Below are 71,089 nucleotides of genomic sequence, written 5' to 3'. Positions count from 1 at the left end.
CATCAAACTTTCCTGCATTAAAACTACAATGGGCCTGGAAGCTTTATGGAGCATTTCTAAAGTTCCTGTAGGTCCCTGTCAGCTTTTGGGCAGCTGGGCCAGACTCTGCAACTCTGCTGGAACAGGTCATGTCTCTGCTTTGGAGTTTGAAAAGGAACAACATCCTTGTCACCAACCCCATGCAAAATCCATATGATATCGCTGTTCCGCCAGCTCTTCCAAATTACAGACGTGATCCTAATCTGTGAGTCTATGGCAGCCCCTTCTTAAGTTTCTGCATGGCGGTGCGATAAACTTATCAGGATGAACACATTCTCTCTTCTTCAGCCCTGCCTGAGGTTGTTTGATTTATGACCCTTAGCGATTGTCAGCCAAGACCACTATTTGGAATCAGTGGGCGCATCTACATGTGTGCATTTAATGCGCATTAGACCAATTTAAGGCACATTAAGCGTGCATGTCTATATGTGTGCACCCTTAATATCCCTTAAAAATGGTGGTTTAAAGCTATTCGAGCCTAAATTTGATACCTGCATAAAGCAGCTATCAAATTTATGCACAAATAGCTAAATTGCATTAGTGAGCATGTAGACACGCTGATGCACATTAACGTGGTGTGTGCCCAAGTTGGTCCACACACCTGTAGTAAGCTTGTTAGCACGTCTACATGTTCACTAATGTGATGTAGCTATTCATGCATAAATTTGATATCTGCTTTATGTCTGCATATGTAGATGCACACCTAAATTGCCTTAATGCACACTAAGCAAATGCATATTAAGTTTAGGCACATGGAAAAGCACATGTAGACCTGACCCATGGTCATTTAAACTTATATTTAGTAGGGCTGTGTGAGTCAGCAGTAATCTGATCTGGCTTTGGATCCAGCCACTTCAGATGGCCACAATCTGATCCAGACCAGGTTTCCACCTTGATCCAGCAAAAGCAGCTCCGAAGCTTTGGAGCCACCTCAGAGATCCAGCCATAGGGTATAATGGGGAATCAACGGAAGTTCTATAACTTTGTTGTTATTTGGATGAAACTTGCAGGGGTGGTAGCCTCTGCTAAGAGCATGAAGCCTGCCAAATATCAAGACTGGTGCAGGGGCTTGGGGGAACTGTACCCCAAATTCTTAAAAGCCAAACTCCTGTCATGGCTGTGTGTTACACCACTGCAGGGTGAAAACTGCAGGGGAGGTAGCTCTCACTGAGGCCACGGAGCCTGCCAGCTGTGTGTGTCCTAGAGCAGGGCTGAGTAAGTGCTGGGCCCTGCTAGACTGCAAAGCCTGCCTGCCAGCTGTGTGTGTCCTAGAGCAGGGCTGAGTGAGTCTTGGGCCCTGCCAGGCTGCAAAGTCTGCTAGCTGTGTGTGTCTCGCTGGGGGAGTCTGTCATTTGGGGCCCTGCACCCCAAGCTGATGACAGGCAAAACTCATGATGTGGGTGGGTGACACTGTGTGTGTGTTAAGGTGCACTCTTCCTGGTGCTGGGGCCTCTGCACAACACTCCAGTGTGCCCCAGTGAGGTCTCCTCCTCCCCTACAGCCTCACGCCCAGTCCTCCACTTAATGTGATAATGGGTATGTTCCAGACCGGCCTTCTGCAGCCACTCCTAGGTGTTCTGCTCTGCTGGTGGTTTGCTCCACCTCTTCCGGACTTGATCTTCACCGGGGTAGTTCATCCTCCCATGCCACCAACCCCGCTCTTTCCTGCCACAACTTGGTGTTCCCTAGTGGGCGGGGCTAGTTCATGGGTCCCTCGGTGGCCAGGGCCTGGCCCGCCGGTTGTTCACGGGGCTCTGCCACCCCTACACCTTGACCTTACACCACCTGTGGTACTCCACCTCCTCGTGCTCTCCCAGCATTGTCCTGCCAGCTTCTAATGCAGTTCCCTACCTCAGGCCCTGCATATCAGTAGCGTCCAAGTATCCTGAGGTCATGTGCCTTCACGCCAGCTTTGTGCCCTACTCGGGGACTCTAGCGTCCTGGCTACTTCTAGCCGCCCTCCACCAGATCTCTGACTGTGGATCCCCTCTGTCACTGGCTAGTTCCCCACCTGGGCCCCTCAATTGGAGTCCAATAATCCTGGCAGCGATCCTGCCCCGACCACCCTCCAGCCGAGTGGTCCTCAGTCTTCCACCCCCTCGTCGGCATAGCCTGGACCCACCATCTCGGCAATCACTTCTGGGTCCTCAGATTCTTCCTGGGATGCCCTGGTCTTTCCATGCTCACCCAGTCCGCCACTCCTGGGTCAATGTGCCGGTGCCCTGGTCGTCGCACCTCTCCCCTTGGCCACTGCTCCCTCTGGCATGCCAGTTCTCCATTGCCTTGCCTACGGAGCCTACGCCATTGATGAAGTTGCCTGCAGTCTGGAGCCCAGTCTATCCACCCCCTCCGGAGTGGCAGCTGCCATTTTGAAATTCGACATCTGGCCTCTGATGGCGACATCAGCTGCCAGCTGCAGCTGTACAAAGAGGTGGCTAACGAGCTGCGCGGGTTTTCCCTCTGGCTCTGCGTCTCTCCTTTCCTGGGCTGCACATAAGTATTCCTTGTTACCTTGGCCCGCGGGACAGGGTAGAATAACTTAGCTGGCTCAACACCAGCACCATCAGCAGCAGCTTCAAAGATATCTACATAGAACTGCCACAGAACCTTTCTTTTTATAAAGGAATTGACAGCAAGAAGTAAAGATGTTGTGTTGTGTTGGACATACAATGTTATTCATAGTGTATAATGGCTTATCTTGTGTTTTTATATCTGTATGTGTATTATGAAAAAAAGGACTACTTTGTATCTTTGGAAGCTTTAGGTTTGAAAACCCCTTTGTCAGCCTGAGGGAGTACCTGCAGGTGGTTCTGGGGGGAAAGAATAGTAAAAAAGCCAGAGGCTGGCCTGTCCCACAATGCAGGCACTGAAGCCTCGGCTCTATCTGCCCATGTCTGGGGTCTGGTGCATTTGGATCCCAGCATTGAAGCCATGCCCATGGCCCACATAGGCAGTGGCTGGCGTGGAGGAGACTAGCTGGTGCTGGTGCTGGCTCTGGTGCTGGGAGTGCTGGCCTCTTTTCCACGTCCCCTCATGACTGAACTTCTATCTCCCTGACTTTGTTCACCAGCACCTGAGTCCAGTGATCAAGGGTTTTGGGGCTGCCAGTGCACATGCTCTCCTTCACCCTTGGGTCACACATGCCTGCCATCATGTGGACCATACTGGACCACAAGGGATCCAGCCATCTCCTGATGCCCTTGTTCAGCCGCTTCATCAGTGCTTGGATGCCTGGTGACAGTGGCCTGCCCCAGCCAGGAACACTGATCCCCTGGAACTTCTCCATTTGGTTCTCCAGTTCCCTCACTAGGAGGATCACCTGGCTGAGGAGGGCATTGCCAATGCTAAGGGTCTCAGTGGCCTTGAGGAAGGGCTTGAGGACCACCAACATCTGGGAGTTGGTACCCCACTCAGCTCTGTTCAGGAGGGCACTGATCCCTATCTCCCCAAGCAAGGCCATCTCATGGATGGCCTTCTGTTGCTCCACCAGCCTCTCAAGCATCAGGTATGTGGAATTCCACTGAGTCTCCACATCCTGTATGATTCTGTGCTGTGGGATGCTCAGGTCTGCCTGTTTCTCCCGCAGCATCTTGCCCCCCTTGATGCTGCAGTGGAAGTATCCCACCACCTTCCTGCATTTCAAAATCAGCTGGCCTGTAGCAGTAGTGGTGGTGACGTCATCACTGGCAGCCCTGTCCCACTCCAAGGCATCCCTCACTATTAGGCGCAGCCTGTGTGCCACACAGCAGATGCCAACAAAGTTGGCATCATGGACAGCCTTCACCATATTGGCCATGTTGTCAGTGACCATGAACCTGCAGGTGAGTTCGGCCTGCCCAATGAGCCACCCCTGCACCATGCGGTTCATGGCCTCCATGATCTCCCTTGCTGTGTAGGACTTATCCAGCACTTCAGCTTGCAGTAGAGCCCACCAAAGGCCTGACTGATTGCACTAGTGCCCTGTGAGGGAGAGGTAGGCATGATCAAAAAGGATGTGGAGAAGCTTGAGACAGTGCAGAGGACAGCCATGTAAATCATCAGAGGTCAGGAAAACAGATCTTACGATGACAGGCTGAGAGCCATGGGACTCTTTAGCCTGGAAAAGCGCAGGCTCAGGGGTGATCTGATGGCCACCTATTAGTTTATCAGGGGTGACCACCAGGATCTGGGGGAACGTTTGTTCACCAGAGCGCCCCAAAGGATGACGAGGTCGAACGGTCACAAACTCCTGCAAGACCGTTTCAGGCTGGACATAAGGAAGAATTTCTTTCCTGTCCGAGCCCCCAAGGTCTGGAGCAGTCTGCCAGCGGAGGTGGTTCAAGCACCTACATTGAACACCTTCAAGAGTAAATTGGATGCTTATCTTGCTGGGATCCTATGACCCCAGCTGACTTCCTGCCCTTTGGGCAGGGGGCTGGACTCGAATAACTCCCGAGGTCCCTTCCAGCCCTGATGTCTATGAAATCTATGAAAATCACCACCCGGGCTGCTCCAGATGTCAGAGGTGAAGTGCAAGGTTACCTGCGGCCCTGCCTTGCTCAGCTCCTCCCTCAAGTACTCCCTGCATGCCTCATACAGGGAATGTACCACCCCCCCGCTAAAGGTGGTGCATGTGGACACTTTGAAAAATGGGGCCAGAAGTGCTATGAACCACCTGAATCCTGTTCACTCAACTAGGGAGAAGGGCTGGCTATCCAGAGCAAGCATCTTCCCAATGCTCTGGATGATCTCGTGCACCTTGGGAATGTGCCCCCCTTTCTGTCCACCTTTCCCTCACTGGTCCAGGTTGGCCTGCCTCTGCTTTGGGGGTAAGGGGGCTTTGGAGCAAGCAGGGGACTTCCCTTTTGGTGCACTTGTACTGGTGCCAGGCTAAGCAGCAGGAAGAAGGGCAAGGGGGTGGTGCCTCCTCAGATGCAGCAGCATGGCTGTGGTGGAGAAGTGTCTCATGAACTCGCCATGGTTCATGTGCCTTTGGCAGTGCTAGCAGATGGCAAACCTGGGATCATCTGTCACCTCAAAATGATCCCACCTACACTACTCCCCCACTTCTGGGTTGATGGCAAGGATCCTGCCTTTTCCCCCTTCTCAGCAGGCCGAGGCCAAACAGCAGGAGGAGCTGTTTCAGCCGAGCCACTTGTCTCCACAACCTCAGTCTCCTCCAAGGTGCTGCTTTCTGGAGGAGACCTGGGTCTAGGGAAATGTGAGGGTTGTGGAGCACAAACTCTGATTCCCCCTCAGTCCCCAGAATTGCCTGAGCCTGCATGCACTCAGCATCCCTGGTTCCAACTCCAGTTTCTCCTCTGGTAGAGGGAGGCTCATGCTGAGAGCTGAAATTGGGGTGGAGGAGGCAGTGGTTACATTGCTGGTGCCAACTTCTGGAACGAGTTGAGGTGGTGCAGGTGCAGGGATGTTAGGTGCAGACACTGCTCCCACCCCCTCGCTTCCACTGGCAGCACTGATGTCATGGCTGCTCAGGAATACAATGCATCTGTGTTTGGGATGCGGGGGAGGGACTGGCAGCTCTAGCTCCGTCCTTACCCCCTTCTCTCCCCCCGCCAAAAGACCTGGCACCTGCCTTTCCAGCACGGTTCATATTAATCTTTCCTGTGCTGCAAAAGGTCTCTGTGTGTGTGTGAATCCTTTTGTATATCTGTCTGTCTTGTCCTCCTGTTAATATCTGTGTCTATCTTGTGCTGTGAATGAAATTATTTGTGTGTCTTCTTTCTGGCTCTCACTATATTGTCTCTGCTGTTTTGAATGAATTGTGTATCTTCTTTTTGGCTGTCACTATATTGTCTCTTCTGTTCTGAATGAAACTGTGTGTCTTCTTTCTGGCTCTCACTGTATTGTCTATCTGTGGTGTGAATGATATTATTTGCATGTGGTCCTGTGTCTGACTATATTATCTGTGTCTTGCTCTTCTGTAAATATCTGTCTTCTTCCACTGTGCTTTTTTTCCTATATTCTGGGTCTCTGTGTATGTGCGTGCATGTGTGCATGTGTGTGTATGTGCATGCAGGCAAGCAATCTGTGTACAGTGATAGACCAACGCTGGCTGGGAAAACACAACTGTCTTTTTGCAAAGTTTACAAAACAAGTTCCTAAAAAAATAATTCAAAGAAATAAATTAAATTGTAGTACTACTAATAATTAATTGAATTGAATATCTAAGCTAAACTAAGCTAAGAAAAGCTAAATCCTAACCACTCCTTTATAACACAAAAAAGCAACAGGAAGGTCTTATTTGCAGCACTCCTCTCTCACACAGCTGCTGACAGGGAATGAGCTGCAAAAGACACAGAAGGGTTGGAAACAGAGGCTTTAATACTTTTTTTAGTCCCACCCCACAGATGATGATATTGGAAAGGTAGCCAGGGAGAAATCCTTCTCACTGGCTATCTACAGACATTAGTCTTCCCCCCACCACTCCCCTCCTTCCCCCCCTCCCACTCTCTGTCCCTTTCCCACTCCTCTTCCCTCTTCTGATTCTGTTAAAATAGCTGAAGCAGCTCTGAAGCATCTGAAGTGGGTCTGAAGCACTTCGGATACCCCCAAACTACTCCGGACACCATTACTGGCATCCCGCATCAACCCGGAAGTGCTGCTTCGGACACCGAAGAATCCAAAGCAGGTCCTGATCCAAAGCAGGATCTGAAGACTCGTGCAGCCCTAGTATTTAGTATGATTTATTGTCACCATGATTTAGTCACCTCCATTTCTGGTAACATTATTCTTTCTTTTTTTTCATGTGGGACCTCATAACCTGTCTCAGATGGATTTATCAGACTGCAATAAACATTTATAGCAAAATCTTCATTCAGGCCATGCAATTGGGTAAAAATAAGGATTTTTTTTCATTGAAAATGGGAGTGCTAATAAGGTTATTCATATTCAGAATAAGGTGCCACTTCATTTGATGATTTAGGAATAACAGTTGTGCATTCAAGCAGGACCCAGTGACCCCCAAAGTCCCTTTCTGTCTTGTGAAACAGGATGTGATTTCTATCTTTGAATATATAAGAAGATCAATACTAGGATGGGGAGAACACTGCCTTCAGCTAAGGGCAATGTGTTGCAAGAACACCTGAGGGGGGATGGGGAAACTGGCAATTGTTAATTTAAATTGCAAATGAGAAAGCTGGAAATTATATGGTTGGAAAACAGGGTGATCACTGAGCTACTGAACAGCCTTTCAATCTTATAGTATAGACAAACAATGTAAAATAGTTTCAAGTTGCATCGGTTCCTGGGAGGGATTAAATGATGATTTGGTCACAAAACTCATAGAATCATAGAATCACAGAAAATACAACTGAAAGGGATCTCTGGAGGTCACATCTAGTCCAGACCACTGCCTGAGACAGGATCATCCATATCTAAACCATCTCATGTAATTGCATGTCTATCCTGTACCAACACCACTATATCTAGCTATCTATCTCTCTATCTCTCTATCTATGGTGGCATTTAATTTTAATAATGGAAAAATTTGGGTTTTGGGTTACTTTTTTAAGCTGAAAATTGGAGGGGGGTTCTATCAGAGAAAACCAGGATCCCTGATGATTAGGGACCTACCTAAACTGCAGTTTCACAGATTTCATGGAAACCACGATAAACATTGTCTGAGATCACTGGGAAATCCAGCATTTGCCATGATTTCCCATGAAATCAACCAAAAAACTCCCCAAAACTGTTAGTCACAAAAACCAAGTGAAGGTGCCCTTTGCCAGTCAGTGATGGGGGATGGAGCTACAATAAAATGCCCATGAAATCAACTCTATGCACCATTAGCTGGCCACGAAAAACCTGTCTTACCATAATTTAGGTACATACTTATTTAAGGTATAAATATAGAGTGGGGATAAGCTTGAGAGGGAGAAAAGTGTTATTTAATTTATTCAAAAGAACAAAATTGGCACTATAATAAGTGGGTATATACCAGCCTTGAAGAAGACCTCTCACTGCTACAGGGATGATGTTTTATCACAATCTTACACTAAGAGTAGTGCCGGCAAAAAAAATGACCTGCTTTAAGATGGATCTTGATCCATTTATGAAAGGGTTTGTATGAATTTCAGGTGGGAAGACTGGATATTTCAGGCCAGGGACAAGTCCAATGACCTGATTAATTATCTAGTATTGCCTGTTGCTCCTACACCATTATTATACTTTTTGTTTTGTGAATAAACAATAAAATGTGCTGATTCTGCAAACATTCCTGCTGGGAAATTCATTTGTTCAAATGTTCTTAGGAAAAAAAAGGGAAAAGAGGTAAAACAGCAAGAACCCTCCCAAGTGCACACGTCCATGTGAGTTGAACATGTTTAATGGTACTCACTAGCTCTGACATTAGGCTGGGGTAGATTGTACCTAGAAGGAAGAGGGTATGACTTTATCAAGTCTCTAAGCCCCCACAACATTCCCGTGGAGCTACCTCTACTTCCACTGTTCTGAATTGGATCGTCCCATCCGTCCTAGACTAATTCTTCTTTGGAAATGACTATTGGCTTGTTCAGAATGAGGTTGGGGACAGGTCATCATTTATTATTTGCATGGGAGAAGGGTTTGAGAGCTGCAATCATAGTCTATGACCCTTTTTTTCTTAGCACTCTTGGAGACCAGAACAAAAAGATGTTTCATGCCCCCAAGAACTGGTGATCAAAGACAGGAGAAGACAGGAAGGTGCAGAAGTCAAGAAGCAAAGCTGAGTCATTGAAATGCCCCATAGTTCTCCATCCTGATGAGCTTCAGGATCTTTCTGTGGATCTCCTTAGTCCTCATCCCATAGATGATAGGGTTAATGACAGGTGACATCAGGATGTAGATATTCCTTATGACCACATGGACCAGTGGTGTATGGCTCTTCCCCAGCTGGTGCATCACAGAGACCCCAATGAGTGGCACACAGAAGGCCAGCACCACACAGATGTGGGCCCCACAGGTGTTGACAGTCTTCAGCAGCTCCTTGCTAAATGCCAGCTGCAGGACTGTCTGGATAATAAGGACATAGGACAGGAAGATGAGCAGGGAGTCCAGCCCCATCACCAAGAGGTTGACTGTCAGGTGTGGCAGCTGAAAAGTATGTCTGTGTGATAAAAGTGCTTGCTGAAGGCTCTATGAAGATTAGACCAAGTGTTTTTCTGTATTTGTTTAGATATTAAGCTACATGTTGTTGCTAAAAGCCTAATGATAGTTCCAGATGTAGTGAGGCCTTGTATAAAGTAAGGCCTAGTAAATTTAGCAAAGCCTAGAAGTAGTAAGGCCCTGTGGTGCAGTTAAAATTACCTTAATAAAGGAATGCAAGGCTTGTACTGCTATTGGTCAGTCTAAAGACAGCTGAAGAAAAAACAATCTAAGTCTCACACTATTAGTGTCTTTCAGAAGTTATAAATTAGCTGGAATATCTGGAAAACATTCAGAAGGAAGACGCAGCTCTGTGAAAAGGGTTAGTTAGCTGTTGCTTGGATCAGTAGGCCTGTGGACCTCAAGAAGCCCAAGAACTGCATTCCAGGGTCCTTCCTGGTACCCCTCAGACAGCCTTGTTCAGGAACACCTAACCTCACTGAACTTTGTGAAAAGAGAAGCTTGCTGTGTATCGGGGATTAGAGGGACTGCTGATAAGTTGCCGACGTGAATTGCTTTTGTCTGTCATTATTTGTCTTGTTACTATGAGTAGTTGTGTTTTTCTTAAGTCAATAAATCTTTCTTTCCGTTCTACCCTCAACCACACTCTCAAACCTAAACTCTCCGCAGGCAGCTGGGACACCATGTCCCTGACATCCTGGTGCAGACAGTATGAGTGGGATAGGACTTTGGACCTGCAGAATGGCATTGGGAGAATGAGCAATGGTACTGGTAGGAAGAACATCACCCCCCTGGCCATGGCACCTGACCAGTCTTTGCTGTCACAGCATTGGTGAAGATGGCAGCTTGTCTCAGAGGGTGGCAGATGGCCACCTACCAATCTAAGGCTAAGACCAGCAGGATGGTTGACTTGATAGCAGAGAGGCATTGTATGAGGAACATCTGGGTGAGGCAGGCACTGAACCTGATTTCCTTCATGCTAAATCAATTGAGAGAGGGGAGTTTGGGAACTGCAGTGGTGGACATCACCAGGTCAATGGCAGCAAGCATGCACAAGAAAAAATACTTGGGGTGTGTAAGCTTGGCTCCAACTTCATGATGAAGAGTACAGCACAGTTGCAAATGACAGCCAAGATGTACATGCAACAGAGAGGGAACACCATCCAAAAATGGGTGGACTGTAGCCTAGGGATGCTGACCAAGATGAAGGCAGGAGAGCTAAGGTTGTTACTGTTGGGAGATGGCACGCTGTGCTGGCTAAAATCCTGTGATGCTATTCCAAGTCACTCCCTCCCTGCAAGGAAAAGGGAAATGACATGGCAATAAGGAATGTCTAACAAAACTGCTTTTACTGGGATTGCAGTTTGTAGGTAGCCTCGTGCCTCATGAGAGGTCATCTAGACCAACCACTGTGTCTGTGCTTGAAAATACAATCATAGGATTATAGAGAAGTAGAACTGGAATGGACTTCTGAAGGTTATCTTGTCCAGTCCCCTGCCTGAGAGAGGATCATCCCTATCTAAACCATCCCATACAATTTTTTTTTCTAATCTATTACTAAAACTATACAGTCATCCTGACACAACCACAAGACATGTCACCTCAACCTGCCACAGGTAAAGCAGGAGGACAACAGTGGCTAGTATCCTGCTGCTTTAAGGGTTGTTAGGGTATGCTTGCAAGATCCCAGGTAGTGGGCCCCACCTCCCATTATAGACGAAGGCAAAAACCCCAGGGTCTGCACCAATCTGACTGTTACCGTGTCCATGCAGGGTACCATGGACTCCCCTGGTTCTCTCCTGCCACGACTTGGATCTTGTTAAGAAAATGGGGCGGAAAGTGATGATATGATAATTAGAACCAGCAGAGAACCACGCTCGGTCTATTGTATAATCTCAGTGCTTTTTATTCTCTCTTATTTTACAGGAAACAAGTTCGGAGGCAGCAGCTTGTCAGGCTTGTCCCTGGAATCACCCTCGTACTCAGCTGAGGACCCCAACCCCTCAATTGGGATGGTAAGTGTGACAGTACGCTTCGCCTACTTGGGGCGGTTTTGAATGTTCAGTGTTCACAGGGTCCCCTCCACGTCCTCTGTCCTGCAAAAGGGGATCTCCGGGCTTCTCCATCTTGCCTGAGTCCTAGCCCACCCCTCATATTCAAAGCAAATAAAAGAAAAGAACAAGAAAAGTTTTCTTTTGTTCTGCTCCTGCAGGGTGCTTCCCACTGCTAATTATCTCATTAGTGGCTTGTTACAGATGCACCTTGTACCTTTGTCTTGCGGAGCTGGCGTGCAGGCTCCCGTGGTCGAGACTTGCCTTCTCAGCCCTTGGCGTCCCTCTCCCCTTGGGATCCTGAAGTTGCCTGACCTCTTCAGGGCTCTAGGCAGGTGTTGCACCTCCCACTGCCCCCTTGGCTCTACCTAGCCTCTCAGCTCTTTGATGCCGACCATGGCTCCTGCCCGCGGTGTGTCTCCACGCCTCTCCACACTCACCGTCAATCCCGTGGACTCAGGGTAAGTCAAAGTGAGGGTCTCTGTTCCGGGATCCCTCTGCTCCTGATATCCTGCGTCAGGGTCCCTCTTCTCAGATCCTTCTCTCTGGATGGTCTCTCTTGCAGCTCCTCTCTCTCTCCGTGGTGCCCAAAGGCAATCAGTCTGTGCCTCACTGCTCTTTTTATGCCGGTTTTGGCAGGCTAATCACCTAAGCTTGCCTTAGGTGTGCAATTTCTGCCACCTGGAAAGATTCGTCATCGGGTCAGTCTAGCCCAGTCTTGCCTAAGTAACAGGTTCTTGCCAGAGTCCCTGTTACACTGACCATGGGGGAAAATTCTGTCCTGACTCCAATGCAATGTCAGTCTGACCCTGAATGCAGGGGCAAGACCCTCTAGCCAGGAATCTCCAGGTTTGAGTCCTAGCAGAGCATAGGCACAGCCCAGCCCCCATTCCCAACTTTGTTTGCAGCCAACACCCAATACCTCTGAAGAAGGCTTTAAAAAGCCATGACACATAGCAACAGGAGGAGGAAAAATTCATTCCTGGCTCTATGTGGCAACCAGCAACGATGAGAAATATTGGAAATACATATAGCCGGGAGGGGAATGGGGAAGAAATAACTATAGCAGGGAGGGGAACATAGGGAATAGGAAGAAAATGAATGGGAGTGTGGGGCCATTGCTCAGCAACTCAGGACAACTAGTCACTGGCACACAAGAGAAAACTGAACTCCTGAATGCCTCCTTTGCTTCAGTCTTCCACTGGGCCAAAGGGAAAATCATGCCAGCTAGGGTGCAGAATGAGCAGGGTCCAAATAACCTCCTTCCTACTACTGCTGTAGAACTGGTCTGTGATCAGTTAAAGAAAATGGATGTATATAAGTCAGTAGGTCTGGATGAACTTCATCTGAGAGTGCTGAAGGAGCTGGCTGAAGTCATCGCAGAGCCCCTGGTGAAGGTCTTTCAAAATTCGTGGCACTTCAGGGAGGTCCCCAAGGACTGGAAGAGGGCCAGTGTTGTGCCCATCTTCAAGAAGGGGAAGAGGGAGTACCTGGGTAACTCTAGACCAATTAGCCTAACTTCTATCCCAGGGTAAATCCTGGAAAAATTCATTAAGAGGTCTATGTATGATAGGCTTGCAAAAGGTAGGATTCTGAATAATAGCCAGCATGGCTTTGGCATGGGCAGGGCTTGTCTTACCAACCTCATCTCCTTTTACAATCAGGTGACTCACCACCTGGGTAAGAGAGGAGGTTGATGTTATATACCTTGACTTTCAAAAAGCTTTCAATCTGGTATCCCATGATGTTCTCATGGTAAAATTGGGAGACTGGGGGCTTAACTCTGAGACAGTCAGGTGGGTGAGAAACTGGCTGGAGGGCAGGACCCAGAGAGTCCTAATGCATGGATCTGTGTCATCTTGGTGAGAAGTGGCCAGCAGTGTCTCTCAGGGGTTGGTGCTTGGTCCAGTGCTTTTTCAACATCTTCATCAATGATTTGGAGTGGGGGGAGGGGGTGAAGAGCTCACTGGCCAAATTGGTGGATGACATCAAGTTATGGGGAAGCATGGTCACATTTGAGTACAGGCTGCAGATACAGGTAGACCTAGACAGGCTGGCAAGTTGGACAGACCAGAACTGCATGAAGTTCAACATCAAGAAATGTAAAGTGCTCCACCTGGGGATGAACAATCCCCTGCACACCTACAGGCTTGGCAATGCCAACCTGATCTACCCTACGAATGAAAGGGACCTGGGGGTAATAACTGACCATAGTATGAATGTGAACCAGCAATGCAACGCTGTAGCCAGCAGGGCCAACAATACCCTGGCATGCATCAATCTATGTATCTCCAGCAAAATCAAAGAAGTGATTCTCCTGCTCTACTCAGCATTGGTGAGACTGCAATTGGGGTACCGTGTCCTGTTTTGAGTGCTGCACTTTAAGAAAGGCATGGTAAAGCTTCAGCGAGTCCAGAGAAGGGCCACCAGTATGATTAAAGACTTGTGCAGCAAGCCATACGAGGCAAGGCTGAGGGATCTGGGACTTTTCAGCCCAAGGAAAAGAATACTGAGAGGGGACCTTGTAGCAGCTTACCGCTGCATCAGAGGTGTACGTCAAGGGCTCAGTGAGCAACTGTTCACCAGGGCACCCTTGGGGAAAACCAGTAGTAATGGCCACAAACTCTTGTAAGACCATTACAGGCTCAACATCAAGAAAAACTTCTTCACAGACAGGGTGCCCAGACTGTGGAATAAGCTCCCTCCAGAGGTGCAATCACTGTCCCTGGAAATCTTCAAGAGGAAATTGGACAGTCACCTCACTGGGATCATGTGACCCCAGTTGTCTTTCCAAGGAATCTATTCATCTAGCACAGCTACTTCTAGATCATCCGTGAGCAAAACTTATCCAATTTAAACACCTTCAATAATAGTGTTTCCACAACTTCCCTCAGCATCTGTTGCACTGCCTCACTGCTCTAACAGTGAAGAACTTTTGGAAGAATTGGATTTATTTAGTCTGGAAAAGAGAAAACTGGTCTGGGATTTGATAACAGCCTTTAAATACCTGAATGATGGCTGTACAGAGGATAGAGGCTGTCTGTGGCCACAAGGGACAGAACTAAGAGCAATGGGAGCCGGTACACATGCCCCGCAGTGCAAGGGTGTACAGACAAGCTCTGAGAGCCACTCTAAAGCACCTGCAGCATCCCATGTATTCAGAGTCCTGTGCTTCAAAATGGCATTGCAGGTGCTGTAACTAAAGCTCACACACTCTGTAGCAGAGAGCAGACCTCAGCTAACATCACAGAGCTGGATGTACAAAACTATTTTGGCACAAAAAGATGCAAGCAGGAGCCCTGGGGGATCGTTAACAGTCTCTCAGCTGGTGCTGGCTCCTGCTGCCAGAGCGATGAGAGCCAGGCTCTTCAGAAAGTCACCGGTGCCTGCCAGGGGGAGAGCACAAGAGCCCCTGAGTGTGACCTGAGCGCCAGGGGGATGCAGCAAAAGAAGGGGAATCAGGAGCCGGGGAGACACCAGGGATAATGGTGCATGAGCTCTGAGTCTGGCCACCTTTGTGAGAGTCTGCAAGCACCTGGGGAAAGACATGGGGCAGCCCCACTGGAAGCAGTGCTTGCATCTAAGACCTGCAGCTTCTGCGCTAGGCCTGGGAGAGCTGCTGCGAACTCAGGTGGATGCAGCGACCAACTCGCCTTTCCTCCCTGTTCAGCTAAATTTTACATATCCCCCTTCCTCCCCTATTGGGGGCGGTTATTGTGGGAAAACAGATGCCTGAAATGGCACAAAAAAGTTTTGCTGAAAAAACTGGCAGAGATTCTCTTCGACTCAAAACCCTTCTGTTGTACCGCTCGCGTTTTCTCTTCCTGATTTTTCGTCATTTTATTTTTAATCAGCCCAGTCTTAGCTCATTTTCTTACTCCTGTCCTGCATAAATTACTCTGACAATAAAGATCCTGATGGCCGGGAACAGATAATTTCATTATGAAAATGTGATGATGAAATATTTAGCAGGTTATTTGTTGCAGCTAATGAGTTTATAACCATCCGGCCAGCTATATCTGCAGCCAAAGTACTGACAACCATCTCTCTCACATGCTGGTCCTGTCGGATCCATGCTTATACCAGCTCTTAATTAAGTCACCCTTCAGGAAACATGTATAAATACAAATTTTATAATGCAAAATAAGGTACCGGTCACCATATTGCCAGACTTCTCTGCAGCCTACTTGCACCAACATGGAGGTTTAATCAATTCACCACCCGAATCATTAATAGTTATTAATCAAATCAGCTCTACCTCCTAATCCTCATTAAGTGTAATTAGGGAGCTATCATACTGAGGGAGGATTTGATAGCAGCTTTCAACTCCCCGCAGGGGGGTTGTGAAGAGGATGCAGATGGACTGTTGTCAGCAGTGGCTTTGGACACCCATCTTGAAAAACATGAAGTTTCCCTGGAGTAAAGTCTCCTCAGCAGAAACAGAGGTGCCATCCAGCAGCCAGGGCACTCAGCCCCACTGGTCTCTTCTCCAGCTGGTGCTACACTCCTTCCCTTCCCCGCTGTGTGCAGAAGAGTCAACGAGGGGGTCCCTGTCTCTCACAATAGCACAGAACAGGGGTTTCTGTTTCAAAATGGGTTTTCCCACCCACGATTAGAGCACTTCAGTTAATAAAGGGAAAGCAGAGTCAGGGCCGGACTGCAACCCACTTGCCTACTGCCTTGGTGACAGTGAGGGGATACAGCATCTATAACTCCCCCCCGAAAGCCAGAGGGGTCAGCAACCCCATTTGACTAGGGAAGCACAGAGCCCCTGGTACCCAGTGTAGAGTAGATCAGGAAGGGCTACAAAGCCATCAAGGCCTCTTTGTTGAACACACAAGGCCAAGGCAGGAAGTATTCTTAGTATCACCCATGTTTATATAGCCCTGGGCTAGGAGGAGGGACAGAGCCCTGCCAGCAGGAAAGGCAATGGGGCAGCCCGGTGCCCTCAGGATCTTCATGTGCTGTCTTAGTGTCTAGCTAGCCATCCATGTTTCCAGATAAGCCTGCTCTTTGCAATAGATGGATGGAGGCAATGCACATGCAATGGATCCTAGCTGGTGAGGAATGCTCCTGGACACCATAAGCTGGACTCTGTTCCACCTAGTAGACATCTAAGTGCCTTGAGTCACCTAGGAGCAAGTTTAAAAGACCAAAATTGGCACAGAAACTCTTATTCTTACCCAGCTCTAATTCGTGTGACATCTACTTAGGGCCTCATTACATGGTAATTTTAGGCAGCTTCTGGAGCTTTTAACCCCTGGATTGGCTGTACGTTAACACCTTTTAAGTAGTTTAAAGCCCTCTCTATTCATCTTACAGTTACACCACTCCAGGGCAGGATTCTCTCTAATCCACATAAACTTGCTCCTGTTCCGATAAGGTGTGGCCACTCCCTACAGCTATTCCACCCAAGCTGAAGGACTCCAGCATCTCAGGATCCAGTGGCCCCTATTGATTCAAAGTGGTCATGGATGCCAGAGCACAGAGGGGCTGAACATAGTACCTTGCCCCCCAGGGACACTGGCCAGAGCAAGCACTACAGCCCCAGTGTGCCCAGTGGTTGCAGTGTGTCCCACCACCTGACCAGGCTCAGTGCTCCTACCAGCAGTGGTGTGGGATTTGGGGAGGGGGAAGGGGGCATGAGCTCCAGAGAAAAAAGGATCAGGCCCCTTGGAGCTCGGGGGACACCCAGCCTGCCAGCAGCCTGACCAGCGTCAGTACAGGGGGCGAGATCTAGCGAAAAAAACACCGGGGGCCCTGAGACACAAAGCAGCAATTCAGTCTGGACAGCAGAGGGAGGCACCACAGCTGCTAGAGACAGAAAGGAGCTCTCTCAGGAGCGCAAAGGAATATTCCCAGATGCTTTTTGTTTGTTTGTTTTACCAATCACATTAGCTCTCCTACTTTCCTATGCTCTCCTTTTTAATGGATTTATCTCTTGAAAATCCCCACTTGGCTCCTATCCACCTTTAAATGGACTTATCCTACATGCATTGAATAAATACAGTGGGCCAGTCATGCTCCTAGCTCTGCCTTTGCTCACCAACCCTCTAGCGGCAAGTCACAACTTTGCAGGTGAAGGACAGGCTGAGATGGTTTTTTGCCCTCGGGTGTGATTGGTTTGCTAAGCTGGACAACACTGAGTGGATTAACATTTGTGTGGCGTACAGTGTAAGGTTATTAGCTGTCGTTGTTGTTGCCTGCTCTATGTAAGCCAAGAGCTTGGTTTAGGGGTTTAGGAACCTCACTCCTATTTCAAACACTGACTCATGGCCACATACTGGGGGGGCTGAAAGAAGCAGAGAACTGCCCATGGGAGGGTTTCAAAAGCAGCTAAGCAAGCAAGGCACCTACCACCCCTGCACTTCAGACATCATCCCTTGATACAGACAGGTGAGTCTGTAATGCCTGGGCTGCACCCAGATGTCCTCGCACTTCTGAAGTTCCAGTCCATCAGTTCAGTACAATTGCTAAGCATGATGGATCTCACTGAGGACCAAGAGCTTGAGCCGCTGTCATCAGAAAGCGTCTTTCTTTTGTTCTCAATGCGTCAGACCCCAGACAGGCAGTATTGTCTCACACAGATTTGGACTTTCTTTTGAATGTCACCGAGGCATCAAGTCACTTCCCAGATCCATTGGACCAAGCTCATTATAGAAACATGCCCTTTGGCTATTTTGTCTGTCAAAAGCAGCCTTTTATCCCTCTGACATTCATAGTGCAGGAAGAGCTTCACCAGGAGATCAGTGCTCATGCATCACTTAAGCCTGCACGTGGGTGAGAAGCCATTCTCCTGCAGCCAGTGTGGGAGGGCGTTCACCAAGAGTTCCACACTCATGTGGCACAGACGCGTGTGCACAGGGGAGAAGCCTTTCTCTTGCACCCAGTGTGGGAAGAACTTCACCAAGAAGTCAACACTCATGCGTCACCTGCACATGCGCACAGGTGAATAGGCATCCTGCTGCCCATGGTGTTTGAAGAACTACCCCAAGAAGTCAAAGCACCTGTGCCTGCATGAAAGGGAAAAGCTGTTTTTTTGCCCATGGTATCACGAATCCACCCTTATCCCTCCTGCCCTAAAGTCACCCACGGACTTCATATTCGAGGGATACAGGATTGGAAGAGGCATCAGTTCCATCATCTTGGGTTCACAGGCAGTCATTAACTTAAGGAATTCTCAAAATCACCATGTCAAGCCCTTGTACAAAGACACAAGACATCATATTCAACTCACAAAGAAGACCTAGAACTACCATACATAAGAGCAATGAAAATGAGGGCTTAGAATAATAGAATCACAGATAATGAGGGTTGGGAGGGACCTCAGGATGACACATTTAGTCCAACCCGCTGCTCAAAGCAGCACCAGCCCCAACTACGTCATCCCAGCCAAGGCTTTGTCTGTCTGGGTCTTAAAAATCTCTCAGGATGGAGACTCCACCACCTCTCTGGGGACCCTGTTCCAGTACTTCACCACCCTCCTAGTGATAAAGTTTTTCCTAATATCCAAACTAAACCTCCCTTGCTGCAACTTTTCTTCCCTGTCACTGCAATTACAAAGAAGTGTTTGGTGAATTTATGCTCAGAAGATCCTAAGAAAAGGCTTGGACCCCACATTACAGAGGTTGTGTCTACATGAGATGCTGACTACGCAGGCTCATTACTATAGCACAGTAGCTTGTTACTACTACACAGTAGTGTTGCATGGCATGACACATGACATGATGCTACTGTGTGGTAGTAACAAGCTACTGTGCAGTCAGCATCACCAGGATGCTGTGGGGACACTGCTGTGCAGTAATGCCAGTTACTGTGCAGGCATTTAGTTCTTGTGTATGCAAGTCCTAAATGGCTGTGCAGTAACAATTGGCAGCATTACATGTAGATGCAGGCAGTGAAAGGCAAAAAACTTTGTGCCAACCTGACCCGGGGAGAAAATTCTTTCCCAACCCCAAACCTAGTATGACCCTGAGGAGAAGAGTAAAATTATGTAGCCAAGACTCTCTAGGCTTTCCAAGTACTGTCCAAATCCTCAATCAGAACTCCCCAGCTGTACTGTGACTGATGTCTTGGTGCCTCAGAAGAAAGAGAGGAAAAACCTGTAGGTCATGGTGCTTGTGAGAGAAAAGTAAATCCCTCCTGGTCCAGTATTTTACTACCCTCCCCATGAGAAAATTCTTCCTGATGTCCAACCTAATCCTCCCTTCCTGCAATTTGAGCCTATTGCTCCTTGTCCTGTCATCTGCCACCACTGAGAACTCTAGCTCCATCCTCTTTCAAATCCCACTTCAGGTAGATGATGCTACTATTAAATCTCTTCTCCAGCTCCTCTTCTCTAGACTTAATAAGCCCAGTTAATAGACTTCATAGAAATCTGGTCTGGAAGTGACCTCATAAGACCTTCGGATCCAGCCCCCTGCCCAAGGGGCAGGAAGTCAGTTGGGGTCAAATGATTCCAGCAAGTTAGGCATCCAAGTGTTTCTTAAAAGCATCAAGAGTAGGTGCTTGCACCACTTCTGGGGGGACTCTATTCCAGGCCCTGGGGACTCAGACAGTAATTTGTCCTTGTTTTACCTCATGAGATTTTTTTTGGCCCAATCCTTCAATTTCTCTAGGTCACTCTGAATCCTAGTTCTGGACCCAGCATATCTACTCCTCCCCCCAGCTTGGTGTCATCTACAGATTTGCCAGGGGTGCACTCTATGCCATCTTCCAAGTCATTGATGAAAACAGTGAACAAAACTGGCCCCAGTACTGACCCCTGGGGCACTTTATTTGATACCAGCTGCCAACTAGACAACAAACCATTGATTACTACTCTCTTAGCCCAATGATCCAGCAAGTTTTCTATCCACTTTACAGTCCATTCATCCAGCCCAGACTTCCTTAGCTTGCCTGAGAGAATGTTGTGGGAGACCATATCAGAAGCTTTCCTAAAATCAATGGACACCACATCCACTGCCCCTGTCCCTGCCCCCGCATCCATAGAGCCAGTTATCTCATCATAGAAGGCAAGCAGGTTGGTCTGGCATGACTTGCCCCTGGTGAATCTATGTTGACTGTTCCTAATCACCTTCTTCTACCCCAAGTGCTTAGAAATGGATTCCTTAAGGATCTGCTCCAGGATTTTTCCAGGATTGAAGTGATATTGACTGGTCTGTAATTCTCTGGATCTTCCTTATTCCCTTTCTTATATATAGGCACTATGTTGATCTTTTCCAACCACCTGAGAGCTCTCTTGATTGCCATGAGTTTTCAAACATGATGGCCAATGGCTCTACACTACAAGCACTACCTCTATATCCTAAGGTAAAGACACAATCTGAAAGAGATACAGTCTCCTTATGCTATCATGGTCCTCAGATGTTATTCCAAAACTCCACTCTTCTGAGAAAAACCTTCCTCTAATCCTAATATAAGATCTAGTTAGACAAACCCTTGGCTGGGATGATCTCAGTTCTGTTAAATGTCTTAGTGGCCATTCTATGAACTCTTTGCAGTTTAAGTTGATCTTGTTTGAATGCTGGTGACCAGGACTGCACTATTTTTGTTGAATGGGGTCTTACCCATGCCTTTTACTATGAATATCTTACCTAATATACCTTGCATATATGTGAACAAGTCTTCAGTGAGGCAAGGGCACTTTTGCAGGTTTACCCCTTAGTTGTGCTAATCCTGTTAAGCAGTCATGCCTGATGAGATTTTTCCATACTTTGAACACACTCTTTAATTAATGCAGGCATCTATCAAAAGGAATGGATTTATTTACAGTTAATATTCATGGCTGCTCCCTTTCCTTACAATTATCGAAGTCCCACCTAGGGACAGGACCCATGAAGCCACTAGGGACTCTAGTAAGATGTATAAATACCTCCATCTCATCACTCCTACTAAACTGGAAAATTATACAGTGTGTATGTGACTTCAGCATTTGCTGATGGCCTGGACCCAGCCAGGGTCACACCTGTAGGTTCCAGGTGAGTTGGGTGGAACATATTGAATGTAACCTGAAGTTCTGTTAACATATGACTCATAAAGGCAATGGGAAACTTTGGTGCAAATTTTGTTCTCAATCAAGCTGGTGTTGATATAAATTATGCTACAGATTTCAGCAGAGCTGTTCTGGATGCACAGAGATGCAATTGAAAATCAGTTGGTTCGGTGTGAGTCAGTGAATTGTGAGACTTGTGGCAGCCATTACATTCTTATTAGTAAGCAGAGAAATACAGTCTAGATGAAATTGCCATAAGGAAGATGTCTAACTGGTTGGATTGTCACTCTTAACGAGTAGTTATTGTGGCAGAAAGCCACCTTGTTTCTCCCCAAAATCTCTGCCCTGTGACACTGTGACTAAAATCTCTGAGTACAACCATTTAATTAGGGTAGGCCCTGCACACAGGGGACCGCACCCTCAGCCTGTCTATTTAGGTAACTTGAGCTGGCTGCATTCCTGAGGGAGAGGGAAAACCTGCTCCCTCTGCCTACGTGACTTGCATCAATTACCTGGGTGGGGGGTTTCTACCTGGGGAGCTGGAATCTGCCTGGCAACTGGTGAGGTATTTCAGATTGGTTGGTGGAGAGCCAACCGGGGCCGGTCTCCACTGGCCCAGGTGAATGAGGTCACAGGGGTTATATAAGTTAGGTCGGGGAAGGAGACGGTCTCTCTCTTCGGCCATGAGGTGAAGCAGCAGCAAAGCAGGGGAGACAGAGAAGCCTTATCATCTGAACCTAGCTCTCTCTCTCACCCCAAGACTCCAGAAGGGAAACTCAACCAGCCTCTGGAAGATGCTTGTGAGTAAGCTACTCAATCAGATTAGATATCTAGCTGGCAGTAACACAGATGCGTGATCAAAAGGCTACCTCAGCCACACTGTTTGCTCTTTAGGATTTCTAAGATATTGCTCAACCCTGTACCCTAGTTTACCCTACCCCTTGTAATCAATAAAGTTCTCCTTTGTGACTGGTGTGGGAGACTTATTGAGGGGTGGGTCTAAATTATGCCTAAGAGACCCCTTAGGTCTGCGGACTAAGGGAGACTGTCCTTTTTGCCCCCGGACTTGGGGAAGTGCCCCAAGTGCCTGTACTGGGTCGAGTACCCATTGGACTATTAGGCCTGTGTTTCCCCGAGGACACAGGACCAAGACAGTCCCTTCTCAGGGTGGTGGCGGCTACGTTACCCCCAGACTAGCGAGTGTGCTGCGGGAGAGGGGTCGGCCGAGCATAAGGCGCCCCTAGGGAAGCATTCGGAGCCTGGAAGGTGGTCGGGCGAGCATAAAGCGCCCCTAGGGAAGCATTCGGAGCCTGGAAGGTGGTCGGCCGCAGGGAGGTGGGCGGCTCAACGCAGGAGCGTGCCCTACTGGCCCGCCACAGTTATCAATGGCTCAATTTGTAATTGGGGCAGGTATGGAGTGGGGTTCTCTAGTGGTCTCTCCTGGGTCCAGAATTATTTAATATCTTCATTAATGAATAGGAAGATGGAATTGAGAGCTCACTTAGCAAACTTGCAGATGACCCCAAGCTAGGTAGATCTGAGCACTGCAAAGAAGGACCTGGGGGTTATAGAGAACTGTACATTGATTCTGAGCTGAAAGCGTGCACTTGTTGCAAAAAAGACAAGAGCATACTGGGCAGTATTAATAGACGTGCCACTTGCTGGTTAAGGAAAGTGTTTGTTTGCTCCCTTCAGCACTGAAAAGCCCTCATCTGGAGTACTCTATCCAGTTTGGGGCCCAACACTTCAATAAGGTTGTGTAAAAATTAAAGAGAGTCCAGAACAGAATGACAAAAATGATTAGACATCTGGGAAGCATGATGTAGAAGGAAAGCATTTAGTTTGGAAAAGAGAAGAAAAGACCAAGGAGGGATTTGATAACAGCCTTCAAATACCTGAAGGGTGGCTATACAGAGAAGAGCAACTGCCTAATTTCTGTGGATTTAGTGTGTAGGAGAAAGGTTTGCAGTCTTAAATAGATGAACAGGAGATTTAAGTTGGATATTAGGAAGTGTTTTATCACTAGGAGGATGGTGAAGCACTGGGGCAGGCTACCTAGAGAAGCTGTTGAATTTCCATCCTTGGAAATTTCTAAGACCATGTTAGACAGGCACTTGGTTGAGATCATTAATGTAGGGGTGTTCTTGCCCCAAGCAAGGAGGTTGGATTAGATGACCAGTTGAGGTCTCTCCCAACCCTGCATTTCTATGATTATGGTCATCCTTAATTTTACACCTGCACTTGTTCCATAATACTACAAATAGCAATATTTTCTCTGCTCCTTGACACACAAGAACTGTAATCCTCTGTTCATTCATGCATCCTTATCCTATATTCATCACCATATGAGTCCAGTCTTCACCTCTGTTGATTTAGGTTTGTCACATAGTAAATTCACCTGCTGCTAAAGCCTCAATGGGAAGAAATGCAATTAATAACCAGGTCCTGCATGATTTCTTTCTGACCATGATGCAGTCCTCCTGTTGCAACAGTGGGCATATCTACATGAGACGCTTACTCTGCATTAGCCTAATGTTACTATGTAGGAGTGTGTTAAAGCACAACCATGCTAATATCTTACTGCACAGTGTTATTAGGCTAATGCACAGTACACAACACTAAATAACAATGCAGTAACTGTAAGTACTGTGCATTTGGTTAGTACTTCATTAAGGAAATATTAAACTAATTGTGAAGGATCTAGTGTGCATTAATGAATGTGTAGACACACCCACTAATAGGTGGAGGGGCAATTTTCTGAATGTTATTGGTGTAGAATGCAGAATGAAAACTCAGAAGGTTGGACTTGTAGTGTGGGAGGGTGTCAGGATCAACCAGGCCATGGGTCATCACTTAATAAGGCTGGGGTCACACCAGTTATCTGTTGCAGTCCAAGTCATCAGCCCAAGGGTTGAGGCAGTATTGTAGTCTGGGCACAGGACCAGATGAGAGCCAGCAGGTCCAAACATGACTGGTTGAGTGTGCACTGTACTGGGTATTTTCCCCCCACAGGTTTTTTTGACCCCTGGATATCCAGGCAGCAAAAAGAAAAAAAAAACACGGGGAAAAAAAATGATGCAACTCATAGTTGGCCAGTGCATGCTGCTGAAAAATGGAGCTGGGCCACACTCCACTGCCAGCCAGGCTCTGCATGGCAGAATCACCACGGCTGCAGCCCCAGGAGGACTCCAGGATCCCTTCTGGGACCAGCACAGTGCTGGCCCCAGACTCCCCTACCCCACCCAGGGCAACTTTCATTTCACAGGATGAGCTGTGATGAAAATTATGCAAAAGAGGACTCGGGGCATCTTGCAAGGGGAGTCAGTCCATCATTCAGTCCCAAGGCAAAGTCAGCTCCTGACAGGTGTTTTTTAACCTGTTTGTAAAACCTGCCAGTGACGGGGAGTTCATAGCCTTCCTGAGCCAGGATCAGCCCTATCCAAACCATATCAGACAGATCGATTTGCCAGGCTCCTTGCAAAACTACCACCAACCCTGACACACCAAAAGAAATCACACCCAAACCTGCCACAGGGAAAGCTGGGCATCAATGGCAGCTAATGCCCTGGCTGCTGTAAACAGTATTCTGATACACTACAAGACATCCCAGATAGACATCGCTCCCCCCACTACAGGGGGAGGCAGAAACCGCCTCAGCCCATACCAGTCTTAACACAGGGTAAATACCTTCCTGACCTCAAGTACGATGTTGGTTTCACTCTGAGCAGAGAGGGAAGACCTTTAACCCTCTGCTTATTGCACATGAGAGGCAGAGATGTTATGTCCTTCTGTCCTAAGACTGGAAATTAGGTGGTCTGTTATCTATTCCTATTTGTTGTTCACTTTGAGCACATGCATTTACTTTACTGGGCTTCTGCTTTGCTTTCTCCTTTCTATACTAGGGATATTTATTAGTACTTCTCCTTTCTCAAAGCCCCTGAGGTACTGGCGTAAGTTATGCTGTATCAAACTTATCAGTATTATTATCTTTAACAACAACACTATAGTGTGGATCTAGGCATGTTGATCTCAGTAAACCTTGCTTTCCATAGCATTGCGTGAGACAAAGGGTCCCCATTGGTGGAAAGTCCATGCAACAGGATGTTACAGCCCATAAGGCTGTTTTTCCTCCATCAGTGGGCATCCCCACAGCTGGTGAGCAATAACCTCAAAATGAGGGGTGTCCAAGAGAATGAGCTGATTGGGCATTGCTCCATGATGGGTAAGTACTTGGGAACATGTGATGCCACCTCCAGGGAGCTGAATCTTTTGGGATGGCATCTCAGAGAAGCACAGGATTAGAAAGGACTACTCATGCCATTGAGTCTATTCTGTGGCATTTTTAGGTTGTTCTTTGTTGATCCTAATTGGTCATGTGGTTTTCATTGCAGTCTCTGACATAGTGCAGGAGACCAGCCAGGTACCATGTTGCATTACAACCACTCCAACCCCTCCACCTTCATTCTGAAGGGCATCCCTGGGCTGGAGGACAGCCACTTCTGGATCGCCTTCCCATTCTGCTTTATGTACTGCATAGCATTGATGGGGAATCTCACCATCCTCCTGGTGATCAAGTCTGAGCCCAGCCTGCACCTGCCCATGTACTACTTCCTCTGCATGTTGGCCATCATTGATATGGTCCTCACCACCACAACCGTGCCCAAGGCCCTGAGTATCTTCTGGTTCCAGTCCCATGAAATCTGCTTCCACTGCTGCCTAGTTCAGATATTCTTCATCCATGGCTTCTCCATCCTTGAGTCCGGGGTGCTCTTGGCCATGGATTTTGACCGCTATGTGGCCATCTGCAAGCCCTTGCACTACACTGCCATCTTGACTAACCCAGTCATTGCCAAGATTGGATTGGCCATCACTGTGCGTGGCATTGGGCTGATGACCCCCTTGATGTGCATGTTGAGCAACTTGCACTTCTGTGGGACCAACATTGTCAGCCACTCCTATTGTGAGCACATGGCGGTGGCAAAGCTGGCGTGTGGCTACATCATAACCAACAACATTTATGGCTTAACAGTTGCCATTGTTGTTGTCTTCTCAGACTGCACGTTCATCATTATTTCCTACGTCCTGATCCTGAGGGTTGTTATGGGCCTCTCCTCCAAGGAGGCACTGCTGAAGTCCTTTGGCACTTGTGGCTCCCACATCTGCATCATCCTGATGTTCTATACCCCAGCACTGTTCTCTTTCTATGCTGAACGCTGGGGTCAGCACATTCCCACCCACCTCCACATCCTGATAGCAGACCTCTACCTGCTGGTGCCACCCATGCTCAACCCCATTATCTATGGGATGAAAACCAAGCAGATCAGGGAGCGGGTGCTCAGGCTGTTCTGTCAATAGTTTCATAGTTTCATAGTAGCTAGAGTCGGAAGGGACCTAGGTAGATCATCTAGTCCGACCCCCTGCCTTAGCAGGAAAGAGCACCGGGGTCAGATGACCCCGGCAAGGTGCTCATCTAACTTCCTTTTAAAAATCCCCAGGCTAGGAGCCTGCACCATTTCCCCTGGAAGCTGGTTCCAGGCCCTAGCCGCCCTGACTGTGAAGTAGCGCCTCCTAATATCTAATCTAAACTTACCCTCCGCCAGTTTGTGACCGTTATTCCTGGTCACTCCTGGCAGCGCACGGGGGAACAGGGACTCCCCCAATACCTGCTGATCCCCCCTGACCAGTTTGTAGCAGGCCACAAGGTCCCCCCTTAGCCTTCTCTTGTGGAGGCTAAACAGGTTCAGGTCCCGTAGCCTATCCTCATAAGGCCTGCCCTGCTGACCCCTGATCATACGAGTGGCCCTCCTCTGAACTCTTTCCATATTGTCCACGTCCCTCTTGAAGTGTGGCGCCCAGAACTGGACGCAGTACTCCAGCTGCGGCCTGACCAGTGCCGCATAGAGGGGGAGGATCACCTCCCTGGACCTGCTCGAGATGCATCTGTGGATGCATGATAGGGTACGATTGGCCTTCTTGACTGCCTCCCCACACTGCCGGCCCATGTTCATCGTGGAGTCAATGACGACTCCAAGATCCTTTTCCGTCTCCGTGCTGGCAAGAGGGGAGTTCCCCAACCTGTAAGTGTGGTGCCGGTTCTTCCTCCCCATGTGCAACACCTTGCACTTATCAGTGTTAAACCCCATCCTATTCTCATCCGCCCACCGTTGCAACCTGTCAAGGTCAGCTTGTAGCCTATTGCACCCTTCTAGTGCACCCACATCCCCCCACATCTTAGTGTCATCAGCAAACTTGAACAGGGTGCTTTCTACCCCCTCATCCAAGTCACTGATGAAGATGTTGAACAGTGCAGGCCCGAGGACCGAGCCCTGCGGAACCCCACTGCCCACATCCTTCCAGGTCGAGAAGAACCCATCCACTACCACCCTCTGGGTGCGGCCCTCCAACCAGTTGGCGACCCATTTGACCGTGTGGGCATCGACACCACAGTCTCCCAGCTTTTTGATGAGGACAGGGTGAGAGACAGTGTCGAAAGCCTTCCGGAAGTCCAAAAAGACTACATCCACAGCAACCCCTGCGTCTAATGATTTGGTGACCTGATCGTAAAAGGCCACCAGGTTGGTCTGACAAGACCTGCCACTGATAAACCCATGTTGGTTGCCCCTGAGCATGCATTCCCCCGCAAGGCCCTCCTGGATGTGTGCCAGGATAATTTTTTCAAAGAGCTTACCCGGGATTGAGGTCAGACTAACTGGCCTGTAATTTCCCGGGTCCTCTTTTTTTCCCTTTTTGAAGATAGGGACCACATTGGCCCTCTTCCAGTCCTCCGGCACCTCGCCAGAGCACCACGAGTGCTCATAGAGCCGTGCCAGGGGTCCCGCAATGACCTCAGCCAGTTCCTGTAGAACCCTAGGGTGAAGATCGTCCGGACCAGCGGACTTGAACACGTCCAGCCTCTCCAGAAGTACCCTAACTAACTCCTCGCTAACCCTTGGCCCAGGCGTGTCTCTCTCGGGGCCCGAGGGGGGCCCAGCAGGGAGGTGGCTGAACTGGTCCCTACTTAGGAAGACAGAGGCAAAGAAATCGTTAAATATGTTAGCTTTGTCATCTGGCGTGATGACTAAGTTGCCCATCGTGTCCTGCAGGGGCCCCACATTACCCGGGACCCTCTTTTTACCCCCTATGTATTTGAAGAAGGACTTCTTATTGTCCTTAATCCGGGAAGCTAGTCCTATCTCCAACTCTGCCTTGGCCCTCCTGACTGCCCCCCTACATCCTCGGGCGACTATAACATAGTCCTTCTTGGCGATGACCCCATCTCTCCATTGGGTATATGCCTCCCTTTTAGCAAGGAGGCATTCCCGGATGCTCCTAGTGAGCCATGGGGGTTTATGTGCCCTCCTGCTCCCTTTGACCCTTGTTGGGATTACCTCCCTTTGGGCATGGAGGATCGTCTCCTTAAGGAGCAACCACTCACCTTCGACATCTGATTCCCTTCCCCTCTGGGTCCTCAGCGCTTCCCCAACGATCCTCCTTAGCTTGTTGAAGTCAGCCCTCCTCAAGTCTAGGGCTGTTGCCTTGCTGCAGCCCTTTGCCACCTTACGCTGGATGGTGAATTCCAGCAAGCGATGATCACTGTCTCCCAGGTGGCCCATCACCCGCAGCCCCCTCACCAGGTCATCACCCGTGGCCAGCACCAGGTCCAACAAGGCGTCTCCCCTGGTGGGACTGTGCACCTCCTGGGTTAGATGGAGGTCCTGCAGTCTGGCTAAGAACCGACGTGACCATTGGTCTGGGCTCGCTGGCTGTTGCTGGGCCTGGTATCTCATCGTCTCCTCCGCCCTCATCTTCCCCCTCCCCCGACGAGCCTAGTTTAAAGCCCGCCGAAGGAGGTTCACCAACCTGGAAGAGAACACACGCTTACCTTTAAGCGGTGTCAAAAGGGAACATAGGCCAGGTCCTGATCCCAACTCAGGCTTCATGCCAAATTCCTCATTCATTTTGAGGCTTGGCCAAGATGAAGAAATTTGACTAAAGCAGAAGGGCTGAAAGCCTGTTTCTGAATGACCTGCACTGAATTGTGTATAGACAGAACGACCAGCCTGGTCAAAAGGGACAAGAAGTAATCAACATGCCCAGTTAAGCAGAGATGCACAATTAAACAGAGCACAAAGTCTGAAAAGAGACATTATAAAAGAAGGCCTTAAAATAGATCTGCCAAACATACTGTATCCTACCTTTAGCTTAAATATATTAATAACTAGCAAAATGCCCATCATGAATGATGGGGAGGGGGTGGGGGTGGGGGTGGGCACAGAGACCAGCATCTGGCCCTGCACCCTAGCCCCACCACTCCAGGTTCATCCCCATACCCCCGCCAACTCTGTATCCTACCCTGCTCCCCCTCTGCCACCACTCTGGGTCGTGCTCTGATCCACTCCCCTTCCCTGCTGTTTCACACGTGATGGAGTGTGGCGCACAGTTGTGTGGGGTAGCGTGCAGCTGCAGGGCAGCTGACTAGATCTTTCAGCAGCCCATTGGTCCAGAAAATATGCACCAGGTCACATAAATGCTTTATCAGCCCCTCATTATGAACTGTATCAATCTAAATTTGGTCTGCTCTTCCCTACCAGGGAGGTCCCAAAGGGTCATGATGGGGGAGTGCTTGTTTTTCCTTGGAACATTCCCTGTGGCGTTGGGATCCCCCTTTCTGCTCTCCCCACTGCATTGTAGCCTCACCATTTCAAGGTTCGTGTCTGGTGCAGGGGCTGGGACTGGCTCCTATGCAGTGCAGGAGCTGGGACTGACTCCAATGTTGTTTTAGGGTCAGTCCCATCTCCCACACCACTCAGCCATCTTGCACTGACTTTGGAGCCATCCCAGGACTATGAAAGAGAATCAACAGATTTTTTATTTCAGCCATGAGACTGCATCTGAGTCTTGAACCAGCTCTGGTGGGATCTCAGGCCTGAGACCTAAAATTAGCTGATTTTTGGTCTTGGGCCTGGAGCTGGTTCAAGACTCCAAAGTGGTACTACAATCCATGCATAGATTGTAGTAAACATTAACATGTCACTGGCAAGAAAAATGCTTCCTGCAGTCTAAATGTAACACGTACTAATGCAAGGTGCAACGAGACTCTATTTTTGCATAAGGTACATGCAGATCTCTGCTTCCTGGCTGATTATTTCTTCATAATTGAAGTGATTACAGAACCAGCCCCACAAGCCCTTTCCCCTCCAAGGACAGTTGATAATGTTCCATGCATGAAAATATATGTATCCTGTGTTTTCATGAAATAATAAATCTTATAAAGATTCCTCCTAGAAAGGAATACCTTCTTTCCCCACTCAGGCAGCTATTTCAAGCTGCCAGTTTCAAGGCATACCAGATAGAGAAAAGGGTTTCCCATCCCTCTCTGATTCATCCTTTTCACTTCCATTCTGAGCTGTACTGAGATACCCTGAATAATTAACAGTATTAAGATAATGGCAATGGATGCAGCAGAGGGTAGTGGTGAAGATCATAAGTTTTACTCACAGCAAGCAAGAGGGCCCCACACCTCAGGCCATGGAAGCCTCAAGACAAAGATGACAAGTGAGGTTTTCACAGCCCTGGGCTTGAAATTCAGCTGATGCAGTAAAGTTTTCAAAAGATTCAAGCCTGAATTCAAACTGGTTCTTTAAACACAAACATATTTAAACTTTGGTCATCTAAGCAGAGTTTGGGCATCAAAGAGGGCTTGAAATAGGACCTGCACCAGCAGATGAAACAGTCATGATGGGCCTTCACTTTGTACTGCAAAGTTCCCTAGGGATCTGCATGAAAGGGGGTTAAGCAGAGGTTCCGTGTGTGGGTGTGTGTGCGTATGTATGTATGTGTGTGTGTTCCCATGAGAGGAGGGCATGTAGTGCAGTGTGTGGCACTGCACAACATGCAGCCTGGGGGTGTACAGCCCACAGTGTAGACAGCCCTAGTGTAGCAGTGCGTGGTCCTAGGGGTGGCTGTGATCTCCCCCACTGACCCCTACTGTGCCAAGTTGGTATTAAAGCACCCTCATTTCTCTCCTGCCACGTCTTTGATGTTAACAATGCTTAAGGGAGGCTGCCATTAGTCCTCTCTGACATGGTGCTCTGATGTATCTCAGTCTTAGTTCTATCTTGGGTGACTTGGTGCACCCCAGCCTTATGGGCTATGTGTGGCTCCAACCAACCCTGTACCATGCCCCAAGCTTTGCAGACGTACCGGACTTGTCTGTTCAATTTCACTTTCCTGCGCCCCACCAGCACTTCTGGCTTGCCTCACAAATCGTGTCCTCTGGCACTCGTCAGTCTCTGCCCCCACTCTGGGGCTTCTCGCAACTGCGGCTCAGGTGGCCGTAGCTGCGCCTGGCCCCCAAATCCCCTCCTTGGGTCTTAAACCTCCTGTGGGGCTCAGGCAGCCTCGGCCTTACCTGGCCCCCAATCCTCTGCTCCCCTTCTCAGGGCTGGGGTCAGTTCACCCCGAATGTTGTGCCCTCTCTGGCACTGGGATGCCCACACTATCGTAGAGCCCCTATGAGGCCTCCTCCAACCCCTAATAGCCTCACCTGGTCCTCCAGTTAAAACAATGAACACAAAAACACAAAGCCCCTGGGCTATAACATAAAAAGTTAGACTGTCCAGCCAAACAACATTCAATCCCTACCAGGAAAACACTCCAACCCCCAGCAGTGACCAGGGGCTGCTCATGCGGTCAGAGTTTGCCCCTCCATCTGCACTGGCCGAGCTCCTCCTCCCTTGGCCACCAGAGGGGAACTGCCCTCCTGGCCTCCCACCTGGGCTTGTATGGGCCAGGCCCTGCCCCTTTCTGTCAGCTGACTCACCAGGTGTGGGCCCTTAGCTCCTTCTGGTTGCCCCTAGCAACCAACACCTGAGCCCCTACTGCTGCCTTTCAGGTACCAGTCACCTTAGTGCCCTGCTACACCTAGTCTAAGGTCAAATGTTTAAACCATCTTAGCAACAGAGACCAGGACATTTTGCCTATGGAATAGTTGGTGATCAGGGTACTCTCCTGGGCTGTGGGAAATGTGGGTTCCAATTCCCTCAGTTTGAGGAGAGTTGATAACCCAGTTCTCCCATCTCTCAGGAAAGTCCTGAAACTCCTAGCCCCACAACTACCCTGAACTTCTGCTCACAGATGTTTGGCATATACCCTCGAAGATGGGATGGGGGTAGGGTGTTGTGAATCATTAGTGAGGAGAGACACCTGTGGTGAGTTTCTTAAAACACTCAGTAACTGAAAAGCACATTTCTCAACTTTCAGCATTCAAGTTTGAAAGTCAGTCGCAAACTCTTCAGCACTGCCGTTATACTAAGGATCATTGACGTAATAAATAATGGGCTTGACCATAGAACAGGAGTTTCCTCAACTTCCAAAGTTTGTGCTTTAATCATTTATTAAATGTTTCAACTTGTGGAAAAGTTCAAACCATGTCGCACATTATTGACTTGCGTCCATTTACAGTGATACTTGATGGCTGTCAAGCTCTTCATACTGGTGATGACATTGCCTTAAGATGGCTGAAACAATATACCAAAACTGCAATTGTTAACTAAATAAAATAATTTATTCATCATTCCTCCCACAATTGTGCAATTGTGTATATTTAGTATTGCAAAATTAAAAATATATGTGTGTGTAATACTGAAATATTATTACATGTATAATGGAGAGGAAGAGAAAAAATACAGACAGTCAAGGAAAAGAAAAATCAACTTGAAACACAGTGGTATTAGTAAGGAAGGAGGAGAGTGTCCAGTTGTTACAATGTTTCACAGTAATCTCAGATTCTTTAACAATAACCTTAATGAGAGTAGAAGGGATTGTCAATGTTGTTCTAGAGTCTGCCTGCAGTTAACTTGACATTCAAATAAAGTTATGAGGTGTGGTTGCAAGATCAAATAAAGGTTTCATGCTGACTCTACCTGAAGTCAAGAGAAACCAAGCTGGGCAGAAGCTCAAAAAGAGAAAGGGAGATGTCTGGGTAGATGCTGAGGGAGAGAGGGACGGAGACCAGGTGAGTACAGTTTGGCTTCCAAGAGGGTAACAGACTTTTCTTGAGTGATACATGGAAGAAGACAGGCTTCTTTGGGTAGATGTTATATCTTTTAGTAGACCAACTAAATCATTGGAAAAATTGATCTTTCAAGCTTTTGGGCACAAACACCTTTCTTCAGGGTCTGTGCCCGAAAGTTTACAAAGACCAATTTTTCCATCAACTTAGTTGGTCAAATAAAAGATATCACTTCTACCCAAAAAACCTTGTCTGCCTATGCTTTTAGATTAACACAGCTACACCCAACAACCCTAAAACTTGGAGGAAGATACTTCTGTGGGCATACCAGAGGCAGCACTAAGGAAGAGCAAGGGGTTTGGCATTCAGAGTGAGCTTCAATCAGGACCCAGTCTCAAATCTCTTTCGACAGAACAGCCTGGGCATGTGCTTCCAGATCTGCTTGGTTTTCATCCCGTAGATGATGGGGTTGAGCATAGGTGGTACCAGCAGGTAGAGGTCCGCCAGCAGGATATGGAGGTGGGTAGGGATGTGCTGGCCCCAGCGCTGTGTGTAGAAGGAGAAGAGTCCTGGGGTGAAGAAGACCAGGATGACACAGACATGGGAACCACAAGTGCCAAAGGACTTCAGCCGTGCCTCCTTGGAGGAAAGGTTCATGACGGCCCTCAGGATCAGGATGTAGGAAACTGTGATGAAAATGGAGTCTGAGCCCACCACAAAGGTAGCAGCTGTGATGCCGTAGATGTTGTTAGATGTGGTGTCACCGCATGCCAGCTTCACCACTGCCATGTGCTCACAGTAGGAGTGGGAGATGATGTTGCTCCTACAGTAGTGCAGACTGTTCACCAAGCATGTCAGGGGCGTCATCAGGCCGATGCCACGCACAGCAGCTGCCAACCCAATCTTGGCAATGACTGAGTTGGTCAAGATGTTGGTGTAGTGCAAGGGCTTGCAGATAGCCACATAGCGGTCAAAAGCCATGGCCAAGAGCACCCCAGACTCCACAGCAGAGAAGCCATGGATGAAGAACATCTGGACCACACAGCAGTGGAAGCAGATTCTATGGGATTGGAACCAGAAGATGCTCAGGATCTTGGGCACAGTGGCAGTGGTGAGGACCAGGTCAATGCCAGCCAGCATGCAGAGGAAGTAGTACATGGGCAGGTGCAGGCTGGGCTCAGACTTGATCACAAGGAGGATGGTGAGATTCCCCAGCAGTGCTATGCAGTACATGATGCAGAATGGGAAGGCGATCCAGAATTGACTGGTCTCCAGCCCAGGGATGCCCTTCAGGATGAAGGTGGAGGGGTTGGAGTGGTTGTAATGGGACATGGTGCCTGGTTGGCCTCCTGCACCATGTCAGAGGCTGCAATGGAAACAACATGACCAGTTAGGGCCACCAGTCAGTGGGACATGTGTGAGCAATTGGAGGGGACAACTTTCTAGGTTCTTTGGATGAAGAGCTGCATTCCTCTGCCCAGTCCGCTGCCCTGCTTTCTGCTCCCTACTCTGTGATCCCTGAATGATCTCCTCCTCAGCTTTCTGCTTCTTGCCCTTTATGCTGCTGGGCTGCCTCTCCTTTCCTTGATCTGCTACATGGCACACACAGAGGATTCTTGTGCCACTTCGGGTACCCATGCTGCCCGTTGGCCACCCCTGCTTTAGGAAATGAGGACTGTGCAGCACAGGTTACCTATGGAGACCCATGGGCTCTCCATCACTGGAGGGCATAAAAAAAAGTCATATAAGCATCAATCAGGAACAGTTTGGAGCAATCTGACCCTGCAGGGGCATGGCAAAAATCCATCCTATCCCTCTCAACCCTCTGGTTTCAGTCACTGCCCAGTGCCTACGATTGGAAAGCTTCATGCTTAACCCTGGTCTCTGCCATCTGCATATTCTGCCTAAGAGGCAGTCAGCCTTGCTCCTTGTTCTGTGCTTTGCAGTTGCAGCCCCCAGCCTTACAGAAGCAGGGCATGAAATGCATGCACTGGGACATAGATGTCAGTCCTTGGGCCAGTGCTTTACTAAAGGTTCTCAATCATTTACACGGCATCTCAGAGAGATTTCTGACTCCCCTTGCCCCTTGTATCCCAATGCATCCCAGCAGCAGCCGCAGCCGCAGCAATTGCTTGCATGGAAATGGAGCAGTAGGAAATATCCTTGTTTCCTGCATCCAAATAGGAGAATGGACCTTTGCAGTCCATTCTCACCCTGGGATTAGAATCATAGAAAATGAGGGCTGAAAGGGACCTGAGGAGGTCACATCTAGTCCAACCCCCTGCTCCAAGCAGGACCAGCCCCAGCTGCATCATCTCAGCCAAGGCTTTGTTGAGCTGGGTCTTCAAAACCTCTAAGGATGGAGATTCCACAACCTTTCTGGATAGTCTGTTCCAGTGCTTTACTACCCTCCTTGTGAGAAAGTTTTTCCTAATATCCAATTTTGGAACTACGCTTCAGGGAGTTGAAGGCTGCTATCAAATCCCCACTCAGTCTTATCTTCTCCAAGCTAAATAAGCCCAGTTCCCTCAGCCTCTCCTTACAAGTCATGTGCATCAGCCCCCACACCATTTTCTTTACCCTCCACTGGCCTCTCCAAGTTGTCCATAAATGGGACAAACTATCATAGCTCTTTCAGTCCCATTGCTAAATTAAACACCACTTATCCAGTTTGGAGTATTTAAGACCCATATGTAGCTAATTGCATCTCAGAATTTTTTTTGTAATTGCAATTTCTTTTTGTACACAGCAAACTGAAGATTTTAAAATGTCCCTAGAAAATGACCTGAATAGATTGATAGATATTAGGGTCAGAAGGGACCTCAGTAGGTCATTGAGTCTGACCCCCTGCTCTGGACAGGAAAGAGCACTGCTGTCAGCCGACCCCAGCTAGGTGCTTGTCCAGTCTCCTCTTGAAGACCCCCAGGGTAGGGGAGAGCACCACCTCCCTTGGAAGCCTGTTCCAGATTCTGCTAACCCTCACCATAAAGAAGTTCTTTCTAATGTCTAACCTAAATCTGCTCTCCGTCAAAGTGTGGCCATTGTTCCTAGTAAATACAGCATCTCCTATTCCCTGCTGCCCTCCCCTGATGAATTTATAGGCAGCCACAAGATTACTTCTCAACCTTCTCTTGCGGAGGCTGAAGTGATGTAGGTCCCTCAGTCTCTCCTTGTAGGGCCTTACCTGCAGGCCTCTGACTATAGGAGTGGCCCTGCTCTGGACCCTCTCAAGATTCTCCGCATCCTTCCTGAAGTGCGGCATGCAAAACTGGATGCAAAGCTGAGCTCTTCTATGAATGTGCTCACAATGTGCTTTTCAAACACAAGAGCACATTGTGTTCCAAATCTTGTCTAACGTCTCTTCCAACTAGATGTCTGTCCCCTAAAATGATCACCCAAACCCTCCTTGGTTCTTGCGTGTTTCCTCAATCACCACGTAGACAACAACACTGCATGCTGGTACCAGAAAAATGAAAGCTGTTTGGTAACAAATAAAGGGCTGTCGAACCCAGGGCAAGCGGGTCTGCAGTGTTTGACCAACAGTGGGCAGAACAAGGATTGAACCTCAGCTGGAGTGCATCGCAGTTGAGTTTTTCCCTTTCTGGCTCTTGTCAGCATCTGCCTTGATGCTGTAGCCATAGGGTGCAATGTCTTTCAGTGTGCTTCGAGCACTGATGTGATACCTTGACCTATCAAGTATAGCCAGCCATATGTATACATGCTACTAATCTGCCTTCAGAGATGGGGAAGTGAGGCAATGGGTGTCTACACATTCATTAATGCACTTTAGGTAATTAACATTAGATCTAGTACCTCCACTGTGAGGTACTAAAAAAATGTACATTAGCTTATTTTAACACTCATTTAATGCACATTAAAATAGGCTAATGCACATTAAAGTGGATGTGCAGATGTGCCCATTTACATGAATATTTACATCCAGGGTGGCTCTGTTGATGTAGGTGGCATTATTTACATTTACACCATTTTGACTGAGAACAAGATTTGTTTCAAAGTTTCCTGACTTTACAAATCCTATATCAACAGAACTTCAGGTTAAATTAAATACGTTCCACCCCAACTCACCTGGAGCCTACAGGTGTGACTTTGGCTGCATTGTCTTTGCCTTCCGTGTTTGCTGTGATCACATACAGACTGGAGGACTATTTAGTTTACTGGGCAGACTGGATGGAAATGTTTATACATGTTAAGGAATCCCCCAGAGTTTATGGCCCTTGTGCTCAGCTGGGACTTCAGAAACTGCAATAATTGCACAGGAAAATCTTTTATCCAGCCTAGGGAATAGCTCTGAATAGTAAATCATAGTTTCATAGTAGTTTGGGGTCAGAAGGGACCTGAACAGATCATCTAGTCTGACCCCCCCACCACTGGTAGGAGCATATGCTGGGATCACATGACCCCAGACAGGTGTTCATCCAACCTCTTTTTGAATTTACCCAAGGTAGGAGTGAGGACTACTTCCCTAGGAAATTGGTTCCAGATCCCAGCCACCCTAACAGAGAAATAGTGCCTCCTAATCTCTAACCTGAACCTAATTCTCCAGCAACTTCTGGCCATTGTTCCTCATCACCCCAGGTGCTGCTGGGGAGAATAGGGCCCTTCCTATTTGCTGCTGATCTCCCCTAACAAGTTTGTAGGCAGCCACCAAATCCCCCCTCAGCCTCCACTTGCTGAGGCTGAACAGGTTCAGGTCCCTCAGCCTCTCCTTGTAGGGCCTGCCCTGTTGCCCTCCAGCCAAGCAGGTGGCCCTCCTCTGAACCCTCTCAAGGCAGGCCACATCCTTCTTAAAGTGCAGTGCCCAGAACTGGATGCAGGACTCCAATTGTGGCCTGGCCAATGTCGTGTAGAGGGGGAGGATCACCTCTCTGGACCAGCTTGAGATGCATTTTTGGATGCACGACAAGATGCGGTTGGCCTTGCTGTCTGTGGTCTGGCATTGGGGGCTCATGTTCATCTTGAAGTCAATAATGACTCCAAGATCCCTTTCCGCTTCTGTGCTCACAAGGGGGCAGTTCCCCAGCCTGTGTGTATGCTGTGGATTCCTTTTCCCCAGGTGTAACACCCGGCATTTATCTACATTGAACCGCATCCTATTACCATCCTCCCACTTCTGTAGTCTGTCTAAATCTAATTGCAGCTTCTCTCTCCCTTTGAGTGTGCCTACCTCTCCCCACATCTTGGTGTCATCGGCAGACTTGGACAACGTGTTTTCTACCCCCTTGTCCAAGTCACTGATGAAAATGTTGAACACTGTAGGCCCCAGGATCAAGCCCTAGGGGACCCCACTATTCACAACCTGCCAGGTCAAATACGACCTGTCTACCACCACTCTCTGGGTGTGCCCCGTCAGCCAATTTTTGACCCATCCAACTGTGTAGGCATCAATGCCACAGTTGCTCAATTTTTAATGAGAATAGGGTGAGAGACAGTATCAAAGGCCTTCTTAAAGTCCAGAAAGACTACATCCATGGTGATACCTTCATCCAGGGATTTAGTTACCTAGTCATAAAAGGCCATCAGTTTGGTCTGGCAGGACCTGCCTTTGATGAATCTAGCCATTCCTTTTTATAGGAATGCATTAATGTCTGTTTGATATTTTGTGCACAAGGTGTATCAGAATCTGGACAAAGTGTGCAAATACCCCATCAGGCATGTCTGAATGTCAGAGTTTGCACACCTAAGGAACAAACGTGCAAAAGTGCACACACCCCACTGAAAACTTGCCTCTATATAGGATGGGTATATTAGGTGGGTTATATGCAGTAGAGACAAGGAGGTACTAATACCATGGTACTAGATATGGGCAAAATCGTGTCTGCAATTCTGTGCCCAGTTCTGGGCACCAGTGAACAAAGAAGGTGAACTTAAAGTGGAAATAGCTCAGTGAAGGGCCCATAACATGGTTAAGGGAGTGAGATCTTTTCTCATGAAAGAGATAAAAGGACTCTGGTTGGTTTAGTTTAGCAGAGCACAGTTTAAGAGCGTGTGTGGCGGGCCAGTACGGGGTGCGCCTGCACCGAGACACCCACCTCACTGCACCCCACCAAAAACCCGGCTTCAGATGCCTCCTCAGGGGCACCAATTTCTGGTTACCCCCCTTCCTGGAGCACACCTGCAAGCCTAGGGTATGGCTGCCACCACCTGGATGCAGGCCTGTATCTGGGCCCTGTGCTGCCTCGGATACACAGGCCCCACAGACCTTGGGATCTTGGAGCGCTTCTATTAACCTGAAGTATAGAAAGTAACCTCCCTTAGTCAACTGAGCCAAGGGAATAGAAAAGGCATGCCCAATCCCTCTCATGCAGGTACCACAAAGCTTGTTATAGTGGACAGCTTTATTGGGTAGAAAGGTTAGGCAGGGGGAGGGGTACAGGAAGCATCAAAGAATAACCCAGAGAAAACAATATGGCTGGATAACCTTTTGACACACTTCTGCATTACAGTAAGCTGTATTTCTAGACAAGTTTCAGGTAAGTTACTCACAAATATCATCCAGAGGCTGATTGAGATTCTCTTGGAGGCAGTCAGTTCATGGTATGTCAGTGAGTTTCAAGATGCCTCTTCCTTCCTTCCCCCAATATGGAGGGGCCCTTAAATAACCTTTCTGACCTCATTCCTTGGACCAACCATAAACCAGTTTTCTCACACCACGGCTCACACTGGTTGGTCAATTAAAAAAAGTAAGCACCCTCAGGTGAGAGTTTAGGGTTACACAGGACGGAGTATGAGCAAGTTCTCCCCCCTCCCTCAGGAGTTTGCAACCCTGTTACCATGGAGACCAGGTGCCTCCTGCAGCCAGAATCTGTAACCAGAGTGGGAGGTTTTAGGCTGTATCCCTACATCAGTGGGACAGGCAGACAGAAAAATGTATTCCTCCACAGAGGGTATGTTCACTAAATGCAAATATCTACATATGGCAACTTTTAGGGAAAGAGAAGAGCTCTTTTAGGCTGAAAACCAGCACTGGAATAAGGTTGAATGGCTACAAATGGGCTATTGATACAATGGATTTGGGAATTTGAAGATCTCTCTCAGAAGGCTGACATTTTGGAATGGTGGCCCAAGCCCAGTGGTGGGTTTAAGGAGACTGAACTGGATGAAGATCCAGATTGAGTTGGATGAGGGTATAGAAGAGATGCTGTGAAAGGACAGGGAGTTCTGGCTGAACAGTGTATGAGATACAGGGACTCACAAGGTTGTACCCGAGCTGGGGTATAGAGGTGGCTCTTCAGTATGGAAGGTGTCTGTTATTCCTAGGCTGCAGGGATCTTGCTGGTTACCAGCTGAGGCAAGAAAAGATTTTTCCCCACCTTGTGTCTACTGGATTTTTCTTTTCACCTTCCTCTGAGGCATTGGGATGTTGACCACAGATGAGCCTGATATACCTGCCGGTACTTAGAAAGCCCAGAAGTTACAGGCTCGGCTAAACAATCTGCCCAATCTACAACAACAGCCCTGGTCATTCCTCCACTGTTATGCTTTATTAGGATAATGGCTCTTTGGGTGAATTCCAGTTTGGGTTATTACATCCCACCAGTCCAAATTCTCTCATTGGAGCATATGACACTCTTCAACATTTCCTGTTCCAAGATGCTGGTGCCCCTCGACTGCTCTTTTGTTATGAGCCTAAGCCCAGCTAAGAAAGAGCCCAGACCAGGCCCCAGCTGCAACTAATCAAAGGGATGGGATGAGTCTTCTCCCACTCTTTAGACCTTGACCAGGCTAAAGCAGACAGCAGCAAGCTGTCTGGGCAACAGATCCCCTTGTGCATCTAGCCTGCTTGAAACACTTGCACTTGATTTTGGTGCTTTATTTTGGCTTTGCCATTGGCTCTGTAATTCTGACTGACTCCATGCTCTGAGCTCCTGCCTTGTGACCTCTGGCTCTTGGACTCTTAGTCTGTGCCCCTGCCACAAAGTGACCTGCTCTGACCACTCACATTTCAGTCTCTTACACTTTTCAGTAGTGGATGATGCACCATGACCTGTTCCTTGTACAGAGAGGCAGATCTAGCGGGGTACAGTTAGGGCAGCTGCACTCCCCTTTGATTCCTGCTCCACCCAAAGTTTAAAGCGTACTGTCTGGCAGAGGCAGCAGCATTTCTAGTCAGGCAGCAGCAAGGGAGTCATTTGACTTAATAGCTTATTGTAATCTACTTGCTTCCTCCTAAGCTCTTCACTGTACAGATGTTAATGACCCCATTTTAAAAATAGTCTTAATGCTCCACTAACCAAGTTAGCCTTTCTTCTGCAATGCTGATGCCTGTTCACTCCTCCTGGTAAAGCAGCTCCTAGCTCACAGCCCTGAAGACTGTTCTTAACTCTAGCTAAAAACATGAATTCAGCTGAACATCAAGGCTAGGTCCAGACAGTCAAAAAGCCCAAGGGTGAACCAATTCAGTCTTTGCAGGTTAGTCTAAGTTGCACAGACTAAATTGAAACAGAAATGAACAGAAATTTACCTTTGATTCAGGAAATACAGACACATGCTTGCTATGACTCAGACCACGACCAGGGGGTGCTAAAGCACATCTCTCTCACTGTGTATTCACTTCTTCTTCCTGATGCCCCTGAGATCTCTGGGATTTTTCAGTCCAGTATTACAGCAGCAGGACTCTGCAGGGTTGCTCATCACTTCCTCTTCCTGCTTTCAGGTGCCTCTGGGATTTGTAGTTCACCATGGCAGACAGCAGTAAGTTTGAGTGGGGGAAAGGGTGTTTAACCCCCCTCCCTGGCCCTAGACCCCTGCTGGGGTTTGCCTGGGGGAACAATTCCCCCCAGCCCAGACTGGGATATATCCCCAGCTGGGCTTACCCCCTTGTCAGCCAGTCAGCCCTCACTGTTCCAGCTAGGAAGCAGAAGGGTGGAGCCAGCCCTGCTCTCTGGAGCAGACAGCCCAAAGCTTCAAAACATGCTGGGATGCTGGGGGATTTAACTTGAAGGGGTCTGGGGCAGAAGTTTCATAAACCAGTTTGACCCAAATCAGTTAAGTCTGATACTACATTCAACCAGGTTTATCTTAAATCAATTTCAGCCATTTTGAAATTGGTTTATGTGCACTGAGCTACTGTTCTGTTATCGGTTTAAACCAGTTTCTGATCACTTAAATCTGTGTATGCATAACTTCTGTCCCTAGGCCAAATAGCTTTCAGGGAAGCACTGGATGCTCTGTCAAGATGCTCAAGGAGGCTTGATTTTGTTTTATGCATCTAAAAGAGCTGTCCACTTCATTCTGACTACAGGACTAAGAAACATTTTTTGGTTATTTTTGCTTAGTTTATTGTGCTTTTAATTCATAATGATATAGCAAATAGTAGTCCCCTGTGATTCAGTGGTAGGCTCTTTTTCTGCTGCCCAGGAGACCTGGAATCAATTTCTGGATGCTTATATAACTACTGCCATGGAGGCACCAAATGTCTGAACTTGTTTTGGCCTTCAGATTCTGTCTCAATGGCCTAAAGAGGGGTGGAAGGGTTGGGCAGCCTCCACTCCTCCATACTTCTGCCTAGGCAGGCATTGAAGGTCTGGGTGACTTCTCACATACACCATAATCAGGAAGGACTGATGGTTGCCACAGACAGAGCAAATTAATACACATTCCAATTAAGTTATGTTTGTTCTTGCTTTGATCTAAACTGAATAATATAGCCCTAGGCCCCTAGCATATTAGTAATGCTTCTAGTTTCTTTACTTGGAGAAAAATGTGTGTTGTGTTATATGTGATGATGCACCACACCATCTGCACACCCTTTTCAAAATCCTAGATCCGCCCATTCTTGTATAAACATAAGCAATACAGGAGGAGATATACAGTGTGAATCTGGCATATGAAGTTTCTGCTGGATAGTGTTGGGGAAAATGTTCAATTTGTTCCAGCTGGCAACTCAGATCTTTAAGAAAGCAAAGGTCTATAGAACTTATCAGCAGCAATTCCTTGCAGTTGAGGATGATTGTCTTCCATGATTGTCTTATTTGTGGGTCTAAGGATGGCTGATGAGGCTGATCAAGGATCAACAGACTCTGCTGCAGCTTGGGCATGTGTTACCATGTGGGGTGGGTGGCTCTGGGATCTTGGTTCAGTCTGCAACATGATATTTTGCTGCTTCTGCTTTTCCATCTCCTGTTGTCATCATCATAAGGTTTTGAAGTACTGAGATCCTTGCAGCAGACTCCTACTTTGTTTGGGGTGATCCTAGGTGATAGTCTGGGGTGGTCTTGGGGCACTCCTGGGTGATAGTCTCCCATGAGTTGATGTTGATGTTGCATTTTTTTAACTTGGCCTTAAGGGCATCTTTGAAGCACTTTCTCTGCTTTTCTCTTGAGTGTACACATTGACTGACCTGGAAGAATATAACTTGCTTCAGGAGTCTTGAATGAGAGACATCTGGATGATGTGGCCAGCCCAGCAAAGTTGATGTTGGATGATCATCGCCTTGATGCAGGTGGTGTTTGCTTTCAAGGGGAAGCTAAAGTTGGTGCGACTGTCTACCCACTGGATTAAATGGATCTTTTGTGGGCAGCATTGATGGTCCTTCTCCAATGACTTGAGGTGTCTCCTGTATGTTTTCCACCTTGCAGCTCTGTACAGTAAGGTAGGGAGAGCTTCTCTGGTAGAAGAAAGACCAGTAAAAACCTTTGGAAGCCAGAAGGCACCAACAACAGAATAGCAGTAGAAACTTAAGACCATTTCAGAGATCCTAGTGATATCTGCTAGAATTTCCATGAAGAATAACAAGTCTCCAAATGCTTAAAATAAGTTTTGGGTTTTTTGTTTGTTTTTTTTAAAATTTTCACCTAGAAACAGAAACAGACCAGCTGAAATGTCAAACCAAAATGGTCCCCTTGGGCAAATAGATGGATGGATCAGGATCTAGAAGGGCCAGCAAGCCTATGAATGTTCTTCATTATATGCAGGAAGGTGAGATAGTAAAAGTAAGTATCTCACTAGTGGATTTGCCTTTGGTTTTCTAAGGGTTGCCAAAAGCCTCAGTGGATTGTGTCATCTTTGTCAAGTCTCCAGTTCAGAAGCACTTTCTATCATTTACAGTCATGGCAGATCTGAAGAATGGCAGAATACCCACTGTCTTGGTGATACCACACCACCACTACCACAGTGACACCACACCACGGTGCTTCCAACATAAATGGCTCTTCTCCACGTGTGGGCCTGTTTTCCCTCTCTCTCTCACATGGTAGAACAACTGCTGGGACTGAGTCACCTGAAAAATTATGATTGATATGTCTGCAGTGGACCTTATTCTTCCACCTTACATTGCAAGCCACCATGTGCTTTGAGTTCCTGCCTCACCGCCACCTCATTTGCACTTTTGGTTTTACGTTTGATTTTTAACATTTTTTTTCTAGTGCTGGGTAAAGGCCTGGATCAAAGTGAAATATTGTGTTGTCCTAAGGAGCTTCAAGCCTGTAGGCTTGTGACAAAAACACAAGGGTTTGTGGCATTGCCATTGTGAGACCACAAATCCTTTCTTTAGGGTTTGCTGCAGTTAGTAACACCTCAGGCCTCTCCTTTACGTGCAGAGTCCAAGGGCAAGTTGGCTGCATTATAGCAAGTGCAAACAGTTACATATGAGGGTATTTCTGAACATAAAGGCAACTTCAAAATAAAAGCATTTTTGGTGCAATGGTCATGTACTGGCACACATCACTTCCCTTTGTTATTGTAAGCAATTAGGGCATTTGACAATGCTGTCATCCATGTTCTCTGCTTCTGTGTAGTTCCCTGCCCATTGCATGCAAGGTGCTTTTATTCAGAAATTACCATTACTTTCTGAAAGACCCCTGTATTTAATCCAGACAGAGGCAGAAGTTGGCTAGTCTGGCCTGGATGAGCCTCTGGTGTGGCCAGAGGACAAGCTCTGGGCCAGGTGGGGAGCTAAGGCTGGCTACAGGCTTCCAAGGGATATATCTTCACTTGGGGGTTATGTAAAAGGAGCCAACCAGGGAATCGACTGCCTGAACCAGTCCTGCCATGGCTGAAGGTGAGGGGCCTAGGTTTGGCTTTTCACCCTCCCATTTCAATTCCCACCCTTCCCTTTATATGTTGCAGAAGAAAGAGTTAATCGTGGCTTCCAGACACAGACACCAGGCAGCACTGATTCAACAGAGCTTCCCAACTGATTTGCAAAACTCTCCCAAGGGGAGAAGAGGTGTGTTGTGAGGGCTATAAATTCTACAACCCTAGCAGCAGCAGGTGAATTCATGGGTGTTGTCTCACATGCCAGAGAGAGACCAAAACCCTGGGAGGAGGAAGAATCTTCTGCAAAATTGTGGTGAGTCCTCTCTGGGATTCTGCTGATCCTGAACAAGGGAGCTGCATGGCTCTGTAGAGGGAGAGTTTCAGAAAAGAACCCCAAATCTGACCCTGTGTCACTATGGTCTCATTAGAAGCCCCCCTCCGGGTACCACTGCTATGAATATGTATTTCCCATGTGATCTGAGAACTCAGATTCAGCAAACTCTGGGATCTAGATCAGTTCAGAGCCCATCATCCTGGTAGCTTGGTGCTAGGTTTGGTACTGTGGAGCTACACAGTTCATTTTCACTAGCAGTGTTGATGGCTTTATGCAGTCTGGCACCTGTTTCACTATTTAGACACATACATGAGCAGGTATCCATAGGGACCTGGTGCATATATACTGCCTCCTAAAAAACAAGTGGCATATTCGTGTGTCCAAGTCTGGACAAAAGGCCTGGGCTTTACAGGGTCAGGACTGGAGATGCTCTCCCATCACCTGAATGCTTGCTGGGAGGTGATGCCATTATCAAGGAGGTTAGTGTCTCTCTTGGACCTCTCACAACCTTGCTGCCTTCTTCTAACCTTCATAATGTTCTTTGTTCTTTTGACCAAGGCACCCAGAGTCTGTATTAGGTCACTGGATGTAGTTTATGTGAGACTGGCTCTGCAAAATAAAGATTTGTATTTGATTCTGATCAGCTACCAGTTGGGTTGATTTCTTGGTGTCATGGCCACACTGGGGAAAAACAAAAAAAAGCAGGTCAGATGGACCCAGAATGAAAAAAATCCAGCTTTTCTCAGTGAAATGAAAAGTTAGTAGAAAAATTGAATAACAAATTACTGTGACCAACTTTAAATTAAAATTTTTGTTGTTATTTGGGGCATTTTGAAATGTTTTGTTTTCATTGTTTTGTTGTCATTTGGGGTATTTTAACACAAATCATTGAGTCATAGACTCATAGTGAAGTCAGGCTAGAAGTGACTTTTAGGGTTAGTCTAAACCTCTGGCTGAGGCTGAATTATCCCTATCCTAGCCATCCCATACAACCATAATCTGAACTTTATATATGATTACTGTCAAACCTGACACAACACAGACCTAATGAAACGAGGGCAATGAAAATGGTTGTGGGGCTGGGGCACATGACCTCTGAGGACAAGCTGAGGGAATTGGGCTTATTTAGATGGGAGAAGAGAAGACTGAAGGGAGATTTGATAGCAGCCCTCAACTCCTTTCAGGGGAGTTGCAAAGAGGATGAAGCTGCACTGTGCTCAGTGGGGGCAGATGACAGAACAAGAAGCAATGGGCTCAAGCTGCAGCAAGGGTAACATGGGGCCTCTGCAGGACACGCTAGGAAATCTCATCATTGCACCAGACAGCAAAGTTAACCTATTTAACAATTTCTTTGCCTCCATTTTTCTAAGCAGGGACCGAGTCACCTCCCACCTCCACCGGGACCCCATAGGACCCAGGGGAGGTGCACCCAGGCCTAGGGTTGGTGAGGACCTAGTCAGGGAACTTTTGGAGGGACTGGACATATTTAAATCAGCAGGTCCTGATGATCTCCACCCCAGAGTACTGGGGGAATTAGCAGAGGTCATTGCAGGACCCCTGGTACAGCTCTACGAGTACTCATGGTGCTCTGGCATGGTGCCAGGGGACTGGAAAAGGGCCAATGTGGTTCCCATTTTCAAAAAAGAGAGGAAGGAGGATCCAGAAAACTATAGGCCAGTTAGTCTTACCTCAATCCTGGATAAGCTTTTTGAGAGAATTATCCTGGTGCATGTTTGCAAGGGGCCAGCAGGGGAGATTATGCTTAGGGGCAATCAACAAGGGTTCATTAGAGGCAGGTCCTGTCAGACCAACCTGGTGGCCTTCCATGACCAAGTCACAAAATCCTGAGATGCAGGGGTAGCAGTGGACGTAGTCTTTCTGGACTTTAGGAAGGCCTTCGACACTGTCTCTCACCCCATTCTCATCAAAAAAACTAGGAAACTGTTTTGTCGACACCTACGCAGTCAAATGGGTCAATAGTTGGCTGGAGGGCTGCACCCAGAGAGTGGTGGTGGACAGGCCTTATTAAACCTGGAGGGACATGGGTAGTGGGGTTCCACAGGCCTTGGTCCTTGGGCCCACACTGTTCAACATCTTCATCGGCGACTTGGATGTCGGGGTAAAAAGCACCCTGTTCACATTCACATATGACACTAAGATGTGGGGAGAAGCAGGCATGCTAGAAGTGAGGAATAGGCTGCAATTGGACCTAGACAGGGTGGGCGGATGAGAACAGGATGGGTTTCAACATTGATAAATCCAAGGTGCTGCACCTGGGGAGGAAGAACCAGCACCATACCTACAGGCTAAGGAACTCCCTTCTCATCAGTGCAGAGGCAGAAAAGGATCTTGGAGTCATCATTGATGCCAAGATGAACATGGGCCGGCAGTGTGGGGAGGCGGTCAGGAAGGCCAACTGTACCTTGTCATCCATCCACAGATGCATCTCGAGCAGGTCCAAGGAGGTGATCCTTCCCGTCTATGCGGCACTGGTCAGGCCACAGCTGGAGTACTGCGTCCAGTTCTGGGCGCCGCACTTCAGGAGGGATGTGGACAGCACGGAGAGGGTCCAGAGGAGGCCACTCGCATGGTCAGGGGGCAGCAGGGCTGGCCTTATGAGGGGAGGTGACAGGACCTGAACCTGTTCAGCCTCCACAAGAGAAGGCTGAGGGAGATCTAGTGGCCTATTACAAACTAGTCAGAGGGGACCAGCGGGCATTGGGGAAGTCCGTTCCCCTGAGCACTGCCAGGAGTGACCAGGAATAACACAGTCACAAGCTGGCAGAGGGTAGATTTAGGCTAGATATCAGGAGACGCTACTTCACGGTCAGGGCGGCTAGGATCTGGAACCAACTTTCAAGAGAAGTGGTGGTGGGTCCTACCCTGGGGGTCTTTAAGAGGAGGCTGGATGAACACCTTGCCAGGGTCATCTAACCCCAGTATGCTTTCCTGCCATGGCAGGGAGTCAGACTTGATGATCTGCTCAGCTCCCTTCTGAGCCTACCAACTATGAAACTATGTAGGGAAGTTGAGTTTAGGGATGAGGAAAAACTAACTCACAGCAGGGTGGTAAAGCACTGGAGCAGGCTACCCAGACAGGTTATGGATTCTCTATCCTTGGGAGATTTTAGGACCTGGCTAGAAAAAGCCTTACCTGAGATGATGTAGTTGGGGCTGGTCCTGCTTTGAGCATGGGATTGGACTAGATGTGACCTCCTGAGGTCCCTTCCAACCTGAATTTTCTATGATTTGATGACTATAACATCATATCAAAACAGATATAGCACCCTAAATGAAACAAAGAAGGGATAGATTGAAGCATCTATGAGAAAAGCAGGAAGGGAGAGAAAAAGGAGGTGCTCCCGGCCACCTTTACCCAGTAGCTTAGGGCTTTGGGCTCTCACCTATGCTCTGGCAGTTAATGGGGACTTAAACTTTAGTCACTAGTCTCTGGTATCCAGCAGTTGGGTGTTCTTAATCTGTCTTGTTGCAGTTGCTCTAACTGGCAAGATTTTAAAAAATTGCACACTGTCCACTGGGCTGCACCGTTCACCTCTGCTTCTGGGCTGCGCCTTACCTTGCTGGAAGCAGCTGGTGTTGGCTGCTCCCAGGCCCACTGTAGCCAGGGCTGGGGTGAGTGCTGTGCTCTGCACCACCCAGGGCTCTGCTTTCTGCACTCAGCCCAGCCTGTGCTGGAGCAGCCCCAGGAGAAGCCAACACCAGCTGCCTCCACCATGGCAAGGCACAGCCCAGGAGCTGGGGTGAACCCAGGCACGGGGGGACAGGCAGAGACAGCTGGCACTGATGACTCCCAGGGCTGCTGCAGCCAGGGCTAGGGTGAGTGGGCCCATGACACTTTCCCCTCCCCCCACAGACTTACCTGCTTGGGTTGGGGGGTGGTATCTATGCTTATTGCATAAGAGAAAATTTACCTTGCATATAACAAATTATGGGCCTAAATATGCTCATTGCATAAGAGTGAATTTGCATATAAAGAGCATGCATAAATTGAGGAAAGCCTGTAAATCCCATCCCATCATTTTGGTTTTTGTGTCTAGTTTTCATAGATTTCATAGACATTAGGGCTGGAAGGGACCTTGGGAGATCATCGAGTCTAGCCCCCCCACAAAGGGCAGGAAGTCAGCTGGGGTCATAGGATCCCAGCAAGATAAGCATCGAATTTACTCTTGAAGGTGTTCAATGTAGGTGCTTGAACCACCTCCGCTGGCAGACTGTTCCAGACCTTGGGGGCTCGGACAGTAAAGAAATTCTTCCTTATGTCCAGCCTGAAACGGTCTTGCAGGAGTTTGTGACCGTTCGACCTCGTCATCCCTTGGGGCGCTCTGGTGAACAGATGTTCCCCCAGATCCTGGTGGTCACCCCTGATAAACTTATAGGTGGCCATCAGATCACCCCTGAGCCTATGCTTTTGACTTTTTCAGCAATTTTTCCTGAAACCTTCATTGCTATTTAACAGAGTTTGGTGCCCCAGATGACCATATTTCCCAATATCTATTCATTCTGTATATTATATTTTATTAGAAGAAAAATACACTGTGGGTGAAGCTTGCTAAGATGCCCCTCCAGGACAACCCATCAGCACCCAACAGCATTGGCACCAACTCAACGATATTCTTCCTCACCGGCATCCCTGGGCTGGAAGCCATGCATCACTGGATCTCCATCCCCTTCTGTACAGTGTTCACCATAGCTCTGCTAGGGAATGGCACCCTCTTGTATGTTATAAAGACTGAGCCCTCCCTCCACAAGCCCATGTTCTATTTCCTCTCTATGCTGTCCACCATTGACCTGGTGCTGTCCATGACCACCATGCCGAAAATATTGAGCATTTTCTGGTTCAATGCCCGGGAGATTAGCTTTAGTGGCTGCCTCATGCAGATGTTTTTCCTTCATTCCTTTTCCATCATGGAGTCAGGTGTGCTGCTGGCCATGGCTTTTGACAGGTACGTTGCTATTTGTATCCCTCTGCGGTACGCCACCATACTTACTAATGCAATAATAGTGAAGATTGGGTTGGCAGCTTTGTCCCGGGCTGTTTTACTCATGTTTCCCCTGCCCTTCCTTCTCAGAAGGCTGCCCTACTGCCGCTCCCACATCATTGCCCACTGCTACTGTGAACACATGGCTGTAGTGAAGCTGGCTTGTGCAAATTCCAGGTTCAACAACATTTATGGGATCACTGTAGCCCTCTTCATTGTGGGATTGGATTTGCTGTTCATTGGCCTGTCATATGTCAAGATCCTGAAGACGGTGTTGAGCCTGGCCTCCAAGGAAGAGAGGATTAAGGCCTTTGGCACTTGCATCTCTCACATCTGTGCCATCTTGGTCTTCTACACCCCTGTGGTTCTCTCATCCATAATTCACAGGTTTGGCCATCATGTTGTTTCTCATATCCACATACTGATGGCCAATTTCTACCTCCTCTTTCCTCCCATGATGAACCCCATTGTGTACGGGGTCAAAACCAAACAGATTTATGACAGGATACTGATCCTGTTCCAAAAATGGTGTAGGTCTGTGGTCTCCAACACAGAGCTAGTGGGCACAATGCTGTCTACAAGACCCTCTACCATTGCTTATGGCCACAAGAAATTAAGCAGTTAAAACTGAGATTGTCCAGGTGAGCAAATTGTGATATTTCCAGCATCACAATGCTTAGTTGGCAAGATGGCCTTGGGGGTCAGTGACTGTTGGAGACTACTGCTCTAGGCTGATCTGGAAGGAGTTGTAGGCCAGTAATACAGGAAATGAAATCCATGGACATATTCAGAATAACTGCGCTTGTGATTCTCCTGGGGCTCTGAGGATCTTGGCATGGGAACTTTAACTGTTGTGTACAGGGGGCAGAATATAGTCCCTTGTACTAAATCAGGTCAGTTCCATCATGCTTCCCCATCCCCTACCATTTGTATGTTGCTAGTAACAGGTAACAAAGTGAACAAATATGCTCATATAAGCTGCAGCTTCTTTTCCATCCTTGGCACCCCCGGACCACATCTGGACTTCATACTTATGCACATGCATGGACACATGCTTCTGCTTGGTGGAAGAAGCAGCCTGTCTCTGACCTGCCTATGAAGTTTGGTCTTCTGTATGCAACACCACAGGGAGAAATTTTGAAAAAAGCTCAAGAATAATTGGAAATTGGAAAATAGTTGCACTAGTAAAAGATATCAGATTTACCCAAAGAACCTTGTCTGTCAGCTCCCAGAAAGACCCTCAAAGACACATTGGAAATTTCTACTAGAATGGTTGTCCATAGAAAAGGATGGTTCTGTGGAACCAAAACATAAAACCATAGTATAATAGAAAATGAGGGTTGGAAGGGACCTCAGGAGGACACACCTAGTCCAATTCTCTGCTCAAGGCATGTCCAGTCCCAAGTAGTTCATCCCAGTGGAGGCTTTGTCTAGCTAGGTCTTCAAAACCTCCAAAGATAGAGAGTCTGAAACCCCTCTGGGCAACCTGTTCCAGTGCTTGATTACCCTCCTCATGAGAAAGTTTTTCCTAATATCCAACTGCAACTTCCCTTGCTACAACTTGAGCCCATTGCTCCTTGTTCCACCATCTGCCCCCACTGAGAACAGTCCAGCTCCATCCTCTTTGCAACCCCCATGCAGGGAGTTAAAAGCTGCTATTGAATCCCCATCAGTCTTCTGCATATTAAATAAGCCCAAGTCCCTCAGTCTCTCCTCACAAATAATGTCCCCCCCAGGCCTTGAGCCATTTTTGTTGCCCTTCACTGGACTCTTTCCAATGTGTCCATGTGCATTATGTAGTGGAAGCCCAAAACTGGACACAGGACTCTAGATGTGGCCTCCCTAGTGCCAAATCACTTCTCTTGATCTGCTGATAATGTGCCTACCACTTCAGCCCATTTCACCATCTTCTTCTCCCTGTGGTGCTTGTGAGTACGTCTTGACAGCCTAAGTAGCAGGCAGCAAAGGGAGGCAAGAAGCTTGGGGAACAGACCAGCAGAAATGCAAGCAGATGGGCATCCCAGCATGAGTGCAGGAAGGAGTCAGGCAGGCCTGGGAGCTGGCAGTCTGATATCAGGCTGCTGGCAAGCATGGGGCTTTGAAGAGTGTATTTGGGAAATACCAAAACTCCCTAGTGCCTGGGCAGTGTCAGCAAGGCAGAGTTCCCAACATGGGGGGAGAACATTGCATCCAACTTCACAGTGGATCTAGGACTTTCAGGTGGCAACTTGGGGATCATCAAAGTGTTCAAGTTTGGCTCTGTGGTACTGACAAGAACCATGTGAACTGGACAGGAGCTGCATCTGTGTTTGGAGATACAACACACATGGAAATCTATGAAATCTATGTTGCATTCTCCTTTGTTACCATGTGTGTTCCTAATACCTAGAGTACCAGGAAGCTGGGGACATGGCCAAGATCTTGCTCCTGTTTTCCCTGGGTCACTTCTGTGTTTTGGGGAACACCATACCATAGGGCCACAGAGGTTCTACCTCAATAGCCCCAGCTCTATGCTGTCTGCTTTATCACCCAGGATTTGGGGAATCTCTTTACCTCCCATTCAAGAAGCAGAATCAGGCAAGTGCCCTTCTGGAGAACAAGCAAGGATCTGCTAGGAAAGGGAGAAATTACAGTAAGGCAGCCCCTCTAGGGCAACACTCTTCTTTCCTTGTCACCTAAGTGGCCATATTTTGGTCATGTGTAGGGCATCTGAGGCATTTATCATAGTATCATAGAATCCCAGAGACGTGGGGCTGTAAGGGAGCTCCAGAAATCACATCCAGTCCGACCCTGCCTGAGGCAGGATCAGTCCTGTGTTAGGGTGGCGGTATTTGGATCTTGGGGAGTATTCGATTTTCAGCTGAATAAAAGGCTATAACCTGTGGCCTAGCAAAGCTGCTAACCACAAGGCAGAATGGTATGTTAAAAGTAACATTGCAAGATGCTTAGGCAAGCATTTTCATAACAACATAGTAGTGTTGTAAGATATATAGCTCATTGTGTAAAAGAAATAGGACACAGTCCACCTGTTATCATTAGGAGAAAAAGCAGATTTTGCTTATGAATGCTTATGCTGAGTAACCATATTAATTGTATCAACCATTTTCAAGTGAGTTTATGTAAGTCTGTGTGCTGCAAATGAGGTGAAGTCTTAGGAATGTGGAGATGGTACAATACGGGACTGAAAAGCAGACTGGAATATGAAAGACAACACATAACTGGTAACAGGATCTGAGATGAACATACGCGAAAAGGTGAATGGTGATTGGTAAAGAAGCTTCCAGAAGCTTTCAGACTTTGGTCAAAGTCCACCCAAGTGACTGAAAGAAGAGGGGTCAGGGTCTTAGGCATGTATTCATAGCAAAAAGACATGAAAATAAGTGCAATACATAGGCAATTCCATGCTAATGAAACAAACAGTAAACAGAGGCAGAGCTTAAAATGGGAAAGACTAAGGGTGGAACAAAGGAGGGACAAAGGTGGGGTAAATGTTAATGACCATAAACCAAGGTGTATACATATGGAAAAAAACTAATGTTCATGGCTGCTCCCCAGTTTTTTGGGGAGCTCGCCCAAAGCTGTCACCATTTTGAATAAAGCTGTTGATGAGCAATGTGTGCAGGTGATGCATGACAGCATCGATCCATTGTCTCCTTAGTCATTGAGCATCACCTGGAGTCGGGATCTAACAGCAAGGAGAGTGGTGAAACACTGGAACAGGCTCCCCAGAGAGGTGGTGGCATCTCCATCCTTGGACGTTTTGAAGATCTTTGTAGACAAAACCTTAGCTGGGGTGATCTAGTTGGTGTAGGTCCTGCTTGGAGCAGGGGGGTGAACTAGATTTTACCTCCTGAGGTCACTTCCAACCCTCATTTTCTATGATTTAATGACAGTGTTTAAATCCTGGTTCATAGAGATGTGATCCTTCTTTCTCTCTCTGTGTCTTGCTCTCTTTCCCCCTCCCCCCCACATAATTATTGTCATATATGGCTCTCCTTCTGAGAGGAGGCTTTCTTCATGTACAAAATGGTTGATGTACTTAAAAGTCACAATTTGTAAAAATCACTCTTACACATTGAAGTTAAAGATGCCTTTTAAACATTCCATGAAAGGCAAAAAAACCCACGAAACCCTAACATTTATAAATTGGTTATAGACAGAACTGGTGTAAAAGCTTAGAAATCAAATTAAACTAGTAAAAGTCTCTTCTAGGATCTATGTGAACCAAACACTGGACTTTATAAATGGACTGATAAGGAGGAAGATGTCATAGTTGTCATAGATACTTAAAGGTCACTGATTGGAGTCAGCTGCTTCCTAAAGAATTTATTTAGCTAGCTAACATTATTGTCTCATCAAGTAAAGAAGCACAAACATAGAGATGGGTTAATATTACCTTCAGGAAAAATGTGTGAATGTGATTGTAAGCAACACAATATTAAATACATGATCACAAAAATAATAATTATGTGAAAGCACAAGAAATTTTAAGGAACACAAAGAAATCCTTGTGTCTAGAAGAAGCCAATACATTTTAAGGGCAGCCAAGACCATTAGATCATTTAACAAGACCTCCTGCCTAACCAAAATATAGAATTTCATCCACTTACCCTTGTACAATTAACTTAGGTTTAGCTAAAGTAGGTCTTTAAGAGAAGCCTCCGGTCTGGTTCTAAGGGCTTCAGGAGATGGAAAACTGCCACTTCCCTTGGAGCGGGAAGTGTGATTGTATTAAAAATATATCATGTGTGCACCAATAGACAAAGTTAAACACAGAACAAAATAAAACCAAGATGGCTCAATGAGTGTTTTATTATAAACAGGTTTATTGTCAGGCCCAGGAAGTCAGAGCTGAATACTTTGAAATTTCTCATAATTTCTCATAATGTTATCAGAGTAATTATTATTCCTCGTGGCTTTTCATAGGCCCTGAGGCAGGGAAGCACTCAAGCTAAGATTTAAGCAGAGAAGACATCCCATTAAACTGTCTCAACAGTTCCTGCCCCCGCCATGAACTCTGAAGCCAGTAGAAGTAGATGTGTTTAAAGGTGAACACGCAGCTTCTGTGAATCAGGACCCTACACTCTTGTGTTGTCTGTGGGGTGTGGTGAAACATCTGGTCTGTTGCCCCTAAAGGGGCAGATTCATGAAAATGGTACTGCCTGTACTGGTTATGAAGGACTCACCATTCCAAGGTGCTTTTCGCATCTGCAAGAACCTGAAATTTCATTCTGTGACCAAATGAAGTCTGAACATTTGGGGCCCAACTCTAGGTCAAGGTCAAAGTTTCACTCAAGCTTAAGTGGTCTATCAGGAGTTGGCTTAGTTTCTGTAGCCAGAGCCACATGAATGAGTGACAGCACCCCCTTAAGGTGCCTTTGACTTGAATGACCACACACTCATTTACAGCTGGGTTAAATCAGGTAAGCCTTTCAGTGATGCACCATGATTTCTGAAAGACTTTAGGGCTGTTCAGGATAGAAGTAATGGCATTATGGGCCTCATGAGCTTGGGTGGGTAGGAAACTCACAAGTGGGTCTCATCAATCCTCCCAGTACCTGAGTCTAGGCAACGCTCAGCTTAGATCCTCTTTGTGGCAACACAGGAAAAGCACCTTGTCACGAATCTGTTTGGTTTTCACCCCATACACAATGGGGTTCATCATGGGAGGAAAGAGGAGGTAGAAATTGGCCAAAAGGATGTGGATATGAGGGGACACCCGGTGGCCAAACCGGTGTATTATGGATGACAGAACCACTGGGGTGTAGACTACTAAGATGGCACAGACATGGGCAACACAAGTGCCGAAGGCCTTAGCCCGCTCCTCCTTGGAGGCCAGGCTCAGCACTGTCCCCAGGATCTTGACATATGACAGGCCAATGAACATCAAGTCAAGCCCCACAATAAAGAGGGCTACGATGATCCCATAGATATTATTGAACTTGGTATTGGCACAGGCCAGCTTCACCACAGCCATGTGCTCACAGTAACAGTGGGCAATGATGTGGGAGCGGCAGTAGGGCAGCCTCCTGAGGAGGAAGGGCAGAGGAAACATGAGAAAAACAGCTCTGGCCAAGGCAGCAAGTCCTGTCTTGGCTATCACTGCATTGGTAAGTATGGTAGTGTATCGCAGGGGGTTGCAAATGGCAACATACCTGTCAAAAGCCATGGCCAGCAGCACGGCCGACTCCATGATGGAAAAGGAATGAAGGAAAAACATCTGTACCAGGCAGCCAGTAAAACTGATCTCCCGAGCATTAAACCAGAAGACACTCAATGTTTTTGGCATGATGGTCATGGACAGCACCAAGTCAATGACTGCCAGCATGGCGAGGAAGTAGAACATGGGCTTGTGGAGAGAGGGCTCAGTCTTGATAATGTACAAGAGGGTGCCATTGCCTAGCAGAGCTACGGTGAACACTATACAGAAGGGGATGGAGATCCAGTGATGCATGGCTTCCAGCCCAGGGATGCCGGTGAGGAAGAACATTGCTGAGTTGGGCACTGATGTGTTGTCCTGGAGGGACATCCTTGCCAGCTTCACCCACAATGTCTTTCCTTACAATAAAACATAATGAGCAAATTCAGAGTAATGATTGTAAATTCTGTACCTGCTCAGTATCAGTCTAGGTCCCAGCTAACCTGGCCACATCTATCCTGCTACTTAGTCCTCTGCCAGGACTGCCATCCAGCCGAAACTGACCACATCAAATCCTTTTTCTCATTCCCAGCATCATTCATCCCCATCCCAGATGGACTGATGTACATCAGGGTCTGACTAAAAGTTTTCTCCTGGATTTTGGTATCAGCCCACAGTTTATTCAGTGCTCACTGGAGCACTGCAGGGCTACCTTAAGGTATCTGTCAGCATCTGACAGGACACCACCTTTCTATACACTTCTTCTTGCCTCTAATACCCATTAGTAGAGCCAAACAGGAAAGGACACACAAGTGGGTGTGGATCCAGGGGTTGTAGAGTGGTGCACTTGCACCCCGCCTTTGCTCTTTGCCACACCCAAACTTTAAAACCAAGTGCCTGGGAGGGACAGTGGCATTTCTATTCAGGCAGTGAGGAAGGAGGCAATTTATTTCATGGCTGATAATTTACCTGACTCCTATTAATCGCTCTTCACTCCACATATGTCAATAACTATCCCTCCTTTTTAATGGTCTCGATGTTCCACTATTCAAGCTATCCTTTCTTCTGTAATTTTGCTGCTTGTTTATCATTCCTGGTGATGTCTCTATTCCATATCACAGCCCTTACTTCAGGTGTGGTGATATTAACTCAGGTGTAGAAATGACTGACAGTGAAGTTTTGGAGGTATTGTGAAGACTCTTAGTATATTGTATTTTTTAATACAATATATAGTCTTAATCTGAGTAATATATCGCTATCATATTAATAGAGTTTCTAGCTGGATAAAAAGGTGTGTTGTGTTATATGTCATGATGTGCCACACCATCTGCACCCCCCTTTTCACAATCCTAGATCTGCCCACAAACACAAGTATTGAACAGATAGATTCCTAGAATAGCTCCACTTAAGGTAAAGGAGAAGGAAGTTTGTCCTGCAGAGCCCTTCTAGGAATGGATTGGCCCACTACTTGTATCTCCTGTGCTTTGCATGTGCCGCTGCCCCAAGGTCATAGAATCATAGTAGTCGGGTTGAAGGGACCTTGTAGTTCTTCAAGTCTGACCCGCTGCCTGGGCAGGAGAAAAACTGGGCTCAAATGATTCCAGCCAGGTAGGCATCAAGCCTCTTCTTAAAGACCCCCAGGGTAGGAGCCAGCACCACTTCCCTTGGAAGTTGGTTCCAGATCCTGGCCGCCCTGACTGTGAAGTAGTTCTTACGGATGTCTAATCTAAACCTACTCTCCAACAACTTGTGGCCGTTATTCCTTGTTATGCCGGGGGGCGCTAGGGGAAACAAGGTCTCTCCCAAACCCTTCTGGTCCCCCTAGTGATTTTATAGATAGTCATCAGGTCCCCCCTCAGCCTTCTCTTGTGAAGGCTGAACAGATTGAGGTCCCGCAGTCTCTCATTGTAGGCTCTGCCCTGCTGCCCCCTGATCATGCGGGTGGCCCTCTTCTGGACCCTCTCAATGTTGTCCACATCCCTCCTGAAAGGTAATAGAGTCTGGATGAAAAGTCTAACTCTTCAGGGGGACGCTCTTCAGGTTTAACCCTAAATATAGGCCAAAACGCCCTTTAACTTTAACAGGAGGGTCAAGAAGAAATCTCTATTCATATCCTAGGAAGTAGAGCTTGTCCATGGGCCATGAGAGTCAGTGGAAGTGCTCCTGCAATTGACTTCAATAGATTGTGGACCTATCATTGTACCTTGAAGCCTTTCCTTCTGAAGACCTGCCAATGTTTAAAATATTAAAGGGGTTAGGGGAAGAGGAAAAGAGTCAGATTGTGACAACCTTAAAGGTCAGTGCAACAAACCCTAAAGGTCCGGACTATTTTGAGTAAATGGGATTGTAATTTCCAAAGGAAAACACCTTGCCTTCTCATTCTCTTAGCTACTTCCTTCAGTGGCAGGATGGCATCTTAGTCTTTCCCCAGACTGTGCTATTGAGCTTATAACCTATCTGACAATTTGGTTATCATGGTCACTGCAGGAGCACCCCCTACTGGCCTGCCACAGACATCGCTTCCTTTTAGAGATGGCCCTGGCTGAAGACCACTCTAGGGAGCTGATGAATGAAGCCCACTCTACTGTGCTGCCTCTAGAAATGGATGCCAAATGCCCAGCAAGTGGTATAAGCCACTGGTGAGTAGCAATGCAACTTGGAAGGAACTGTTTTGATCCCAGTCAAACCCTAGACTATCACAGGAGGTAAACACACAACCTAAAGGATGTGAGGAGAAGACAAGGGGTATTTGAAGCTATTATTGCCAAGGCATAAAAACACAAGTTCCTATATAAGTAACTGTGAGGTAGCAGGTTATAGGAGAAATGCATGATGTGCATAGTGCTACAGACATTCTGCCACTTAGATTCCACAGGGTCATGAACTAGTACAAGGCACAGGGGAGCACTTGAGGTTTTAGTTTGTAAATCAAGTGTCATGTTGCATGAGATCCAATGAAGAGCTGTTGGGCAGGCAAGGAAACTAGAAAACCAACAAGCAAACCAACCCAGTTGGTGCATTTAACAAGGGCCAAGTTCTGCCTTCAGACAAGACAGTTCCTTTGTCATTAGAGTCAGTAACAACGCGGCACCTTTTTCAGGAAGTGACCCGCACTGAGCAGGCACAAGCTGCTTTAGAGGAGCAACTGTGGACAGCATCAATGTGCCCCAAAAGGGACCATGAGTCTGACTCTGCTTGAGTTGGAGCTGGTGGCAGAACTCCTGTAGATGTCTCCGGGGCTAGTCCGCACCCTGGCAACAACACCTGGGCTATCTCCCTTCTTCATTTCTTGCCTCTGATCTCCTCAACTCACCTTCACCTCACATGGATGTGCCCTCTCCTTTTCTCCTCTTTCCCCATGTCCTTCATATTTAAATTAAAATATTCCTTTCTATTTAGTACCCCTGCTCTCTGCAACTCCCTCCCTAGCATCTGATGAAGTAGGCTGTAGCCTAGGAACATTCATGCCTTGACAAACAAGTTAGTCTATATCAATGATTTTCAGACATGGTGCCAAGTTGAAATGTGGATGGATACCAGACCTGCATATTGATTACAGAAATAACCTCATACGTGTTCAAGGACTATATATGTGCTCTTAAACATGATGTTGCATTATATGATGTTCAACCTCTTCATCATTTACCTGTGTAGAAGTAATTGGCTTACTTGACTAGAAAAACAGACAAAGACCAGACGTGCTGATACTGCTTAATTCAAATGTTCTGAGATAAGGAATCTGCATTCCTGCATTCCTTGGGCTATCTTGATATCTTGCTCCGTGCATTCCTGCATGCCTTGGGATAGCCCTATGCATAGATAATTGTTTAAGTAAACTTTCTAAGTTTCTGTGTAATTTACTATTCTTTTGTTTCTCCAAGGTGTATCCTTTTATCTCTTTCTCTGTCCTTAGTATAAATATGTTTGTAACCTTAGAGGGTCTGAGAAATCCTTTGAAACAGACAAGGGTGATTCCCCTTGCTGTAGGGAATTCTCCCTGTGATCACAGTATAGCCTTAAATAAAGAAAAGCTGGCTCTGTCAGTTCTGATTCAACCACAACACGAAGTTTGATTTCTTCCACAATTTGGTGCCGTGACTCAGATAGAGACGCCCGGAGTGATCAGCTGGGACACAGACATCTCTTCACTGAAGCCCTGGTGCCAAACCAAGGTAAGAGACCTTTTGAAATCTCTATTGGGGCTTTTCACTGAGGGGCTGTCTCTGTGTCTTCCTGATTCACTGCTTGAGACTCACCCTAGCCAAACTTTTGCTGCCAGAACTGTCAGACCCGCTGTGTAAGTAGGAACTGTGAGTAGAAAGGTTAAGAGCCAAGGTTAAGAGTTAAGACTCTGTGTTGCTGTTGTCAGTGAAAGTATTTCCCTGTATGAATTGAGTTCAGTTCTGTAAAGAACTGTGAGGTCTCTCTGAGGCCAGAAGTAGAAACCTTGTGCAGCCGCCCTGAGGACACCAGATTTGTTCTGTGCGCTCTTCAAAAGCAAGGGTGCAAGGTGGAAACTCTTAGAGTGTGAATGTTTTTCCACGATAAGTGTTGACCAAGGCTGAGACTAAAGAAATGCTCTTGAACCTCGTGCTTCAACTTAGAAATTCCCTTGTGTGAATTGAGAGTATGAATTGAGAAATATGAGCCACTGACCAGGTCTGAGACTAAGGTTGGGTTCAGCCGCCCAAGGCTGTCCGGAAGGGCAGTTTTGAATGCAAGGGGCCCAACTGGAACCTCGTGACCCAGTGGGCAGATTTACCCTTTCCCCACCCTCATAAATGAGCCGTGTCTAACCGTGAGTAACTAAGTTGTGTGCTGTTATTGCAGGGGAGTCTTGTCTTTGGACATTAGCCACAGCATCTCTGTGCCACTAGCAAATCTCACAACCTGACCGGACACCCTGAATAAGCCATTCCGGTATGACCTGTGTGAATTGAGTTTAAAGATATGGGGAGCGGAGTGTCTAAAAACATACTGGCTCCGCCAAAAGGGACTCCAGCATTGTACATGTACACACACGATGGCCATAGAAGTTGTAAGTTTCTAGACAAATGGAATTGGTATACCAGAGATAATTTTAGCCCACTGTTTCCCCTGGAGGGAACATTTGATTTAAATAAAATTGTTCATCTCTGCAGAGACCTTGAGTTAAGAGGTAGAAATATACCACAGACTCAGTGGGACACATTTTTTGATTGGTATGAAGAAGCTTTCAAAAGACATCAAGAATCTCAAGTTCGGAGTCTTAAAGACTCCCAAGAGAAACTGAAATCTCAGATAAAGGAATTAAACAGAAAGGTGCAGCAAAAGGGGGCCCCCCATCAATAGTACCATCAGCACCAAAACAACTTTATCCACAAATAACTGAGAATGAATCTGCAGAAGATATAACTGATTTTCTTAATGTGCCACCCCCATATCAGTTCCGGCACAATCTGAACCTGAAGAAGTCCAAAGTAACCAAACAGACTCTTCTGGCAAGAATAGCCCACCTCACCAGGAAACTATCACTCAACAACCATCACCTGCCCCCGGGGCATGCCTATGCCCACCGAAGACATGGCGTCTGTCTCCTGAAATCTCAAGTCCCTTCTCTTGTTTAAGGTCTGGTACCCAGTATAGTCCAGCCCCTTCTTTAAAATCTAAGAAGGCTTAGCTTATGCCTTTATGCCAACTTCCAGGGCAAGGTCCAAATGGGGAAACTACAATCACAGTCCCTGTTCCCTGGACCCCAGGAGATCTCCTAAACCTTGTTAAACAATTTCCCAACATCAGAGAGGAGCCCCAGGAATTTAAAGATGAATTGGAAACTGTAATCCATTGTTATGATCCAACATGGGAAGATTTGAACCAATTAATGAGCAGTGCTCTGCCCTCTGAGGTCCGCAACCGCCTCATCACACAGCCTACTTGGCCTACTCAAGACCCCGGAATTGGAGATCACTTAGCAGATGCCCGAAGATGCCTCCTTGAGGCTGTGCTTAAAATTTCCCTCAGGAAAACTGACTGGACCAAAATACATACTGCAAACAAAATAAAGGAGACTCCCCAGCAGACTACATGGACTGCTTGAAACTAGTATTTGAAAGACATTCTGGTATTGAAAATGCAGCAGAAACTGCCCCAGAAGCAGTTGCTTCCGCTTTTGTCCACGGACTTCTTTCTAAAGTCCAGGAACAGTTGTGCACAGTTGCTGTAGGCTGGCAGACTAAGCCACTCGCAGAACTAGTCACCATTGCAAATCATTGTACAGCCTGCCAGGAAAAGAAAAAGGAATCCACGGAAACTCAGCTAATGTCATTGCAATTACAGACTTTAGACAGGAGCAAAAGCCGAGGTTTCCATCAAGGACAGTTCAGAGGCAGGGGATGGGATGGGACAGTTCATGGTCGTGGGATGGGATGAGGAGGATTTCAGTCCCAAAATAATGACAGTTGTCATTATTCTGGCCAACCAATACACTTGAAGGCTCAATGTCCTCACCGGCCTGGCCAGCCGGGGATGACGTTTAAACCTCCACCACCTCCTCTCACTCAATTCTCTGTCCCGAATCAGGGAGCCTCCTGTTAGGCCAGCCTGAGGAATAGTAACATCATCACAGCCCCGCTTCTCCCACTTAATCAAGATGATCCCCTTGTTTCCTGCATGATAAATGGCATCTCTACAAAATGTTTAGTAGACACCGGTGCAAGCCGCTCTCCTCTTCGAGCTGAAGAATTTTCCACAGCTCCCCTCTCCTCTGCTGTTGTACACGCTGTGGGAATTTCAAATCAAATAGTTCCTCATCCTGTTTCCCAACCATGACATGTTTCTCTTGGTCGTGTTTCTGATCAACATGCCTTTCTCCTTAGTCCTTGTTCTCCTGTTAATTTGTTAGGCAGAGATTTGCTTTGTAAACTCAGCTGTACTATCTATTGTTCTCCTAATGGTGTTTATTTAGATGTCCCTTGTGATAACGAGATAGCAGCACTTGCTGCTTTAGCTAGCTCACCTCCCGAACCCGAGTTCCCTGATCTTTCTGTGTTGCAAGAAGAAATCATAAAAGCTGTCCCTTCGTTTCCCTGGTCCCAGCATGCTAATGAAGTAGGACAAATCCATACTGCCCAGCCTGTAAAAATTAGATTAAACCCAGCTAAGCCTTTACCCTAAGTTGCTCAATACCCTTTACGTCCAGAAGCTGAAGGGATATGCCCTGTTATAACTGTCCTTTTAAAGCAAGATATCAAGATAGCCCAAGGAATGCAGGAATGCGGATTCCTTATCTCAGAACATTTGAATTAAGCAGTATCAGCACGTCTGGTCTTTGTCTGTTTTTCTAGTCAAGTAAGCCAATTACTTCTACACCTGGAAGATGGGATGCTGTGCACCCTAAGCAAGCTTACAGATGACACCAAGCTCAGGGGAGTAGTAGATATGCTGGAGGGTCGGGCTAGGATTCAGAGTGACACAGAGAAATTGGAGGATTGGGTCAAAAGGAATTTCATGAGGTTCAGCAATGACAAGTGCGAAGTCCTGCACTTAGGAGAGAACAGTCCCATGCACTGGTGCAGGCTGGGGGCTGACTGGCTGGGCAGCAGCTCTGTGGAAAAGGACCTGGGGGTGACTGTGGAAAATAAATTGAATAGGAGCCAGCAGTGTGTCCTCGTTAACAAGAAGGCTAACAGCATCCTTGGCTGCATTGGTAGGAGTGTTGCCAGTAGGTCAAGGGGAGTGATTTTCCCCTCTATTCAGCACTGGGGAGGCCACATCTGCAGTCCTGTGTCCATTTTTGCCCTCCCCCCACCTCCACCCCATTACAGAAAGGATGGAGAGAGTCCAGTGGAGGGCAAGGAAAATGGCTGGGGGACTGGGGAACAGAACTTGAAAAGAGAGACTCAGGGAACTTGGCTGAGGGAACAGGGTTTCTTTGTGCTCTCCCAGGCCTGTTAGGCTGCAGAAGAGAAGTCTGAGGGGGAATTTGATTTCATCCTTCAACTCCCTTCAAGGGGGGTTGCAAAAAGGATGGAGCTGGACAGTTCTCTGTGGTAGATGACAGGACAAGGAGCAATGGGCTTAAGTTGCAGCAAGGGAAGTTGAGGTTGGATGTTAGGAAAAACTCTCTCACTAGGAGGGTGGTAAAGCCCTGAAACAGGTTACCCAGAGAGGTGGTGGCATCTCCATCCTTGGAGGTTTTTAAGACTCGGATAGACAAAGGCTTGGCTGGGATGATGTATTTGGGGGCGATTCTGCTCTGAGCAGTGGGTTGGGTTAGATGTGACTTCCTGAGATCCCTTCCAACCCTCATTTTCTATGTGTCAATGATTGGGATCTCATACTCCACAGATTACCCATCATGAACATTGAGTCTTCTTTTATGTCAGTGTTTCCAAAATGTGGTATAACCTACATTCTTCCTTTCAAGATTTATCCCTTGAATTTAAATGGAATAAAATAGCTCTTATTCGATGACCCCAGCTACCCACACTCTGCATATCACCCTGCAGAAATTTGCTCATCCTTTAAATTCCACCAATCTGCATTATCTGCAAATCTTACCAGCCATGAATTCCTTTTTCTCCCAATTATTGACACAGGCTCGTTAGACTAGCATTGGTTCAAGAACATTGTCTTGTAGGCTATCTGTAGATACACCATATTTGAATGAGGCTTGGTCATTTAAAATTATTTTTTGAGATCTATCATAGTTCTTTCTAAAAGTGCATGTAACATGTATTGTACTGATTTTGCATATGGTAATTTTTCATCTGAGAGGTTAAAGCTAGGGGACACCATTAGATCATCTAGTTTGACCTGATTGTAGTTTATCCCTGTACGGAGCCCAGCATCTTCTGTTTGGCTATAGCACATCTTCCAGAAAGGAACCTGACTTTGAACTGGTGAACTCAGGGCACTCGGTGGCATGTTCGAATTGTTAGACGCCCTTGTTAAAGTATTTTGCCTTTCCCATTTGAACTGCACTACCTTCACCATTCAGGCAGTAGCCACTGGCTCTTTCTATAACATTTTTCAAAGTCCTCCAATATCCAGTATTTCCCTTCATTGTGGGTATTACACACTGCAATCGTATCTTTTTTGCTAAATAAACAGATTGTGCTCTTTACACCCCTCACTATAAGGTGCGTGCTTTATTTCTGTGGCTATTCTTTGCAACCTCTTCAATTTTTTATTACCTTCATTGCAACATGGGTACCAGAGCCAGATGCAGTGTTGGAAAGTGAGTCTCTACCATGCTGCAGACAATGAAAACCTTTCTCACCTTGCTTCTACTAATAGCGTATTCTGAGTGGCTTGTCATATATAGCCCCTGCCTTCTAGGATACTGCTTCCCCTCATCCACTGCACTGGGTAGGCTCAGCCTGCATATAACTTCCTATGGCTTTACTGAAACACATTTCAAACCAGACTAAAATTTCAAGTGATGCAGATCTCTACACAGGACTGTACTGTCCCCAGCACATAGGCTGGTCAAAAGGTTAAGCAGTTTCATGGCTCTTAACTGAATCAAATGAAAACATTACTCGTGTCAGCATGAGGCCTCCAGGAAATGAGCCCCAGAATATAATCCCTATTGTAATGCATTTGTCCAAGAGGACAGAACAAAGTTTCTTTGGGTAACCTGAGCTCCCAAGGTTTCTGGAAAAGCCAGTGATTCCTTAGCAGACATATGTCTGTTTGGCTAGTATGAAATAATCAAATCATTACTCTTTCCCACCCATGTGAGAGGGCACAGTTTTCCACTGGCTTTCAATTGGCCTTGGAGAAAGACCCTGGATTAAATGTAATGTGACCTGCCCCAGCTCACCTGGATCCAGTTGCCTCTTCTTCACCCTCAACAAAACTAGGCAGACTGCATGACTCTTCAGCTGGCCAGGGTTTTGCAGAGGTACTTATACAGCCTATGAACCTGTCTTGCTTTACTCCCCTAGGGAGAGGGACTTCAGAGACATTAACCGTTACAACAATCAATCTGCCTCCTAGATAAGGGAATAGCAGAAGGTGGTGTATATAAATTAACCTTTTCCACCTTGGTGTTCCTGTCTGCATACAAAAGAATGAGCTAGATTCTAAAGGGAACGTGAACCTGGGAGTTTCATAGTCATTCAGAGCTGAGGGTGCCAATGCCCACCATGAACGTGCTCCTGGAAGTGCCCGCACAAGTTATTTGTGCAAATGTAAATGTTTGTAAACATGGTTGAAGACCTGACAACTGGTGCTGTCATTTCCCAAGTCTGACTATGAAGAAATTAATATGGTTTGGTTTCATAGATTGCATAGACATTAGGGCTGGAAGGGTCCTCAGAAGATCATCAAGTCCAGCCCCCCGCCCAAAGGGCAGGAAGTCAGCTGGGGTCACAGGATCCCAGCAAGATAAGCATCCAACTTGCTCTTGAAGGTGTTCAATGTAGGTGCTTGAACCACCTCCGCTGGCAGACTGTTCCAGACCTTGGGGGCTCGGACAGGAAAGAAATTCTTCCTTATGTCCAGCCTGAAATGGTCTTGAAGTAGTTTATGACTGTTTGACCTCGTCATCCCTTGGGGCGCTCTGGTGAACAAACGTTCCCCCAGATCCTGGTGGTCACCCCTGATAAACTTACAGGTGGCCATCAGATCGCCCCTGAGCCTGCGCTTTTCCAGGCTAAAGAGTCCCATGGCTCTCAGCCTGTCGTCATAAGGTCTGTTTTCCTGACCTCTAATCATGCATGTGGCTCTTCTCTAGGCTCTCTCAAGCTTCTCCACGTCCTTTTTGAATTGTGGAGCCCAAAACTTGATGCAGTTTTCCAGCTGTGGCCTCACCAAGGCCAAGTACAAGGGGAGAACAACGTCCCGGGATTGCTTGAGAAGCATTTATGGATGCAAGCCAGCATTTTGGTCACTTTACTAGCCGCAGAATAACATTGCAGGCTCATGTTCATCTTGTGGTCAATGATGACCCCCAAGTCTCTTTCTTCTGTAGCGCTAGCCAGTGTAGCACTGCCGAGCCTATAAGGATGCTGCAGGTTTTCCTTCCCAAGGTGGAGAACCTTGCATTTTTCAGTATTAAACACAATCAGGTTCTCATTTGCCCATTTGCTGAGCTTGTCCAGGTCAGCCTGGATCACCCACCTATCTTCTGGTGTGGATGCTTTGCCCCAAAGTTTGGTGTCATCGGCGAACTTGGCCAGTCTGCTTCTGACACCAATGTCCATATCATTAATGAAGATGTTGAAAAATATGGGTCCCAGGACAGAGCCTTGAGGGACCCCACTGGTCACAGGACACCATGATGAGTGACTGCCATCAATTACTATGCTCTAGGTCCGAACACAGAGCAAATTCCACAGCCAGCAGATCGTGGTGGACACAAGGACACAATTGGCCAGTTTGGCCAAGGGGTGATCATGAGATACCAGATCAAAGGCTTTTTTGAAGTCAAGATATATGACATCAATCTCTTCTCCCTTGTCCAGGTGATAGGTCACCTGGTCATAGAAGGAAATGAGATTGGTCAAGCAAGACTTACCTGCAACAAACCCATGCTGGCTATCCCTTAGGATGTTGGCGTCGGCCAGTCTGTTAAGGATGGCCTCTTTAATAAACTTTTCTAAGATCTTGCCTCAGATAGAGGTCAGGCTGATGGGCCTATAGTTAGCCGGATCCACTTTCCTCCCTTTCTTGAAGCTGGGCACCACATTGGCCTTCTTCCAATCTTCAGGCACTACACCAGAGTGCCAGGAGCTCTCGAAGACCCATGCCAGGGGCTGGGCTATGAACCTCGCCAGCTCCTTGAGTACCCTGGGGTGCAGGTTGTCAGAGCCATCTGATTTGAAAGTATTCATCTTCTCAAGGTGTTCCTTCATGAGGTCAGCATTAATGGAGGGCAGGGGATCTCCCTCCCCTGGATCACCCTGTCCCATAGCAGCCATAGGCATCCTATGGGACTGATGAAAGACCGATGCAAAGTACCCATTTAATAGGCTGGCTTTTTCCTGGGCTTCAGTTGTCAGTTGCTCCATCTAGTTCAGCAGAGGTCCAATGTTGCCCTTGCTTTTCCTCCAGCTCCCCACATATCTGAAAAAGGACTTTTTATTGTCCTTGATGCTCAAAGCTAGTTGGAGTTCGGTTGCAGCCTTGGCTTTCCTGGTTTGGTCCCTGCAGGACCGGACCAGTGCAGAATAATCCTCCTTGGAGATGAATCCCATCCTCCATCCTTTGTAGGCCTTTCTTTTTAGCCTCAGAAGGTCTGCTAGGTCCCTGGAGAGCCAGGGGGGCTGCTGTGCCCTCTTGCTGCCTTTCCACTGCGATGGAATAGACTTAGCTTGTGTATTGAGGATCACTCCCTTGAGGAACAACCACTCTTCTTGAACTCCCCTCTACCTGGGGTCATAGTCCTTTAGGGCCTGACTGACAAACCTCCTGAGCTTGTCAAAGTCGGCTTTCCTGAAGTCAAGGACATCTGTGTTGCTTGCCAGCTTTACGGTGGATGGTGAAGGTGATCAGATCTTGGTTGCTGTCACCCAGCTTCCTATCGATCACTAGGTCACTGGTTAGGTCATCCCCAGTATCCAGTACCAGGTCGAGCAGCGATTTACCTCTCATTGGCCCATAGACTTCTTGAGTCAGGGAGAGGTCATCCACACACAAGAGGAAGCTTTGCGACCACTTGGATTTTGCTGAGTGATCCTCCCACGAGATGTCCAGGTAAGTGAAGTCACCCATGACAACTATGGTCCTGGAGCATGCGGCCTCAGCCAGTTCCTGGGAGAACTCCTGGTCAAGCTCAGGAGCTCCTTCTGCTTATTCCCCAGGTACCTGGCATTAGTGTACAGGCAGGCAAGTGTCCTCTTGAGGGCTCTTGCCTTGCTCACAGATTGTACCAGCACTGGGGCAGGGTGGGCTCCCTTAAGTGCCTTCGCCTGCTGGCTTTGCAAGGGTTGCTCAGTTGGCCATCAGTGGCAGTAGTTCCCTCATCTCCCAGTGGGCTTAGTTACATGATAATATTATGGAATTATACAGCATAGAAACCTAAGGCTGGAAGGGACCTCTGGAAGTCATCTGGTCCACCTCTGGTTATCAGAAATGTAGGTCCACTCGGCTTTTGGAAAGTAAGACTACAGTCTGTCTATAAACAGGACTCTTTTTGCAAGCTTAGGCTTGTAAATTAAGGTACAGTTATAATTCCCTTTATTGCTACCCTTCCTGAATCCTTGTCTACCATACAGGAGACCTGGGTTTGATTCCCAGACACTTATACAACTACAGCCATAGAGGCACAAAACATCTGGACTCAGTTTGGTCTTTGGATTCTGTCTCAGTGCCCTAAAGGGAGGATGGAAGATCTGGGCAGCCTCCACTTCTCTAAAAAAAAGTTGCTACTCAGGCATATGCATCAAAGGTCTGGCTGGCCCTTATGTATACACCATTATCCAGGAGGATCAACAATTGCCACCACCACCACCTTTCCCAATGAATCCTCTTCCCTTCCTTTTTAGCAGGCACCATCCAAGTCGGAATTTGCTGTGTGTATCCTACACATGGCTTATTGCAACAGTCACCCTCTGACTGGTTTATTTACTTTTCTATCTCTCATTAAGACATCAATAAAAAGAAGGAACCATTTCTTGCATGTAGTTGCAAGATGCCAAGTCCCTGGGGTTACATCCTTGGGAAAATCACAATTCTGGAAGAGAAGACATCTTATTCAGTCCTGCACCATCATGAAATGCTGATTGCCAGTATCCTGTTTGCTTTTCACCTTTGTTTATAACCTTCACTGACTAGGCCACTTTGCTTTTACAACTTCTCTAAGGCACTTAAAACAAATATATATATGTTTCAGCAAAATGCCACCCAACACATTTGGTTATGTAATTCACTGCAACCAGCAATTTTAAAGCTGGGGTGAATTACCTATTTTAAGGGCTTTTTGCAAAATGTTTTCTTTCAAGCTTTCTGCTCTGTTTAATTTGACCTCATTACCGGTTTAGCTAGATCTGCTGAGTTCTTGCTTTGCTTGGATGATCAGGCTCATTGTTGCATCAGGAAAGGTTCACTTTATTGTCACTAAGAAATAGACTTGGGTGCCTTCTGCTTTAGCCATACTTATGCATCTTGGCCCAGGGTGCCACATTTGGGGTCAGGAAGGGATTTTACCCCCTGGCCAGATTGGTGTGGACTTGTGAAGGTTTTTGCCTCCTTCAGGGAGGGTGGGGGGACAGGCATGGCCTCTAATTGGGATCTTTGGAGCATCTATTAAAAACCTTTATAGAAGCAGGATGTTGGCCATTGTGGTCCTCCTGCTTTTCCTGTGGCATGTTCAGGTGTGATGCCTGGTGCTGTGGCAGGTTGGATGGTAGGGGTGTGTGAAGCTTCAGTATCCGATTTCATTCAGAGAAAATTTGACCCAATTTGGAGGCTGAGTCACTGAATCCAAATTGACTTGGGAAACCAAAAAAACC

General features: G+C 47.3%; 4 protein-coding genes and 1 pseudogene across 6 annotated transcripts; 2 read left to right on the top strand and 3 right to left on the bottom strand.

Annotated features, from left to right (window-relative positions):
* Nucleotides 1–8,748: 8,748 nt before the first annotated feature.
* On the bottom strand, nucleotides 8,749–10,891 carry LOC149875612 (olfactory receptor 51E2-like; annotated as a pseudogene).
* Nucleotides 10,892–21,857: 10,966 nt separating this feature from the next.
* Nucleotides 21,858–46,133, top strand: LOC149875610 (olfactory receptor 52K1-like). Of its 3 annotated transcripts, none has more exons than XR_016440043.1 (3): nucleotides 21,858–21,968; nucleotides 44,000–44,133; nucleotides 45,269–46,133. XR_016440043.1 is itself a non-coding variant. In XM_090031800.1 (2 exons), the coding sequence occupies exon 2, from the start codon at nucleotides 25,594–25,596 to the stop codon at nucleotides 26,521–26,523; it is 930 nt and encodes a 309-aa protein (XP_089887926.1). In that variant the 5' UTR covers nucleotides 21,866–21,968; nucleotides 25,560–25,593. The 3 variants fall into 3 exon arrangements, 1 of the variants encoding a protein (XP_089887926.1); XR_016440042.1 differs by having other exon boundaries at nucleotides 44,249–46,133; XM_090031800.1 differs by lacking the exons at nucleotides 44,000–44,133; nucleotides 45,269–46,133 and adding an exon at nucleotides 25,560–26,523 and having other exon boundaries at nucleotides 21,866–21,968.
* LOC149875611 (olfactory receptor 52K2-like) lies at nucleotides 33,563–34,513 on the bottom strand. The gene has a single exon (XM_090031799.1). It carries the CDS (start codon nucleotides 34,511–34,513, stop codon nucleotides 33,563–33,565), a length of 951 nt encoding a protein of 316 aa, XP_089887925.1.
* Nucleotides 46,134–50,087: 3,954 nt separating the features above from the next.
* Nucleotides 50,088–51,137, top strand: LOC149875609 (olfactory receptor 52K1-like). The gene has a single exon (XM_090058438.1). The coding sequence runs from the start codon at nucleotides 50,088–50,090 to the stop codon at nucleotides 51,135–51,137; it is 1,050 nt and encodes a 349-aa protein (XP_089914564.1).
* A 4,950-nt stretch (nucleotides 51,138–56,087) lies between these two features.
* On the bottom strand, nucleotides 56,088–57,041 carry LOC149875608 (olfactory receptor 52K1-like). The gene has a single exon (XM_090058319.1). It carries the CDS (start codon nucleotides 57,039–57,041, stop codon nucleotides 56,088–56,090), a length of 954 nt encoding a protein of 317 aa, XP_089914445.1.
* Nucleotides 57,042–71,089: the final 14,048 nt, after the last annotated feature.

This window comes from Crocodylus siamensis, chromosome 1 (genome assembly GCF_052110815.1).
Source record: "Crocodylus siamensis isolate JL-2025a chromosome 1, ASM5211081v1, whole genome shotgun sequence".
NCBI lineage: Eukaryota > Metazoa > Chordata > Crocodylia > Crocodylidae > Crocodylus > Crocodylus siamensis.
This window is presented reverse-complemented; position numbering and strand designations above follow the sequence as displayed.

Bases quoted from the DNA above. Each gene is read 5' to 3' on its own strand.
- LOC149875610 (XM_090031800.1), top strand. From the start codon at position 25,594: ATGTTGCATTACAACCACTCCAACCCCTCCACCTTCATTCTGAAGGGC.
- LOC149875611 (XM_090031799.1), bottom strand. From the start codon at position 34,513: ATGTCCCATTACAACCACTCCAACCCCTCCACCTTCATCCTGAAGGGC.
- LOC149875609 (XM_090058438.1), top strand. From the start codon at position 50,088: ATGCCCCTCCAGGACAACCCATCAGCACCCAACAGCATTGGCACCAAC.
- LOC149875608 (XM_090058319.1), bottom strand. From the start codon at position 57,041: ATGTCCCTCCAGGACAACACATCAGTGCCCAACTCAGCAATGTTCTTC.